Source organism: Procambarus clarkii, chromosome 45, assembly GCF_040958095.1.
Source record: "Procambarus clarkii isolate CNS0578487 chromosome 45, FALCON_Pclarkii_2.0, whole genome shotgun sequence".
Lineage (NCBI taxonomy): Eukaryota > Metazoa > Arthropoda > Malacostraca > Decapoda > Cambaridae > Procambarus > Procambarus clarkii.
In genome coordinates this window covers 11,608,942-11,681,030 of record NC_091194.1, presented here as the reverse complement: position 1 = coordinate 11,681,030, position 72,089 = coordinate 11,608,942, and the positions used below count along the sequence as shown (strand labels likewise).

At 38.7% G+C, this 72,089-nt stretch overlaps 1 protein-coding gene across 2 annotated transcripts; it reads left to right on the top strand.

The window, feature by feature from the left end:
* The first annotated feature begins 32,534 nt into the window (after nucleotides 1-32,534).
* Nucleotides 32,535-71,065, top strand: LOC123769767 (another transcription unit protein). Of its 2 annotated transcripts, XM_069301423.1 has the most exons (12): nucleotides 32,535-32,663; nucleotides 53,437-53,544; nucleotides 59,146-60,256; nucleotides 60,311-60,909; nucleotides 62,490-62,550; nucleotides 63,578-63,657; nucleotides 65,278-65,486; nucleotides 65,640-65,842; nucleotides 66,343-66,505; nucleotides 67,217-67,432; nucleotides 69,631-69,811; nucleotides 70,331-71,065. In XM_069301423.1, exons 1-12 carry the CDS (start codon nucleotides 32,618-32,620, stop codon nucleotides 70,816-70,818), a joined length of 3,465 nt encoding a protein of 1,154 aa, XP_069157524.1. In that variant the 5' UTR covers nucleotides 32,535-32,617; the 3' UTR covers nucleotides 70,819-71,065. The 2 variants fall into 2 exon arrangements, with proteins under 2 accessions (XP_069157524.1, XP_045616967.2); XM_045761011.2 differs by having other exon boundaries at nucleotides 32,536-32,663; nucleotides 59,146-60,909.
* Nucleotides 71,066-72,089: the final 1,024 nt, after the last annotated feature.

The following is a 72,089-nucleotide window of genomic DNA, read 5'->3' as shown; positions in this document are numbered from 1 at the left end:
AGGCCGTTTGCATTATAGTACTTGTTTAATCTAATGGTTTAAACTTACCAAAATATTCGTTTCAATGATTCCAATGGACAGATTATTTCTAGCAATATTTATTTATTATATGATATTTTCAACTGGCTATTCAACCCAGTGTCCACAGCCCATCCTCCTATATAGTAAGTACTTAGAGTAACGACGAGGTCCATACTACATCTATGAAGTAGTAGTAGGCATCCATCGATTGATGATTGATGAAGATTAAGCCACCCAAGAGGTGGCTCGGGCATGAATAACCCGTAAGTGGTAGCCCTTTTGACCCATTACCAGTATCAAGAGCTGATACTGGAGATCTGTGGAGGCGCGACTGCACCCTACGTGACGGGAGATGTCTCCTGGACCAAGTGGTGACCAGATGGTGGAGGCATCCATCAGTCTCAGGAGACTATGGAGTTGCGCTCCGGTGTCGGCCTGGTCTGGAGTGGCCTCACCAGGGCACAAAGCCAGGGTAGGTTGATTCGGGGGAGAAGCTGTTACCCATGCAGCAGGTCCCCCCTCTCCACGGCGCTGAAAGTCTCCAACGGAAAGACATACGCCAATACGATTGGTTCCAGCGCCGTCGCAGGAACTGTGACTGTACTGGACAATTAAAAGGTAGAAATTGTTACTGTTGAATTTTAACAAGCCGGAAAAGGTTTTGTATTTGTAATGTAATGACACGCTAAACTAAGCTAACCTTCGGAGGCCTAATGCAGTACATACATGTGCTATACTAGGCCCAGGAATATTTAGGTTTGTTTATTAGTTTTTTTCGGACTATAAAGTGAAGGGTACCAAATTCTACTATCAAAGGAAACGTGCCCAACTGCTTCTGTCTCACCCAGACGTCTAACCAAGGATCTTCGATTGTGAGCTGAAGGGCACTACATAACCCTTCTGAAATGCAATTTCCCATTTATACACTTGAATCATATGACTCCTTCTCCGCCTCTTAAAAGACTGTAACCTCGGTATTTTCACACTACCATGTTGATGTTGAGGGATAAACCTTCAATAATATATGGTTCTCTAACAACATCCGGCAGTATTGCACTGCACCTGCACCCCCATGATCACAGTAGGTTAGGTTAGGTAATTATCAGAGGAAAATGCTTTGGGTCAGTATGACTATAATCGCATTTGGGAGGGAGATATGAGGACAAGGAGCTGGGCTATAAGGACGGGAGGAAGCAACGGTGCTTGCCCCAGCAACTTGGACCACTAGGGATCGAACGTTGACCTGCAAGATACAGGGTCGTCGCTGTACCGACCAGTCCATGCAGATAAGTGGGGTTTGGCCAGAACATGATAAACATATACAGCAACATTTTTTCCAGTTACTAACGCTTTTAGACATAAAATGCAAACCCTTGCCAGTGTAATTCCATGTGTTTCTTCATTACTGTTTTGGTCTTGGGGACATGTTAATCTTTATTCCAAGATCCCTTTAGCAATCGGGTTCACAACTGTCCATGTTGTTGAAGTGATATATCTGGAGCCCCGCCTGGAGCCAGCCTCGACTTGTGATAACTTGGTCCAACAGGCTGTTGCTTGGAGCGATATAGTGTGAAATTCTTTCCCGACACTTAAAATTGACTTTACTACATTTACACAGAGCTGTAAGTTCGCCATGTGACTTCCCATCGTCGGCGACTGGAAGGCTGTTAGGCTTACCAAGGTACCCCTTATACCAAGTATTGCTTGGAGGGTACGAGGTACCCCTTGTACCCTCCAAGCAACAGTCTACTGATGACCTTGCCCAGGATGAAAACCACAACAGTTGCCTAACTCCGGGGTACCTTTTTGCTGCTATGCATCAGGTGCAAGGAAACGTGCCCAACCGTCTCTGTCCGACCAGGAATCAACCTTCCTAGCAAATCTGTAACAAAACTTCGTTAGGCGAGTCTAATGTTAACATTTTGGTTCTGATTAGTGCGAGTAATCGCCAGGGGCCAGGGTTCATCAGGCATTCACATTACCACTTACGAAACCTGTACGTCTTTAAACATGGCGGCTTTGTTTATATTATTAAACAGTTTACGAGCCTCGAAACTTCACAACCCAAGGATGTTATTGTTAGAAGCAGCCACGTAGCGCTTCTCAGTTCACAAACAGTTTAATAAAAGGAAACAAAGCCGACCCCAGTGAGAAAAGATGTACAGGTTTATCAAGTAGTTAGAGAAAACACGTGATGAATCACTAGCCTGGTCATGCATTTAGAACCATTAATGCACCATCTGAGAAGACCAAATGTGGACTATAAGCTGTCTGAGCGTCTTACACTCTACAAGAAGTGTTGTGGTACATGTACACTGCGGACACTGATGGCAGGTCACCTACCGAGCCTTCTCAATCCACCTACCTTATCATCTCTACCTTGAACCAATATAATCTATCCTCCTTCGTTTTATTCTTAAATACAAGCTTACAATTGTAATTGAAACAGCCACAGGCGCCTTGCTTCCCAGACTATTTTACCCCCTCTTGTCTCTTGACACTTATCAACCCCCTCCACCCCCCCCCCTCGCCTCTTAATGCACCCCCTCCCTCCCCCCCCCTACACCCACACTCGTCTAGTGCAACAAATAATATATGGGAAGCAATTATAATTTGAGGTTTTACAAGCCCTTGAATGGCCTTCTGTGGTTGAGTGATCAATAACACAGTGGACTACATGTAAGCTGACATATCTAACCTTGTCCATGAGGACAGAAGAAAATGTATATATATAAATATATATATATATATATATATATATATATATATATATATATATATATATATATATATATATATATATATATATATATATATTTGTTGGCTACCATTGTAAATGAATGAAATGAATGAACGCGTCAGTGGTAGGAAAAAATAATTATTTGCCTTAGACTCTCTTCCTCCCTCTCTCCACGTCCGAGACACCCCCCCCCCCTCCCCTGGTCGCCACGCTTCAGACCAACCCCATCGTTACCACGTCTTACACCCCCCCCCCCCTCCCTAACGTTTCAGACACCCCTCCCCCATCTTCACGTCTCAAGACATGAAGAGGGAGTGTCTCCCCACCCTCAACGTCCCAGACATCCCTACCCCCCCCCCCCCATCAATTAAAGATAGCAAGGATAAATTACATTTCAAGCCAACAGCTCTGCAGCTTCGTGGTCATGACTGGAAGCATGTTTTTCCAGCGTGGTTTCATGATCTTTCTGAGGTCAAAGGTTTCGAAAAGGTTCTCAACCCTCGGCGTTGAAGCAAGACGTATTTCCAGCAGCCATTTCTCCATCACGTACACACAACTTCTCTCTTATACTGTTGTTATTTTGATGCAACGTTGTGACGACGTGCTAAAAAGATAATGTTATCTTGCTTCCCGAAAGGTCGAACCACTGACCGTCCCCCACGATGCAATCCCACAAGTGCCTATTCCCGGGTACCTATTTACTCCTAGGTGAAAAGCGGCATTAGGTGTAGGAAACGTGCCCAACTACTTCTGTCCCACTCTGGAATCTAATTTGGAATGTAAGTTTGTGGCTATATTTAGTCACAGTTACTGCCATGTGGGAACGGTTTATATATATATATATATATATATATATATTATATATATATATATATATATATATATATATATATATATATATATATATATATATATATATATGTCGTACCTAGTAGCCAGAACTCACTTTTTGGCCTACTATTCAAGGCCCGATTTGCCTAATAAGCCAAGTTTTCCTGAATTAATATATTTTCTCTAATTTTTTTCTTATGAAATGATAAAGCTACCCATTTCATTATGTATGAGGTTAATTTTTTTTTACTGGAGTTAAAATTAACGTAGATATATGACCGAACCTAACCAACCCTACCTAACCTAACCTAATCTATCTTTATAGGTTACGTTTGGTTAGGTAGCCGAAAAAGTTAGGTTAGGTTAGGTTAGGTAGGTTAGGTAGTCGAAAAACAATTAATTCATGAAAACTTGGCTTATTAGGCAAATCGGGCCTTGAATAGTAGGCTGAGAAGTGAGTTCTGGCTACTAGGTACGACATATATATATATATATATATATGTCGTACCTAATAGCCAGAACGCACTTCTCAGCCTACTATGCAAGGCCCAATTTGCCTAATAAGCCAAGTTTTCATGAATTAATTGTTTTTCGACTACCTAACTTACCTAACCTAACCAAACCTACCTTTTTCAGCTACCTAACCTAACCTAACCTATAAAGATAGGTTAGGTTAGGTTAGGTTAGGTAGGGTTGGTTAGGTTCGGTCATATATCTACGTTAATTTTAACTCCTATAAAAAAATTGACCTCATACATAATGAAATGGGTAGCTTTATCATTTCATAAGAAAAAAATAGAGAAAATATATTAATTCAGGAAAACTTGGCTTATTAGGCAAATCGGGCCTTGCATAGTAGGCCGAGAAGTGCGTTCTGGCTACTAGGTACGACATATATATATATATATATATATATATATATATATATATATATATATATATATATATATATATATATATATATATATCTGTACTTTCTTGACGGAAGGACGAAAAACTTTTTTCCGTCAACATATTTAACGCCAACATACTCCTACATCAGCACCCGTCACTTTCCCTCCACCTTACATCAGACCCTTCATGGACCACCCTACACCACACCTTCATATAGTCACTTAGGGAAGCACTATTATTGAAATTCTCCGATATTAGAGGCATTGTTAGGAAACATAACCGTGACAAGGCAACTGAGGAAAGGAGGACAGAAGCACCAACCAGTGAATCTGTACGCTGGTACAATGCGGTTGCTGCTGGCCATTCCAATCATTATAGACGAAGAGGAGGTGGCCGCGGGGGAGAATCAGTAATAGCAAGAATTTGTCTTGGATACAAATATCCATGGCGATTCGGGATAGAAACAATAGTTGAGCAGCGGAGTTGCAGAATTTATGGTGAGAGCGACGGACACCGCCTTGACCACTACCTGAGAGAGAGTGAACATTCTAAGAGACATTAGGAATGTTGTGTAGACTTGATAATGGTTCAGAACGGACCGAAACGTCGTGGTCTCTTCGTGTTCTAGTGTGTGGTTTGGTCAACGTGTGTAGCATAGTAAACCCCACATTGTTTGAGTTAGGAAAATACTGTCATATAACAATTCTGTTCTCAAAAGATTTCCCAATTTGCACACGCGCGATAACGTAAATTTTTAAGGGTTGACAAATGTTAATCTTCTCGTTTGATGAGCTGTTCACTTGAGACAGTTAGGCAAGTCCCAGCTATGTCTGGATACAAGTAACAGGATAAACAACCCAGCGGGTTTTCTTCCTATTGGGAGGTATTGTGCACGATGCTATGGCAGTGTGTCCACTTGCAGGATGAGTGACGCTGCCCAATACTGTCACTATGGCGGTGTGTCCACTCACAGGATGAGTGGCGCTGCCCAATACTGTCACTATGGCGGTGTGTCCACTCACAGGATGAGTGACGCTGTCCAATACTGTCACAATGGCTGTGTGTCCACTCACAGGATGAATGACGCTGCCCAATACTGTCACCATGGCGGTGTGTCCACTCACAGGATGAGTGACGCTGCCCAATACTATCACTATGGCGGTGTGTCCACTCACAGGATGAGTGGCGCTGCCCAATACTGTCACTATGGCGGTGTGTCCACTCACAGGATGAGTGGCGCTGCCCAATAAACTCGCCCCGAGGGACAAAACTTAAAACTTAATCACCAACTCATTCCTCTATTTTAAACATATGCCAACACCAATCACCAACAAGATGGTACAATAGAGTAGAGAGTATATTAACGGGTATATTGAAAGTTCCATTAAAGATGACTGGGCACCGATCCTTAGCTGTTCCCACCAATTCATCTAACAGTATTTGGAGACCTGGCTGTAAACCAATCGTCGGGTCGTGTTCCAGGGAAGACTGGGTCTCACCTGAGCTATGGGAAGGCAACGCTGCACACCTGCTAACAGGAGTCACAAATCATCTGCTCAGGTAACCACCTGTTAACACAACAAAAAATTCAACCAAACTGCAAATAAACAAACATGCTAGTAAGCATGCAACTCTACAGTCACAATTGGGAATCCCGGGTTCGAAGCCCGGGGAGGGAGGGGTGGGAAGAGACATGAGTGCGAACGTTTCCTATCACCTAATGCTCCTATTCACCTAGCATTATAAAATAGGTACAGTGCCAGGGATTTAGTGTACTGTTGTGGGGTTACGCAGCTTTGGGGAGGGTCTGTGGGTCGACCTGGGCATATCTTATATATATATATATATATATATATATATATATATATATATATATATATATATATATATATATATATATTATATATATATATATATATATATATATATATATATATATATATATATATATATATTATATATATATATATATATATATATATATATATATATATATATATATATATATATAATGTCGTACCTAGTAGCCAGAACGCACTTCTCAGCCTACTATACAAGGCCCTTTTTGCCTAATAAGCCAAGTTTTCATGAATTAATGTTTTTTCGACTACCTAACCTACCTAACCTAACCTAACCTAACTTTTTCGGCTACCTAACCTAACCTAACCTATAAAGATTGGTTAGGTTAGGTTAGGTAGGGTTGGTTAGGTTCGGTCATATATCTACGTTAATTTTAACTCCAATTAAAAAAAATTGACCTCATACATAATGAAATGGGTAGCGTTATTACTTCATAAGAAAAAAATTTAAAAAAATATATTAATTCAGGAAAACTTGGCTTATTAGGCAAATCGGGCCTTGCATAGTAGGCTAAGAAGTGCGTTCTGGCTACTAGGTACGACATTATATATATATATATATATATATATATATATATATATATATATATATATATATATATATATATATATATATATAAGCCTATTCCTATATCTATTCTCAGACATTTGGTTGACACCTACCCGTCTTGTTCACATGATGTATGTAAATATTTATATGTGTGTGTGTGTGTGTGTGCATACGTGTATGTGCATATGTGTGTTTACTTACCTACTTGTGCTTGCGGGGGTTGAGTTCTGGCTCTTTGGTCCCACCTCTCAACCGTCAAGTTACTGGTGTACAGATTCCTGAGCCTACTGGGCTCTATCATATCTACATTTGAAGCTGTGTATGGAGTCAGCCTCCACCACATCACTGCCTAATGCATTCCATTTACTAACTACTCTGACACTGAAAAAGTTCTTTATAATGTCTCTGTGGCTCATTTGGTATAAATGAGGAGAGGACAGCAACGAGTAACAAACTCGTTGGCTATCGTTAATTCGGCTGATCTCATACACAGCCGAATGAACGATAACCACTTATGGTATGAAAAAGAGGCGGGGATGATGAGAGACAGAGAGAGAGAGAGACAGAGAGAGTGGGAGGGAAAAGAGAGAGAGAGAGAGAGAGAGAGAGAGAGAGAGAGAGAGAGAGAGAGAGAGAGAGAGAGAGAGAGAGAGAGAGAGAGAGAGAGAGAGAGAGAGAGAGAGAGAGAGAGAAGAGAGAGAGAGAAGAGAGAGAGGGAAGAGAGAGAGGGAAGAGAGACAGGGAAGAGAGAGAGGGAAGAGAGAGAGGGAAGAGAGAGGGGGAAGAGAGAGGGGGAGAGAGAGGGGGAGAGAGAGAGGGGGAGAGAGAGAGGGGGAGAGAGAGAGGGGGAGAGAGAGAGGGGGAGAGAGAGAGGGGGAGAGAGAGAGGGGGAGAGAGAGAGGGGGAGAGAGAGAGGGGGAGAGAGAAAGGGGGAGAGAGAAAGGGGGAGAGAGAGAAACAATGAATGTCATGATAACGATAACCTGAGTGTTAAGACCATGATTTCCTACACAGCCTCCCGCAACCACCACCACCAACCCCCACACCACCACCAATCTCCACAACCACCACAACCACCACCAATCTCCACAACCACCACAACCACCACCAACCCCCACAAAAACCACCAACCCTTACACCACCACCAACCCCCACACTACCACCAACGCCCACACTACTACCAACCCCAACACCACAACCAACCCCCACACCACCACCAACCTCCACCAACGCCCACACTACTACCAACCCCCACACCACAACCAACCCCCACCAACGCCCACACTACTACCAACCCCCACACCACCACCAACCCCACACCACAACCAACCCCCACACCACCACCAACCCCCACACTACCACCAACCCCACACCACAACCAACCCCCACACCACCACCAACCCCCACACTACCACCAACGCCCACACTACTACCAACCCCCACACCACAACCAACCCCCACACCACCACCAACCCCCACACTACCACCAACCCCACACCACAATCAACCCCCACACCACCACCAACCCCCACACTACCACCAACGCCCACACTACTACCAACGCTCACACCACTACCAACCCCACAACCATCTCATATGCCAACACCAACCTCCAAACCACAACCAACCCCCACACCACAACCAGCCCCAACACCACAACCAACCCCCTCACCACAACCAACCCCCACACCACAACCAGCCCCCACACCACAACCAACCGCCACACCACAACCAGCCCCCACACCACAACCAGCCCCCACACCACAACCAACCCCAACACCACAACCAACCCCCACACCACAACCAGCCCCCACACCACAACCAACCCCAACACCCCCACATAAAATTGTCAAGAGAAACCCATCAACAAGAATACACACTACAAATAACAACAGCCTTCGTAGGAATAGGACAAATACTGTACAATGACTTTCCAAAAGATAACAGAAAAACAAACCATCATAGCAATGGAAGCCAGACCTAAGACTAATAGTCTGGGATTTTAATCACATGAAAATAAACGGGGTAACTAAGGACGCAACGAGGATGACGAAATATTGAGAGCAAAGCCGGTGGACACAGCGAACATGGACTTTCTGAGGCAACCTATCACAGGGCCGACAAGTGGAAGGAGATCCACTTGTCTGGTGTTGTTGGAGGACCCTCCAACAACACTAGACCCGGTGATTACCTAATAATAATATGCCTCCTACTGAAATCTTCATCAAAACAAAAATTATTATGAAACTAGGCTTTATCGAGGTATGAGCAAATCGTACACAAGACAATTCAACAAAGCTCGTTTACCGTTTGTTAAAACCGTATATATTATGTTAGAATGCCTTGGCTTTGGTTAGGCTATAATTTGGTAATTATCAGGAGAAAATGCTAAGCCATTTCCATTATATAGCACTTCAAGGGGCCAAGCAACCCACCTAACCTATAGTCCGATGCACAGATATTTAAATATTTGAGCCATCGCTTTTCACAGTAGGTTGCATTTGTAACGTTGGTTACCATAACGTAAAAAAATGCGACCTATTCGTAGATGTTGTTGTTAAAGATTCGCTACCTGGAACAAAGTTCCAAGTAGCACGGGCTATGGTGAGCCCGTATTCGTAGAGAGGACGGGTTAAGATATTAGTCACTGGAAGCAAATTGGTGAAGTCAATACCTCCTGGTCAATAAAAATCACAACTGACGACTGGAGGGCGATGCGCAGGGTGCGATAAGCCCCAAAAATGATTAATGGAGCCGGTCTGTCACGGGTATATCAACACCTCTGATAGTGTAAGGCACTTTAAAGGCAACTTGCCCCATTCTGCTTCACCTTGTTAATATTGGAATATACTAGTGCTGTGTTCTCGGAATTCATACTTATAATAGTTAAAATAAACATGAAAATTATGCAACGGCAATAATAATACCTGGTAATAATAATAATAATAATAATTCTTGCTGCATTTGTTTATCTAGCAGTAAATGATTATCAGGGAGATAGAAGATTGCTGTAGGTTGTATCCTGGGGAAAGTAAATTAAGAAAGCCTCCCACCTTGTTCCCAGGTCACGTACCTTAAATTAGTCTGTACCTTCCTCGCAAGGTTACGACAGCTTAGGCAACCTGTCTATACCCTCTTCACTAATATAAGAACAAAATATTTTTGTATTAAATAATATACATTATAAATATCATATTTACATCAATTTACAGGGGAAATGCTACATTTATATATATAGTTTATATAATTCTAAGTAAACCAATTTTTCATATTACAGAGCATGAGCCGTAAACCCAAAATGTTAATTATACTTGATCCTGCCTCGCGAAAACTTCAATAGTTTGTCTACTGAGTATCCCTCCTGCCTGCCTATCCACATACAAAAAATAAAAAAGTAACATAAGTATTGTATTCTTAGTGTTCTTGTACTTTTATGTCAATATAAAACATTAAAAACCTCATTAAATCTACTCTAATGCTTGGTCCACATAAAGCTTTAAGAGTGTCTGTAATCCAGTTTACAAGAACAACTGTCTGCTTACAGAAATAAAATATATGCATATTATTCTCAATTTCAGTACACTGGCCACACTATTGTTGTCCTTAATTCCCCACATCAACCACCTATCATTAGTAGGGAGGGTATCACTAATACAGCGATACAATAGCTCACGGTGTTTTGGAGCAATAAATTTAATTAACATGAAGGTTTGCCCATATTACTCGCCAGTTAACAAGTGGATATGCCTCCTCTACTCTAGCAACTATATTTGGGAGCAGAACAACAAATTGGCCACATCTCTTTCCCAGGTCATGCCAGCTATAATCTGCCTATACTCTGTTCGTCACGTCACACAGACAACGATATTCCAAGGATTTTCCATTATCATATGTGTTAAATATATATGATAAATATTTAACGGCAAGTTGTAATCACGATATAAAAATAGAAAGTAATATCGAATTGTCTTTTTTTGTTTCGCCACGGTCCACGCCTGCACAGCCTACTAACACTAGGATATATTTGGAAAACGAGATATCATTTTTATTTTAGCAAGTAAACGCGTCTCTATTAACATATATACTTCCCTAGGCAGTACATACCTACATGTGCGTGCGGGGGTTCATCTTCAGCTCCTGGGTTCATGGGTAGTACAAAGGAAATTAATCAATAACTAATCACCGCGCCCAAACTAGGATGTTTAGCTATTAAGTCGCATCTTATTACACGAGTTAATAAATTCAACTTTAGCTAAATTTGTTCCAAAAGCGTTACTTCGTAGTCGCTTTTGATATCATGACTTATCGGCTCTGACAACACTCCAATTTGACAATCAGAAACTCTCTATACGAGTCTGTCATAGAACACACCAACGCTTGTACAGAATGAGGATGACAATTTTATTGATGTTCACCAAAAACAAAAATCTACCAATAAAGCCTAATATTATATTGGCCCTTCCACTTTTTTTCTGCTTCCACACACTCCAAATTTCAAATTATTATATATACATTAAACTCATGTCTTTTTCTTTACATTACCTGCGTTACCTCTATGGATTTTCAGCCAGTAACGTATATTTTAATTTATGTTTCCGATGTGTATTTCTTTACAATGATCAACAAAAACTAGTTTCCATTTATTAGTTCAATGTAATATGATGTTAAAGACGGCAACAAAATCTGCGAAATATGAGTGGTGCTGCAGAGAGTAAGTCACAGAATAAGTCACAATAACGTGGTTAAAAAAGAAAAAATATATATATATCCATAAAAAGAATGTGTATTCCTATGTATTTCTCTCAGATACCACCTGTTGCTGATGTTAGCTCGATGTCATTCCTCAGACTGTAAGTTAGGTATTCCCTGGTTCAAAAATATTAATTAGTAAGAATTCATAAAGTTACATGTGTTTAAAACAAACAGGAACACTAATCCCATCGCTTACAAAAGTCCCATTACTCAGGTACTAAGGAATAGCTATATAACGGAATATAACCCGTCTTAAAAATTTCTTTAACCATTCTTTAGATGTCATGGGAAGCCAAACTGTGTTCACGATGGCCGCCCCTCTCTCCTTCCCGAGGAGAACCACAGCACCTCTTATTTATTATGAAGAAATGTACTTTATTGTTTCTTTTGAATAAAGTATGGGTTGAGCAAATCTTTACTACATAAGAAAGTGAGCTCCATATTTTAGATCCATTTATTGGCAAGGAATATAAGATGCTGTTTTCAAGTGAGATGTTCTTGGATTAATGGCCATCTCAGCACCCACACCTTGTTCTTCCCTCCCAGCACCAACAGCCTTTCCATGCCCTTCTCAGTACCCACTCTCCGTTTTCATCTATGCCATCCCAGCATCCATACTCTTTCACTTTCCTTTCCTCATTCAGATTCTACTCTTTTCCCTTCCATCATATACCGTTCGCAGCATCCACCCTTTCTCCTCTCTACCTTCCCATTATCCATTCCTCACACCCTCCTCAGCATCCGCTCTCTCTTCCAAACATTCGCTCTTCTCTCCACTTCTCTTCCCACTTTTCCCCAATCTTCATAACCGCAACTCGCTTCTCTTCCTCTCTCTCCTCACTCTTCTGTCACCTCCACTTGCTCATCCGTCTCTTCCCTAACTGGGTCCCCAACATGGAGGCTGGGCGCTACATAAGGCGGCTGGAGATGAGTAATATGATGCAGCAGACCCCAAACCACCCCAGTAAGGAAGAGATGCAAGGATGGACGAGGCGGGGGAGGGTGAGGGAGATTTGGTTGGAGAGCTTGCGAAAGGTGAAGGAGGCTGGCAGGGTGAGTGAGGATTGGAAGAGGGAGGTAGAGGATGCAGAAGGGTGGAAATGGGAAATTTATGATGCTGTGAAGCGGAATTTTATGAAAGGCAAGGATGGGGAAAAGGAGGATTAGAAGCAGGGGAAAGGTTAGGCTGGATTGAGACTAGAGAGGAAAAGTCTGGGAAGAAAACTGGAGAGGCGGGTTGAGACAGTGAAGATTTGAGGTTAGGAGGGGGTGGGGGAAATGCAGGGGAAGGGGGAGGCCGGGACGGGGCAGGGCAAGGAGGTGGGGAGGGTGAATTCATTCATTCTCTCCACACTGACTCATGCCTTAAAATAACCACTTTTTTATAGTTTGTCTTTTTTTTCCCCCCATCGGTTTTTTTTCGCCCACGTCCTGCTTTCCTGCTGTTGCTGCTGCTGCTGATGTTGCCGCTGCTGCTCCATTATTGCTGCCGCTGCTGCTGCTGCTACTACTCCCACTCCTTAACCATCACTGTCCTGAACAAGTTGGTACTCCCACTCGACCTCTTACTCGGATGTTCTCTAATTGCCCTTGTCTGTGCTCCAACAATACTTCGGTCCGGCTGGACTTAATGTGATCCACCAGGTCTTAGGTCCAGTCTTTCGTCCAAACAGTTTAAGCTAGAGTTCAGTCCAGATCGGTCTATTTGTCAAACTTATTATTTTCGTTTAGCTAGTCGTTACTACTGCTTGTAGCCAAATCTTTGGTCCAACAGTTTTGGGTCAATTTTGTTCCAGCCAGTATCTGGTCCAACTAGTGGTTGGTCCAGCCATTATTGTTTGGTCTCGCAAGTATTTGGTACAGCCAGGGTTTAGTATAGCTAGTACTTGACCCAGTCATTGTTTGGTCTAGCTAGTGACTGGTCCAGCTAGCAGTTTGTCCAGCCATTGTTTGGTCTAGCTAGAGATTGGTCTAGTCAGTGGTTGAGGTCTAGTGAGTGGTCCAGCTATTGTTAAGTCAGGCCATTATTTGGCCAGACTAGTGGTTGGTCTAACTAGTGGTTGGTACAGGTTGTGGCTGGTCCCGTCATTCTTTGGTTTAGCCAGTGGTTTGTCCAACCATTCGTTAGTCCAACAAGGCTTTTGTCCAGAAATTCGTTCGTCCAACAAGGCTTTTGTCCACCCAGTCTGTGGTTCAGCAAGGCTGCGAGACATTCAGTCCTTGATTAAACAAGGCTTTGGTCTTTGTCAGTGAATGTCGCTATCTTTTCCAGATAAGAATTATTCTTTTTTTTTTTACACAGGTATGAACAAAAACAAACGACTTCTGACTCATGTTAGCAGGCCGAGAGCTTTTTCTTCCCACAGCTCATGGTAAGCCTTACCCTACTAGTTTTACACAGGAGGGTACAGGAGCAGACGACTGCTGACTCCTGTTAGCAGGCTGAGAGAGTTCCCTTCCCATAGCTCATGGTAAATCTTATCCACTCATTTTTCCCGGGAACTCAACCCGCCAATCTGGTAACAGTGAGGTACCCCATTACTGATGGGTGAACAGGAGCGACTAGTTAAAGATTGGCGCCTAGTCGAGCCACCTTGGCCAAGACCTTAACAAAGATCAAATCGCTTGCGAGGTGCTGGGTGAGTATGTATATATATATGTATATATATGTATATATATATATATAATATATATCCGCTCAAGACTCCGCTCCAATATAGAAGCATCAAGAAATATGGACCAATAGGCTTTCTACAATCACTTCCATTTCAATACCCATATATATAATATTATATATATAATATTATATATATATATATATATATATATATATATATATATATATATATATATATATATATATATATATATATATATATATATATAACCTGTGCCACCAGTGATGTACTACTACAAAACTGCCAAGAAATATCCTACATCAAAAATGCACACCCCTGAGAACTAAAGAAACTTTGCTACAAGTTCACGTTTAATCAACAAATAACAAGAACCAACTAGAGTTGCTAAATTCTGTCGATCAATTCTTCGTGAACTATGAAGAACGTATCAGGAACATCACAATTTTAAATGCAACATAATCCTTCTCAGATCAACAACCCCCATCAATATCTATAAAATAGCATGTTTGTCTGTCCACAGTAGGTCAGACACTGGGGGCTAGTCTCATCTAACTTTTCAAGATGACACATGGTGGGTATGAGAATATCATTGCCCATTCGGGGTCAGTCCTAGTGCCACCCTTAAAGAAATATTAGTTCCTATACTGACCTTTGCGATTTTCATTGAGCATGAAATCTGGGATTTTCTTACGTAGAGTTACGGCAGTTTTATTTGTAGTGGTAAATTTTATTTTAAGAGAGAGAGAGAAAGGGGGGAAGGAGAGGAGAAAAAAGGGTGAGAGGGAGATTGGAATAAAGGGAGAGGAAAGAGAAGGGACGGGAAGATGGGAAGAGTGAAGGGGGGGGGGGGAGACGGGAAGAGTGAAGGGACGGGGAGACGGGAAGATGGGAAGAGTGAAGGGGGGGGGAGACGGGAAGAGTGAAGGGACGGGGAGACGGGAAGAGAGAGGGACGGGGAGAGACCCAAGCAAAACTAAGCATCACCTAAACAAGTACATTGCGAGGGGGCGTATTTAATAAATTCAATTTTAAATCACGCCATCATCAACCAGGACAAAATAAATATCAATTAGCCAACGTTCCGCGGGACACTCCCTCCAGTCCTCAAACTTCAACACAATGCATAGATATATTTAATGTAAAAGCATACAAAATCTACACCAAATATGTATTTATGAGAAAGCTAAAAATAAGATTTTAAACAGTGAACACAGAAGACTTTAATGAATAAGAAATACAATTACGAACATAACCCAATGCTATGCAAACAAAATCGGAATACATAAAATACCCTTGCATAAAAACAAGTTTAAAACTAATCGCAATTGTAGTGTAATACAGTGCTTCATAAGTGAGTGCTGTGATAGTTCTAAATATCATTATAAATGTTTACTAGATATGTTCTTGTCTGCACGCATTATAGCCTATCTTTTACTTTCTGCATAGTGCGTTTGTTTAGTTGTGTGGTAAACTTGCTTGCATCTAGCAACTCCTAGCTACCATATAATCTTGGTTAGTGTTTTCGTGTAAGCATGTATTTCGTTATTTTTAATTATTGTAATTCCCGTTTTGAAGTGTTACATTTGTTTTTTTATATTATTTCATATACGTAGTGAAACGAGTCGAGTAAAGCGTTACTAGCAGTCAAGTCTTACTTCATCACAATTATAAATCTACTCATCACACTCCTAAATCTACTCATCACACTCATAAATCTACTCTTCACACTCCTAAATCTACTCATCACACTCATAAATCTACTCTTCACACTCATAAATCTACTCTTCACACTCATAAATCTACTCTTCACACTCATAAATGTCTTACTATATGGACAAATTATAGACAAAATTACTATATATGCTATGGTTTCTAGCATAGCGAAAAGAACAGACGAATTCAAGCAATGTTTTCATATCCTCAACATGTAATATGATAAATATCTTGAAACCTGCTTCTATAATATAGCTTTCATTTTTTAAAGATGTTAAACACTGTCGTCTTGAGCAGTAATAAAAACCAAGTCGATTCTCAAGCAGTTTAAGATAACGATAATTTTGTTTACATCAATACTGAAGACCAACGGGATTAACAAAATAATGATATAACTACTGTACACATTTATCATTGCCAAACTTTTAAATATATTTCGCATATTATTTTAATAATAATAATTAATTCATGTTGTGGATTGGCTTTTACCGAGGTGCACCCCCCCCCCCTTCCTCAAAATCTAGTTACTGATTCCTCCCCCAGGGGTGCAACCACACAACAAAATGACTAACACCTGGGCACCTATTCACTACTAGGTGAACAGACGCATTAGGTGATATGAAATGAGTCAACCATTCCTGTCCCGCCCGGGATTCGAACCCGGAATTCCCGATTGCGAGATGAGGACGAACCCAACTTTGTTGCAGAGACCTTAATTTTATGACTACTATGATTCTAATGCTATTACTTAAATGCAGCATGATACTGTATCGCGTACAAAAAATAATTATATTCTTAAAAAAAACTTAACTACAAACCAGAAACGCCGATAAAAATTTTGACAATAAAATTAAGTCGTTTCTTAAATCTCAGAAGCAAAGACAAAGATATGTTTGGGAATGAGGCACGAAAGTTTGAAGAGAACAAAAATAAAAACCGAACTTTTTCACAAATACTCTAATTCATTAGCTATATTAAATTTAAATTATAAACGTTCATGTTTTAACGATGTTCTTTATAAGAATTAAATGTTATAATTATAGTTCAATGAAGACATGTTATTTTGGTACGCTTATTTAAAGGTATATTTCCCATAATATAAGCTGATGCATCTACTACCACTCCTTGTCCTCCTCCTCTCTCCATCTTACTCCAACAAATAAAAAAAATGAGTATAAAACTCTTATAGTAAAAAACAATTTACAGAATTACCCAAACTTGCTAAAGTATTACCAGTGCCAATGCCAGATGCCAGATGAATGCCAGATGAAGAGCGAAATTTGCATAAAGGCCAACATTAAACTGATGAGAGGAATTTATATCTTCTTTCATTAAATGTATTGAGATTTGTACAGAAGTTACATATAATAGGAAATTCAAAATATCATTTTAAACTTATTAAAGACCATATTAAATAGTAACATTAATTCCACAGGCAAGATTCTTGTAAAATCTTTTTTTTATTTTGAAAATTCAAATATACAAAATTCAATTTGTTCTTTAGAATATATGATCCTTCAACCTTAAAAAAAATTTTCTCCCTTTTGTGTGTTCTGACCTTGATTTTGTTCCTATAATAAAGCCACACAAATATTGTTTATGTATTAATGTTCATTTTAATTGTCAAAATACTTGGCCTTATATACCAAAGTTGTGCGCTATTTAAACTTTTAACTACATTGATTCAAGTACAGTATTGCATTAATTTCCATGCTAACTTTACAAACAAAAATATTAATTTTATCTTGTTGAGTAACTACGATTATTTTTGTTATAAAAAAATTAGGGCTTATTTCTTTGTATACAAATTATGTATTTGAAAAAAGTTAAAAAGAACTTAATTGATTATTAAAGTCCACGTATATGACTATGATAAGTTTCTTGAACTTGAAATATTCTCTGGGTTTCTCCCTTGAAATATTCCACATTTGGTGACAAGTTATTTTGGTAGGCCTACGGGGAAAAGACCTTATAAAGTTAATACAACACACAACACCCGACCAAATCTCTTTATACAAAAAAGCGAGTTGATAAAGATCTTGGAACAATAATAATATCAGCCAAACTCACGTTTAGAGAGCACACTAAATTAATCATTTCAGCTGCCAGCAAAATGTTATCCAAAATACGAATTATATTATATTATATATATATATATATATATATATATATATATATATATATATATATATATATATATATATATATATATATATATAGGAGGAATCAGTTAAACAAGAATCGACTCAAAGCATTGAAATTGTACTCTGGAACAGATACGAGAGACGCATCATGACATAGACACGAAAAGTACTGGAAGGTCAGGTCACAACCAAGCCTAATGTCACGACATATTAAAGCGAGAGATGTTAGTAAAATGTAGAATAAACCCATAACATAATTGTGGTGCCATAATTATAACGAGGCCTTGAGAACAGCGTCAAAATCAGTGATCCACGACTCAAACATCATCCTAATGGCAAATATAAACACTACTGAAACATAAAATTACAGAATTCAAGAGTAAGCTTGACCACCACCAGTAGAAAAGTACACGATCAACCAGGTTGTGATGGCGATACATAGACCTGCAAACACACCTTAGCCTCACTACACAAGTACCAGGGAGGGGGGGAGGGGAGAACTGGTGAACAGACCCGCTTTACACCCATATTAAGAGGAGGAACAGCAGGATTCTACCAAACTGAAGGCAATATAGCTTCACTAAGGAATATTTCCCAAGTACTGGACTTACCATCTCTCTCACCATTGTCTTTTTTATAAATATTCCCCCCCCCCCCACCAGTTGGGGTGGACGGTAGAGCGACGGTCTGCTTCAAGCAGGTCGGCGTTCAATCCCCGACCGTCCAAGTGGTTGGGCACCATTCCATCCCCCCGTCCCATCCCAAATCCTTATGCGGATTGATTGATTGATGAAGATTAAGCCACCCAAAAGGTGGCACGGGCATAAATAGCCCGTAAGTGGTGGCCATTTTAAGCCATTACCAGTATCAAGAGCTGATACTGGAGATCTGTGGAGGTGCGAATGCACCCTGCATGACGGGAGATGTCTCCCTTGTGAATGTGTTAAGATGAAGATGAAGCCGCCCAAAAGGTGGCACGGGCATGAATAGCTCGTAAGTGGTGGCCCTTTTGAGCCATCACCAGTATCAATAGATGATACTGGAGACCTGTGGAGGTGCGACTGCACCCAGCGTGACGGGAGATGTCTCCCGGACCAAATGGTGACCAGATGGTGAAAAAAAAGCCTTATGCTGACCCCTTCCAAGTGCTATATAGTCGTAATGGCTTGGCGCTTTCCCCTGATAATTCCCTTCCCTTCCCTTCCCCTCCCCCCCCAACCCTAGTATATTCTTACCATTCTCACTTGTGTCTGCTGACGTATTTCTTACCTTAAGACGGAGATAAACATCCTGGACATTGTAATTTAAACTGAAAACAAAATACTATACCGTGTTCGCTTTTATCAGCAACATCTCTTTTAAAAATAAAGGTGGTAAATAATGCATAGCAAGAACTGGCTTGGCCAGAATAATGTTGTAATACGTCAGCCTGACAGCGAATGTTGGATATAATGACTGTGAGGCGAGTAGTTATGTCGACTTACCTGACCTAACTAGCCTCAAAAAGATTGTTATTTGCTTAGCTAAACGAACTAGAGGGTTCAGTTCCTGAACCGATTATGTGTCTCTGTAATCCTTTACACCACCGCCCACGGGATATGTATGGGGTGCATAATAAAGAAAGAAATTGAAATTGACTTACCTGACCAGTTGCTGGCGGGCGGGAAGGTCCACAATGGCTGCCAACACCTCCATAATACTGTCACCTAACTGACCGTACCACTGTCACCATCACGCAGGAGTAGTTTAGCGAGTAATGACGCCATAGACCGACGTACCGACGCCACAGACGCCACGGACCGACGCACAGACGCCACGGACCGACGCACAGACACTTTCCACAAGACCATCAGCACTGACCTGTGGCTGGCAGCCTGTCCTCAGGTGGGGGCGGCCTGTCATCGTCAAAATGTCTACCACACACAGGATACATTTCAAGTAAATCAACCACCTTTAATCATGGCTTAAAAAATTGTATAAATTACATCTGTACAAAAAACAGATTACAGTATTGTTGACTAAGATATTCCAAATATTTGTGTACGAACACTTTGTGAACCCAAGCCGGAGGCTGTTTACGTTGCTCACTTTCAATGTTCGAAATTTTAAATTAATTTGTAATTACAGAACCAAAACAAATAGCCTAGCTTAAACCTAGGCCTGACTTTACGCAAAACTATAAAATGTAATGTTAATTTCTATTGAGACAATTATGTTTTCAAATATTCAATAATTTAAAACTGCGCAATTGTGATTGGCGCAGGTTAGCCAAGTTAGCAAGTTAGCAGGTTAGCAGGTTAGCTTGAGGATTGGTTGTTTAAATCCCTAATTATATTCAAGCGTTTATCGAAAGATTATTCATTCACCTCTTACATCTGTTTAGATAAAGTTTGACAATGCGTTCTTTCATTGCAAATAATTGTCAACTGAACCAAAACATCTAACTTAGGCTAACAATTCCTAAGTTAAGTGTTTTGCCAATGAACACCTAATCAATGCCAATGAATCATAATATAATAATATTAATTTATATTTCAAAATAATTTTTGTATTGCTCTGAACGAAAACGTTTCAATGTAATTAGGGATTTATACAACCAATCCTCAAGTTATGCTAGGTCCATGACGGGGACTAACAGGTGCTAGCCTAGCCCATGCTAGGCTAACAGGTGCTAACCGCAATCGCGCAATATTAATTTCTTGAATATTTTTTAATCGAAAACATAATTGTCTCATTACAAATGAATATTACATGTTGTAGTTATGCGTATAGTCAGTCCTACTGGTTTTGGTTCTGTGAACTGTAATTACAAATTAATGTGAATTTTTGAATAAAAGCATCCCAAAAATCCCTCTAATGTCTGTGCTTTCCTTTGAGGCTATGGCTGGCATCCCCCCCCCCTTCTTCCAGCAGAAGGGGTACCCTCCCTAATTTATATATATATATATATATATATATATATATATATATATATATATATATATATATATATATATATATATATATATATATATATATATATATATTTATATATATATATATTTATATATATATATATATTTATATATATATATATATATTTATATTTATATATATATATATATATATATATATATATATATATATATATTTATATATATATATATTTATATATATATATATTTATATATATAAATATATATATATATATATATATATATATATATATATATATATATATATATATATTTATATATATATATTTATATATATATATATATATATATATATATATATATATATATATATATATATATATATATGAAAGCGTTATTTGGGTCGGCTGCTGCTTTAACAAACCTAGCCTCAGGACAGGTTGCAGCCAAGCATATTCGAGGTAGTTGACAACAATTGTAAATATGATCACGAAGGCTTTCGACATAATTCCGCATGAGAGGCTAATAAGGCATATATATATATATATATATATATATATATATATATATATATATATATATATATATATATATATATATATTAGTATATTTTGGTAGCAGTCTTTCCTGTAGACATATATTATTAAATATGACCGAAAAAGTAAGATTAATAATTCTAACACGAATTTTCTCAATCTTTCGTACATTACGCTTCACTGTTGGAGGTAAATCAAAAATCACTTCTCCAAAATTCATTTTTATTTCTAGTCTGACGCGACACGGGCGCGTTTCGTAAAACTTATTACATTTTCAAAGACTTCACAAATACACAACTGATTAGAACTTGCGTTTCTCTGATTTTATATCTACATTTGAGTGAGGTGGGAAGGGTGATATATATATATATATATATATATATATATATATATATATATATATATATATATATATATATATATATATATATATATATGCGAACAAGCCTGAATGGTCCCCAGGACAATATGCAACTGAAAACTCACACCCCAGAAGTGACTCGAACCCATACTCCCAGGAGCCACGCAACTGGTATGTACAAGACGCCTTAATCCACTTGACCATCACGACCGGACATAATGAGGTGATAGCCGAGGCTATTTGAACCACCCCACCGCCGGCACTCGGATAGTAATCTTGGGCATAGCATTTTACCAAATCACCTCATTCTTTGGAGCACACGTGAGGAACACAAATGAACACATTTGTGAGGAGAATGAACACGTGAGGAACACATTTGTGTTCCTCACGTGTGCCCCAAAGAATGAGGTGATTTGGTAAAATGCTATGCCCAAGATTACTATCCGAGTGCCGGCGGTGGGGTGGTTCAAATAGCCTCGGCTATCACCTCATTATGTCCGGTCGTGATGGTCAAGTGGATTAAGGCGTCTTGTACATACCAGCTGCGTGGCTCCTGGGAGTATGGGTTCGAGTCACTTCTGGGGTGTGAGTTATATATATATATATATATATATATATATATATATATATATATATATATATATATATATATATATATATATATATATATATATATATATATATATATATATATATATATATATATATATATATATATATATATATATATATATATATATATATATATATATATATATATATATATATATATATTTTAGCTGGACTGGCTAGGTTTCTACGCTCTGGTCTGGCAGAAGCTTTGCAAATTCGATGCTTGTCATATTGTGTCCAAAGTCGATTCAAAGTTAATGACATGCACATAGGCTCATTACGCTCATCGTTGTATAGCTTAACAAGATTAATAAGCAAAATCAATTTTGAGTTTCAGTTCCTGAGCCCATTGAACAAGATACAAAAATTATGTCATCTACATACTTATTGATATTACTGGCGACTCCGTTACCCAGATCGTTAATGCAAATTATTAAAATCCGTGGGCCCAGTAGAGTCTTGCCGCGCACGGCTTATGACATCAGTCCACTCCACTATGCTAACGCTGTGTTAGGAGTGGGTTGATGATATTCTTGAGAGATATAAGAATTTTGCACCAAGACTGTAATTTTTTGTTGAATTATCTGCATGTCTCTTGCAAATTGTCTATACAGTATACCTTGGTCATAAAAGTATTTGTGTGTACGTTTGATACCATACTACTTGTGTAGAGGAGGAAATGTAGATGTTTATCTCTCAGAATGTTTGGTAATATGTTTATTGTTTGTGATGTGTGTATATGTATGTATTAACACGATGTACTGAACGGGGTGAGAATAGCTTGAGCTACCTCATCCCTTTGTGTGTATTTTACATCAATAAACTTATTTCAATTTCAATTTCAACGCTGTCTTTCAACCATACGTCTCTGGACCAGTTTAGAATGTTTCTCAAATGTCATTTAGTCGACCTTCCTTATTAGCCTCTCATGTGGAATTGTGTCGAAAGCCTTCGTGATCATATTTACAATTGTTGTCAAATACCTCGAATATGCAGGGCTGCAACCTGTCCTCAGGCTAGGTTTGTTAAAGCAGCAGCCGACCCAAATAACGCTTTCATAAATTCTAACGTACTGTGTATTCAAAATCTGTATATTATCAAATATACGTTAATATTATTATATACTAGAATGTTCTGTTGGGTTAGGTTCTGTTGGGTATTATCTGAATTTGCAGTATACATCCTATCCTCAGGCCAGGCTCATTAAAGCGGCTCCCAATTCCCCAAGACACATTTATCAGTTTTAACATACTGTGTATTAAAAATAAGTGTTGTTCTCATATAGAAGTTAGTATTATTATATAAAGTTCTGTGTAAAGTTAGGTAAGTGGGTTAGGTTAAGTGGTTAAGTTCTTTTGGCGATTATGTGAATTCGACGTATGGTGGCAACCCATCCTCAGAGGACTAACCTGTCCTCGACTCAAGTCCATTCCATCCAGCGGTCGACCCCACAGACGCATTCATAAATTTTTACATGCTGTTCATTCAAAACGGGAATTTTCTCAGATATAAATTACTATTATAATATATTAGCGTATTGTGCATATATAGGCATAGGCTGGTTAGGTTAGGTGTTTAGGTTCTGTTGGCGATTATTTGTATTTGTAGTACGTGGGTGAAGCATTGATAGCGTTGTGATTCGAACAAAATTCGTCAGTGAAGCATATGTTCCGGATATGTTCGAATGTCAGCAGTTGTGAGTCGTGTGTAACAGCCCGTCCTCCAAACAAAGATCCAAAAGTGATTCCATGCACCCGCCAAACCCCCTGTTAATGAATGAAAAGCGGTTTACACACGACTCACAACTGCTGACGTTCGAACATATCCGGAACAAGTGTTTCACTGACGAATTTTGTTCGAATCACAACGCTATAAATGCTTCACCCACGTACTACAAATACAAATAATCGCCAACAGAACCTAAACACCTAACCTAACCTATCCTATGCCTATATATACACAATATGCAAATATATTATAATATTAATTTATACTTGAGAAAATTCCCGTTTTGAATGAACAGCATGTTAAAATTTATGAATGCGTCTGTGGGGTCGACCGCTGAATGTAATGGACTTGAGTCGAGGATGGGTTGGGAGGACGGGCTGGGTTTGAACAAAATTCGTTAGTGAAGCACTTGTTCCGGATATGTTAGAACGTCAGCAGTTGTGAGTCGTGTGTAAACCGCTTTTCATTCATAAATAGGGGGTTTGGCAGGTACGTGGAATCACTTTTGGGTCTTTGTTTGGAGATCGGGCTGCCTCAGACCTAGTCCATTTCATCTAGCGGTCGACCCCAAAGACGCAATCATAAATTTTAACATGCTGTTCATTCAAAACAGGAATTTTCTCAAATATCAAATATATTATAATGTATTAGCATATTGTGCATATTTAGGCATTGGTTAGGTTAGGTGTTTAGATTCTGTTGCCGATCATTTGTATTTGAAGTACGTGGGTGAAGCAGTTACAGCGTTGTGGTTCGAACAAAAGTCGTCAGTGAAGCACTTGTACCGGAAAGTGTTGGGACGTCATCAGTTTGAGTCGTGTGTAAACCGTTTTTCATTCATAAACAAAGGGTTTGGCGGGTGCATGGAATCACTTTTGGATCTTTGTTTGGAGGACGGGCTGTTTACACAACCCGTCCTCGACTCAAGTCCATTACATCCAGCGGTCGACCCCACAGACGCATTCATAAGTTTTAATATGCTGTTCATTCAAAACGGGAATTTTCTCAAGTATAAATTAATATTATAATATATTAGCATATTGTGCATATATAGGCATAGGTTAGATTAGGTTAGGTGTTTAGGTTCTGTTGGCGATTATTTGTATTTGTAGTACGCATTTATAGCGTTGTGATTCGAACAAAATTCGTCAGTGAAGCACTTGTTCCGGATATGTTCGAACGTCAGCAGTTGTGAGTCGTGTGTAAACCGCTTTTCATTCATAAACAGGGGGTTTGGCGGGTGCATGGAATCACTTTTGGATCTTTGTTTGGAGGACGGGCTGGTTTACAGCGTTGTGGTTCGAACAAAAGTCGTCAGCGAAGCATTTGTTCCAGAAAGTGTTGGAACGTCATCAGTTTGAGTCTTGTGTAAACCGTTTTTCATTCATAAACAAAGGGTTTGGCGGGTGCATGGAATGAACATTGGCCGTTATTTATGAGGACGGGCTGGTTGATGAGGACAGGCTGGTACATGAATGAAGGATTCAGAGGTGCGATTCGAGCAGAGGATGTGAACTAAGCATTGTTCGAGAAAAGTAGATAGTTATTAATCGTGAGTCGTGTGTAAACCGTTTTTCATTCATAGACACAGGGTTTGGCGACTGGATTAACGAGTGTTTGGCCTTTGTTGACGAGGACCGGTTATGAGTAAAAGGATTGTATATTGGCGAGACAGGAACGACTCTTTGTAAACCTGTTTTGGGTGTCTCTTATCAACCTGTAATTTTCTAGGTGATTTCTTATAAAATCTGTAATTATTGCTTCCAGAAACTTTCCCACGATCATTGTCAAACTTACTGGTTGTTAATTCGCAGCAAAAGTGGCCTCCCTTGACAACTACCCACACAATCACACACTCCCCACACATAGCCTCACCCCACCGCAGACACCCACACTTCATACACACCAACATTTCATACATACGCTAACGCCCAGCACACAAATACACACCCACCCACACGCACACCCACCCACACGCACACCCACCCACACTCACACGCACACCCACCCACAAAAAAAGCACGAGCTTTTTCGAACTTAACAATTTAATATCAAGCGTCAGGCCGCAAGCAGTATCTCTCCTGCATGCTCTTCCATGGGGTAACAAGGTCTCTTCAGACGGCCCCACGACCTATCCTAACTATGAATAAGGGTCTTGATGCCGTGTGACGTGCAGGATGAGATTTTACCACCTGCAACGAAAATATAATTGATACTGTGTACCTGACTCCCCGGGCCTGGCCCGCAATGAATGGATGAACGTATAAGGCTCGACCACTCCTGCCTTTCACCATTGAGCTGAACTCGGTCTGCATTTATTTCTTCATATTATTACTTTAGTAAAGTTGAATTAACATTTCTATGGGTTTTTTGACTCCTTGGTTCACCTTCCGATTGACACTATAGTCGTAGCCTCGGCCTAATCAACAGTGCATGGCTGATAATTGAGAAGACAAAGAAAATGGGCAACCATGGCAATGAATGAGGGGCTTGGCTCACCCGTAGACATAAGGTCTTAAAGCCGCGACATACATCACGGTATTTTGTTGTGGGTGTGACTGCTCGTGTACGCTAACGTTTGTCTGGGGACTAGCAAGTTTGGTAGATGCTTTGACGCCAAATTAGGATTAGAATTGGCTGTCTTAGAGCCGATGGCGTGGACGATAACTCAGATTGTAATCGCAAGAGGCGAGGAGAGACATGGCGGCTGTGACTCCTTCGATGTTGTTGGCTAGAACATCATCATTTTATCTGGAATGGCTTTAGTCTGGCGCAGTTTTAAGATAATCAGAAATTCTTGCAGCGTGATCTCAGGGGTTAAAGAGCATTTAGGGTTTGTCTGAGTAAATGTGGAGACTTAATTCCTGGTTAAGCACGGAAAGAATGAACGAAAAACACAAGAAAACAAGGAAAATATGTACAATAATTTTGGATAAACAGTACTCATAAGCGCAAAGTCATTTAATTTGATTTTATTTAATCTGTATATATAATACTGTTTTCAATTGATATCTAAATATAATTATACTAGAAACTATGAGAATTTGCTGGACTTTTGACAACTTTATTACTTCAAATTTCATTTCGGCTCTTTCTCACTCTTGTAAACCTGTCACTCGACGAATTGTTGTTTCCCATTTAACTATTTCTAGTATTCATAATATGGAATTAATGATTTAAAAATACTATAATTTATTTAATTTAAATTTTTATCAGTAACAGAACAGATCTAATATATAATTATCGTCGCCGGGGACAGGAAGCCTGTACTTTTAAGGTATACCTAGGTCAAAAGTGGCACAACTTTGGCATTCGTGCCCACATTGGCACGCGAGCCAATTTTTTGGGCACACGGTAACAGAGCTGCCCCTTAATTCTTTAAACCTTATCCATAATAATAAATACATATATAAAGATTATCATTACTGCCAAATGAAACAGCGATAAATCTTGAAATTCATGAGAAAAGACATTAAGAGCCTTCAATTTAAATTTTTTAGCATCATTAATTCAACTGTTGATAAATTTTCTTGTTAAATTCAAGTCATTTGAGGAAATTGCAAAATTCATAGTGTGCAGATGGTGTAACATTAGACAAACTGAATTTGGAAATGTTGCAGTAAATGGATTTGGATAATTTTGAGAAACTTGGTTGATTTAAAAAGCAGCTGAATTTGGAGGCAAAAATTTGGCGACGTAAGAGCTGAACTAGAAATATTGAAAAATATCAGTGACTGGAATAATGTAGAAAATTGCAGAAAATTAGTTTTTAAAAATGGAATTTCATTTCTGAAACCTTGACTACCTCGGATTTATTAATCGCAGCGTTAGTAACAAGACACCTGGTGTGGTTCTCTAGCTATATCTTGCTCTAGTTAGGCCCCCATTTAGATTATGCAGTTCAGTTTTGGTCGCCATATTATAGAATGGATATAAATTCACTTGAACGTGTCCAGCGTAGGATGACTAAGGTAATTCCCCAAATTAGAAATCTTTCATATGAAGAAAGATTAACAAAGCTTAAGTTGCATTCACTGGAAAGGCGAAGAGTTAGGGGTGACATGATAGAGGTTTACAAGTGGGTGAATGGACATAACAAAGAGGATTTTAATAGAGTAATAAAAGTATCAACACAAGACAGAACACGAAACAATGGGTATAAATTGGATAAGTTTAGATTTAGGAAAGACTTGGGTAAATATTGGTTCAGTAACAGGGTTGTTGATTTGTGAACCAATTGCCGCGTAACATTGTGGAGGTGGGGTCCCTGGATTGTTTCAAGCATGGGTTGGACATGTATATGAGTGGGATTGGATGGTTATAAATAGGAGCTGCCTCGTATGGGCCAATAGGCCTTTTGCAGTTGCCTTTGTTCTTATGTTCTTATGTTCTTACCTGAAAAAATCTGGCATGGCAGTATTAACAGAATTTTCCTCGAGTGATGAAACTAGTGCTGAGTGCATAGCTCTCAATACAAACTTGATATATATCGTCGTTAGCGCGGCAGAAAGTCTTAGGGTAAAATAACCTGATTTTTCTTTCTTATAGTTTTGCTTTATAATATGAATCAAAGCTTATAATTTCTCGTTGTTGTTGCCTATAAGATAAAGATAATATAAGATGTTTATTCAGGTAAAGGTACAAAGGTACTGCTCGACAAACAGCGCACACTACGCTTGATTAATCTTTGTATGTACCCTGTTTAACCTTCTCCTTCATGTCTACCAATATATACCCCATGATATTGGAGGTACTATAATAAGCTGGATTAGGGCATGGCTATACCAAAGGAAACAGAGAGTTAGTATAAATGGGGTTAAGTCAGAGTGGGAAAAATGTTGTAAGTGGGGTGCCTCAAGGCTCTCTCCTGGGACCTCTGTTGTTTATAATATATATAAATGATTTAGATTCAGGTTTGAGTAACAACATTTGCAAATTTGCAGATGATACAAAAATCGGTAGGGAAATTAACACGGAAGAAGACTCACTATCACTTCAAGTTGATCTAAATAGGGTTTTGAAATGGTCAAAAGATTGGCAGATGCAGTTTAATGCTGATAAATGTAAAGTTCTGAGGCTAGGTAATGATGATAGAGTTACAAGATACGAGCTAGATGGTGTTGAGATTGCGAAGTCAGATTGCGAAAGGGATCTGGGAGTTATGATTAGTAAGAATTTAAAACCAAAAGATCAATGCATGAATGTTCGCAATAAGGCAAATAGGACACTGGGATTTATTAATCGAAGTGTTAGTAACAATTAAGACACCTGGTGTGGTTCTTCAGCTATATCTTGCTCTGGTTAGGCCCGATTTGGATTATGCAGTTCAGTTTTGGTCACTGTACTATAGAATGGATATAAATTCACTTGAACGTGTCCAGCGTAGGATGACAAAGTTAATTCCCCAAATTAGAAATCTTTCATACGAGGAAAGATTAATAAAGCTTAAATTGCATTCACTGGAAAGGCGAAGAGTTAGGGGTGACATGATAGAGGTTTACAAGTGGATGAATGGGCATAACAAAGGGGATATTAATAGGGTATTAAAAGTATCCCACAATTAGCCTAACGTCTATTGTGGGAAAGTTACTCGAATCTATAATAGCAAATAAAATTCGTCTTCATCTTGAAAAACATAAATTAATAATTGAGTCGCAACATGGTTTTATAAATGGCCGTTCATGTTTAACAAATTTGTTATCTTTTTATTCTAGCATTGTTGAGGCAGTTGATAGTGGTAAGGATTGCGATGTTGTATACCTTGACTTTAGCAAAGCTTTTGATACAGTGCCACATGAAAGACTGATTAAAAAAATAGAGTCTCATGGTATTGGGGGTGCTATATTAAGCTGGATTAGGGCATGGCTATACCAAAGGAAACAGAGAGTTAGTATAAATGGAATCAAGTCAGAGTGGGAAAATGTTGTAAGTGGAGTGCCTCAAGGCTCTGTCCTGGGACCTCTGTTGTTTATAATATATATAAATGATTTAGATTCAGGTTTGAGTAGCAACATTTGCAAATTTGCCGATGATACGAAAATCGGTAGGGAAATTAATTCGGAGGAGGACTCACTATCACTTCAAGTTGATCTAGATAGGGTTTTGAAATGGTCAAAGGATTGGCAGATGCAGTTTAATGCTGATAAATGTAAAGTTCTGAGGTTAGGTAATGATGATAGAGTTACAAGATACGAGCTAGATGGTGTTGTGATTGCGAAGTCGGATTGCGAAAGGGATCTGGGAGTTATGATTAGTAAGAATTTAAAACAAAAGGATCAATGCATAAATGTTCGTAATAAGGCAAATCGGACACTTGGATTTATTAATCGCAGCGTTAGTAACAAGACACCTGGTGTGGTTCTCAAGCTATATCTTGCTCTAGTTAGGCCCCATTTAGATTATGCAGTTCAGTTTTGGTCGCCATATTAGAGAATGGATATAAATTCACTTGAACGTGTCCAGCGTAGGATGACTAAGTTAATTCCCCAAATTAGAAATCTTTCATATGAAGAAAGATTAACAAAGCTTAAGTTGCATTCACTGGAAAGGCGAAGAGTTAGGGGTGACATGATAGAGGTTTACAAGTGGATGAATGGACATAACCGGGGGGATATTAATAGGGTATTAAAAGTATCAACACAGGACAGAACACGAAACAATGGATATAAATTGGATAAGTTTAGATTTAGGAAAGACTTGGGTAAATACTGGTTCAGTAACAGGGTTGTTGATTTGTGGAACCAATTGCCGCGTAACATTGTGGAGGTGGGGTCCCTCGATTGTTTCAAGCACGGGTTGGACAAGTATATGAGTGGGATTGGGTGGTTATAGAATAGGAGCTGCCTCGTATGGGCCAATAGGCCTTCTGCAGTTACCTTTGTTCTTATGTTCTTATGTTCTTATCAACACAAGACAGAACATGAAACAATGGGTATAAATTGGATAAGTTTAGATTTAGGAAAGACTTGGGTAAATACTGGTTCGGTAACAGGGTTGTTGATTTGTAGAACCAATTACTGCATAACGTGGTGGAGGTGGGGTCCCTCGATTGTTTCAAGTGCGGGTTGGACATGTATATGAGTGGGATTGGGTGGTTATAGATAGGAGCTGCCTCGTATGGGCCAATAGGACTTCTGCAGTTTCCTTTGTTCTTATGTTCTTATGTCTATTTGTACTCGCTGAATTTGTGCGCCCCTTGAGAGACTTGAAGTAGAGGGGGGGTGGGTAGAAATAGCCTAAGCTACTCTATCCCTTTGAGATGTATTTCTTTCTTTATTTTATTTTATTTTATTTTATTTTATTTTATTTATATATATACAAAAAGGTACATTGGGTTTGTGAGAATACATTGGATAGGACAGTAATTACATTCTTGTAAAGCCACTAGTACGCGCAGCGTTTCGGGCAGGTCCTTAATCTAGCAGATAATTTTAAGTAGGTAAGTTCAATCAGAATTGATAAATGAAAGATACATTACAAGAGAAAAATGAGATGAGAGAGATAAGTAAGTATATTAAAGCACATTGTTATATTAAAGCTCTGATTGATTACATTGACAGCTTGATTAGTAATTTAAACAAGATTAATAGACACCATACAGCAGATTGACAGCACATATAAGACAGCAATGATCACAATGGTAAAGATGTTCAGAATGGGTACATAAAGATTGGGAGACTGGGTAGCAAAAGATACAGATAAACAAGATTTATAAACACCATAAACATTTCTTGTCTCAATAAACATACTTGAACTTGAACAGTGCTATATATTCGCAATGGCTTGGCGTTTTCCCCTGATAATTCCCTCTGTGATGATATGAAAAATTGGTTTACTGAGAATCATATAAACTATATATAAATGTAGCATTTTCCCTGTAAGTTGATGTAAATATGATCTTGATATTATCTTAAAAACGTGAAGCTAAAAACAAACTTAAATATTCCTAGGCCTAGTATAGCACACATATATACTATATTTACCTCAGATACCGTGTATTAGGTCTAGGAAGGTTTGGTTAGTTTAGTTTGTCTTTGCAACATAAGTAGAAAATAGTTTTCCGGTTTGTCCAACTCAATAGGGCCGATTTCTACGTTCTAATTTCGTTGTAGGTCGGTATATATACCATGGTCCTCACTGTTACTAAAAGTACTACTAAAACAGAAAGATGGGCTGATAAATAAATAAATAATCCGACGCTCTGATTTTGTGTTGTGAACGGGGCCGAGGCTGCTGAACGGAGCCGAGGCTGCTGAACGGAGCCGCGGCTGCTGAACGGAGCCGCGGCTGCTGAACGGGGCCGAGGAAGCTATAGCAACAAACATGGCGGTCACCCACGAACTTGCTGGCGCCTCCGAGGAACCTGAGGGTATGGTTAATTGTGGTTTTTGGTCATCATGTTACACTGCATTAAGTGTGGAGGTGGTTGTGAGTGTGTATGTGACGGGAGGAGCGCGGGAGGGCAGCGGGCCTACCCGCTCGCCCATGGAGCCCGAGGCCGCCAGCCGGGAGCTGACCAAACCCCTGCTGAAGAAACTTTTAAATTCAGCCACAATGTGCGCTTAGTATAATTGCCGCCGTCCGGGACAGGATGCCTGAACTTTGGCATGTATCGAGCTCCTTTCCCCCTAGGTTAAACTACTGACCTTACCCAGAATACAACCCACAACAATTTTAACTCCTGGAGTATTTACTGTTAGGTGAATAGAGGCAGCAGGTGAAAGGAAACGTGCTAAAGGAGTTCTTGGCACTTCCGGGGACTGAACCTGGATTCTTTGATTGTGAGACGAGAATGTAGATTGTAGCCCCACCCCTATTCTTAGAATGTGAGTCCGGTACCGAGAATACAGTCTTAAATTAAGCTTGATCTCTGTGTTGTACACGCAGGCGATTATGATACAAACTTCGGTAGGGAAATTAACACAGAAGACGACTCGCTATAAGAACATAAGAACAAAGGTAACTGCAGAAGGCCTATTGGCCCATACGAGGCAGCTCCTATTCTATAACCACCCAATCCCACTCATATACTTGTCCAACCCGTGCTTGAAACAATCGAGGGACCCCACCTCCACAATGTTACGCGGCAATTGGTTCCACAAATCAACAACCCTGTTACTGAACCAGTATTTACCCAAGTCTTTCCTAAATCTAAACTTATCCAATTTATACCCATTGTTTCGTGTTCTGTCCTGTGTTGATACTTTTAATACCCTACCAATATCCCCCCGGTTATGTCCATTCATCCACTTGTAAACCTCTATCATGTCACCCCTAACTCTTCGCCTTTCCAGTGAATGCAACTTAAGCTTTGTTAATCTTTCTTCATATGAAAGATTTCTAATTTGGGGAATTAACTTAGTCATCCTACGCTGGACACGTTCAAGTGAATTTATATCCATTCTATAATATGGCGACCAAAACTGAACTGCATAATCTAAATGGGGCCTAACTAGAGCAAGATATAGCTTGAGAACCACACCAGGTGTCTTGTTACTAACGCTGCGATTAATAAATCCAAGTGTCCGATTTGCCTTATTACGAACATTTATGCATTGATCCTTTTGTTTTAAATTCTTACTAATCATAACTCCCAGATCCCTTTCGCAATCCGACTTCGCAATCACAACACCATCTAGCTCGTATCTTGTAACTCTATCATCATTACCTAACCTCAGAACTTTACATTTATCAGCATTAAACTGCATCTGCCAATCCTTTGACCATTTCAAAACCCTATCTAGATCAACTTGAAGTGATAGTGAGTCCTCCTCCGAATTAATTTCCCTACCGATTTTCGTATCATCGGCAAATTTGCAAATGTTGCTACTCAAACCTGAATCTAAATCATTTATATATATTTTAACAAATTTGTTTAACAAATTTGTTATCTTTTTATTCTAGCATTGTTGAGGCAGTTGATAGTGGTAAGGATTGCGATGTTGTATACCTTGACTTTAGCAAAGCTTTTGATACAGTGCCACATGAAAGACTGATTAAAAAGATAGAGTCTCATGGTATTGGGGGTGCTATATTAAGCTGGATTAGGGCATGGCTATACCAAAGGAAACAGAGAGTTAGTATAAATGGAATCAAGTCAGAGTGGAAATATGTTGTAAGTGGAGTGCCTCAAGGCTCTGTCCTGGGACCTCTGTTGTTTATAATATATATAAATGATTTAGATTCAGGTTTGAGTAGCAACATTTGCAAATTTGCCGATGATACGAAAATCGGTAGGGAAATTAATTCGGAGGAGGACTCACTATCACTTCAAGTTGATCTAGATAGGGTTTTGAAATGGTCAAAGGATTGGCAGATGCAGTTTAATGCTGATAAATGTAAAGTTCTGAGGTTAGGTAAGGATGATAGAGTTACAAGATACGAGCTAGATGGTGTTGTGATTGCGAAGTCGGATTGCGAAAGGGATCTGGGAGTTATGATTAGTAAGAATTTAAAACAAAAGGATCAATGCATAAATGTTCGTAATAAGGCAAATCGGACACTTGGATTTATTAATCGCAGCGTTAGTAACAAGACACCTGGTGTGGTTCTTCATAAGAACATAAGAACCAAGGTAACTGCAGAAGGCCTATTGGCCCATACGAGGCAGCTCCTATTCTATAACCACCCAATCCCACTCATATACTTGTCCAACCCGTGCTTGAAACAATCGAGGGACCCCACCTCCACAATGTTACGCGGCAATTGGTTCCACAAATCAACAACCCTGTTACTGAACCAGTATTTACCCAAGTCTTTCCTAAATCTAAACTTATCCAATTTATACCCATTGTTTCGTGTTCTGTCCTGTGTTGATACTTTTAATACCCTATTAATATCCCCCCGGTTATGTCCATTCATCCACTTGTAAACCTCTATCATGTCACCCCTAACTCTTCGCCTTTCCAGTGAATGCAACTTAAGCTTTGTTAATCTTTCTTCATATGAAAGATTTCTAATTTGGGGAATTAACTTAGTCATCCTACGCTGGACACGTTCAAGTGAATTTATATCCATTCTATAATATGGCGACCAAAACTGAACTGCATAATCTAAATGGGGCCTAACTAGAGCAAGATATAGCTTGAGAACCACACCAGGTGTCTTGTTACTAACGCTGCGATTAATAAATCCAAGTGTCCGATTTGCCTTATTACGAACATTTATGCATTGATCCTTTTGTTTTAAATTCTTACTAATCATAACTCCCAGATCCCTTACGCAATCCGACTTCGCAATCACAACACCATCTAGCTCGTATCTTGTAACTCTATCATCATTACCTAACCTCAGAACTTTACATTTATCAGCATTAAACTGCATCTGCCAATCCTTTGACCATTTCAAAACCCTATCTAGATCAACTTGAAGTGATAGTGAGTCCTCCTCCGAATTAATTTCCCTACCGATTTTCGTATCATCGGCAAATTTGCAAATGTTGCTACTCAAACCTGAATCTAAATCATTTATATATATTATAAACAACAGAGGTCCCAGGACAGAGCCTTGAGGCACTCCACTTACAACATTTTCCCACTCTGACTTGATTCCATTTATTCTAACTCTCTGTTTCCTTTGGTATAGCCATGCCCTAATCCAGCTTAATATAGCACCCCCAATACCATGAGACTCTATCTTTTTAATCAGTCTTTCATGTGGCACTGTATCAAAAGCTTTGCTAAAGTCAAGGTATACAACATCGCAATCCTTACCACTATCAACTGCCTCAACAATGCTAGAATAAAAAGATAACAAATTTGTTAAACATGAACGGCCATTTATAAAACCATGTTGCGACTCAATTATTAATTTATGTTTTTCAAGATGAAGACGAATTTTATTTGCTATTATAGATTCGAGTAACTTTCCCACAATAGACGTTAGGCTAATTGGTCGATAGTTAGACGCAAGTGATCTATCTCCTTTCTTAAAAACTGGTATCACATTAGCAACTTTCCAAAACTCTGGCACTCTGCCTGACTCTATTGATTTATTAAATATGGTTGACAGTGGGTCACAAAGCTCCTCTTTGCATTCTTTAAGCACCCTGGCAAACACTTCATCCGGCCCTGGGGATTTGTTTGGTTTGAGTTTTATTATTTGTTTAAGAACATCCTCCCTGGTAACTGCTAAACTCGTCAACCTGTCCTCGTCCCCACCCACATAGACTTGTTCGGCTGAAGGCATATTGTTAAGTTCCTCTTTAGTAAATACAGATACAAAATATTTATTAAAAATACTACTCATCTCTTCATCACTATCTGTTATTTGACCTGTCTCAGTTTTTAATGGACCTATCCTTTCCCTAGTCTTAGTACGATATAACTGAAAAAACCCTTTAGGATTTGTCTTTGCTTGCCCTGCTATGCGAACTTCATAGTTCCTTTTTGCTTTCCTTATCTCTTTTTTAACATTTCTAACCAGTTGTACGAATTCCTGTTCTAAAGTGACCTCCCCATTTTTAATCCTTTTGTACCAAGCTCTCTTTTTACCTATAAGGTTCTTCAAATTCTTTGTTATCCACTTTGGGTCATTAGTATACGATCTATTCAATTTGTATGGTATACTACGTTCCTGTGCTTTGTTTAGAATATTCTTAAATAAGTTATATATTGAATCCACATCGAAATCCCCATTTAAGTCACCTATCGCTGGGTTCATGTCTCGCTCCAAGACCGGCCCACACCCCATACCCAAGCTTTTCCAATCAATTTGACCCAAAAAATTTCTTAGGCTATTAAAATCAGCTTTTCGAAAATCTGGCACTTTAACAGAATTTTCTCCTACTGGTCTATTCCATTCTATGCTAAATCTGATTTCTTTGTGATCACTGCTCCCTAGCTCACTCCCTATTTCGATGTCATTAATTTGCGTTTCCCTGTTAGTTAACACTAAATCTAAAATATTATTTTCCCGTGTTGGTTCCTTAATGTGTTGCGTAAGAAAGCAATCGTCAATTAATTCTAGAAAATCTTCTGCTTCACTATTCCCTGTTTTGTTCAACCAGTTTATTCCGCTAAAATTAAAGTCACCCATGACATAAATACTGTTAGATCTAGATGCTCTAGATATTTCATCCCATAGATGCTTTGCTTCCATTCTGTCTAAATTTGGTGGCCTATATATTACTCCTATTATAATATTATTAGCTTTTTCGTTTAATTCAATCCAAATAGTTTCTGTGTGTGGCTCTGTTTTGATTCCCTCTTTGAGACTACAAAGAGCTATATCTTGCTCTAGTTAGGCCCCATTTAGATTATGCAGTTCAGTTTTGGTCGCCATATTATAGAATGGATATAAATTCACTTGAACGTGTCCAGCGTAGGATGACTAAGTTAATTCCCCAAATTAGAAATCTTTCATATCAGAAAAAATAGATATTATTGCACTTACCGAAACGTGGATGAATGTAGAAAATAGAGAACTATTAGCTGAATATCAAATATATGGATTTCAACTATTTCACACAGATAGATAAATTAGAAGAGGAGGTGGAGTAGCCATATATGTTAGGGACAATTTGAAATGTAGTCTCAAAGAGGGAATCAAAACAGAGCCACACACAGAAACTATTTGGATTGAATTAAACGAAAAAGCTAATAATATTATAATAGGAGTAATATATAGGCCACCAAATTTAGACAGAATGGAAGCAAAGCATCTTTGGGATGAAATATCTAGAGCATCTAGATCTAACAGTATTTATGTCATGGGTGACTTTAATTTTAGCGGAATAAACTGGTTGAACAAAACAGGGAATAGTGAAGCGGAAGATTTTCTAGAATTAATTGACGATTGCTTTCTTACGCAACACATTAAGGAACCAACACGGGAAAATAATATTTTAGATTTAGTGTTAACTAACAGGGAAACGCAAATTAATGACATCGAAATAGGGAGTGAGCTAGGGAGCAGTGATCACAAAGAAATCAGATTTAGCATAGAATGGAATAGACCAGTAGGAGAAAATTCTGTTAAAGTGCCAGATTTTCGAAAAGCTGATTTTAATAGCCTAAGAAATTTTTTGGGTCAAATTGATTGGAAAGTCTTGGGTATGGGGTGTGGGCCGGTCTTGGAGCGAGACATGAACCCAGCGATAGGTGACTTAAATGAGGATTTCGATGTGGATTCAATATATAACTTATTTAAGAATATTCTAAACAAAGCACAGGAACGTAGTATACCATACAAATTGAATAGATCGTATACTAATGACCCAAAGTGGATAACAAAGAATTTGAAGAACCTTATAGGTAAAAAGAGAGCTTGGTACAAAAGGATTAAAAATGGGGAGGTCACTTTAGAACAGGAATTCGTACAACTGGTTAGAAATGTTAAAAAAGAGATAAGGAAAGCAAAAAGAAACTATGAAGTTCGCATAGCAGGGCAAGCAAAGACAAATCCTAAAGGGTTTTTTCAGTTATATCGTACTAAGACTAGGGAAAGGATAGGTCCATTAAAAACTGAGACAGGTCAAATAACAGATAGTGATGAAGAGATGAGTAGTATTTTTAATAAATATTTTGTATCTGTATTTACTAAAGAGGAACTTAACAATATGCCTTCAGCCGAACAAGTCTATGTGGGTGGGGACGATGACAGGTTGACGAGTTTAGCAGTTACCAGGGAGGATGTTCTTAAACAAATAGTAAAACTCAAACCAAACAAATCCCCAGGGCCGGATGAAGTGTTTGCTAGGGTGCTTAAAGAATGCAAAGAGGAGCTTTGTGACCCACTGTCAACCATATTTAATAAATCAATAGAGTCAGGCAGAGTGCCAGAGTTTTGGAAAGTTGCTAATGTGATACCAGTTTTTAAGAAAGGAGATAGATCACTTGCGTCTAACTATCGACCAATTAGCCTAACGTCTATTGTGGGAAAGTTACTCGAATCTATAATAGCAAATAAAATTCGTCTTCATCTTGAAAAACATAAATTAATAATTGAGTCGCAACATGGTTTTATAAATGGCCGTTCATGTTTAACAAATTTGTTATCTTTTTATTCTAGCATTGTTGAGGCAGTTGATAGTGGTAAGGATTGCGATGTTGTATACCTTGACTTTAGCAAAGCTTTTGATACAGTGCCACATGAAAGACTGATTAAAAAAATAGAGTCTCATGGTATTGGGGGTGCTATATTAAGCTGGATTAGGGCATGGCTATACCAAAGGAAACAGAGTTAGTATAAATGGAATCAAGTCAGAGTGGGAAAATGTTGTAAGTGGAGTGCCTCAAGGCTCTGTCCTGGGACCTCTGTTGTTTATAATATATATAAATGATTTAGATTCAGGTTTGAGTAGCAACATTTGCAAATTTGCCGATGATACGAAAATCGGTAGGGAAATTCATTCGGAGGAGGACTCACTATCACTTCAAGTTGATCTAGATAGGGTTTTGAAATGGTCAAAGGATTGGCAGATGCAGTTTAATGCTGATAAATGTAAAGTTCTGAGGTTAGGTAATGATGATAGAGTTACAAGATACGAGCTAGATGGTGTTGTGATTGCGAAGTCGGATTGCGAAAGGGATCTGGGAGTTATGATTAGTAAGAATTTAAAACAAAAGGATCAATGCATAAATGTTCGTAATAAGGCAAATCGGACACTTGGATTTATTAATCGCAGCGTTAGTAACAAGACACCTGGTGTGGTTCTCAAGCTATATCTTGCTCTAGTTAGGCCCCATTTAGATTATGCAGTTCAGTTTTGGTCGCCATATTATAGAATGGATATAAATTCACTTGAACGTGTCCAGCGTAGGATGACTAAGTTAATTCCCCAAATTAGAAATCTTTCATATGAAGAAAGATTAACAAAGCTTAAGTTGCATTCACTGGAAAGGCGAAGAGTTAGGGGTGACATGATAGAGGTTTACAAGTGGATGAATGGACATAACCGGGGGGATATTAATAGGGTATTAAAAGTATCAACACAGGACAGAACACGAAACAATGGGTATAAATTGGATAAGTTTAGATTTAGGAAAGACTTGGGTAAATACTGGTTCAGTAACAGGGTTGTTGATTTGTGGAACCAATTGCCGCGTAACATTGTGGAGGTGGGGTCCCTCGATTGTTTCAAGCATGGGTTGGACAAGTATATGAGTGGGATTGGGTGGTTATAGAATAGGAGCTGCCTCGTATGGGCCAATAGGCCTTCTGCAGTTACCTTTGTTCTTATGTTCTTATGTTCTTATATGAAGAAAGATTAACAAAGCTTAAGTTGCATTCACTGGAAAGGCGAAGAGTTAGGGGTGACATGATAGAGGTTTACAAGTGGATGAATGGACATAACCGGGGGGATATTAATAGGGTATTAAAAGTATCAACACAGGACAGAACACGAAACAATGGGTATAAATTGGATAAGTTTAGATTTAGGAAAGACTTGGGTAAATACTGGTTCAGTAACAGGGTTGTTGATTTGTGGAACCAATTGCCGCGTAACATTGTGGAGGTGGGGTCCCTCGATTGTTTCAAGCACGGGTTGGACAAGTATATGAGTGGGATTGGGTGGTTATAGAATAGGAGCTGCCTCGTATGGGCCAACAGGCCTTCTGCAGTTGCCTTTGTTCTTATGTTCTTATGTTCTTATTATAAACAACAGAGGTCCCAGGACAGAGCCTTGAGGCACTCCACTTACAACATTTTCCCACTCTGACTTGATTCCATTTATACTAACTCTCTGTTTCCTTTGGTATAGCCATGCCCTAATCCAGCTTAATATAGCACCCCCAATACCATGAGACTCTATCTTTTTAATCAGTCTTTCATGTGGCACTGTATCAAAAGCTTTGCTAAAGTCAAGGTATACAACATAAGAACATAAGAACAAAGGTAACTGCAGAAGGCCTATTGGCCCATACGAGGCAGCTCCTATTCTATAACCACCCAATCCCTCTCATATACTTGTCCAACCCGTGCTTGAAACAATCGAGGGACCCCACCTCCACAATGTTACGCGGCAATTGGTTCCACAAATCAACAACCCTGTTACTGAACCAGTATTTACCCAAGTCTTTCCTAAATCTAAACTTATCCAATTTATATCCATTGTTTCGTGTTCTGTCCTGTGTTGATACTTTTAATACCCTATTAATATCCCCCCGGTTATGTCCATTCATCCACTTGTAAACCTCTATCATGTCACCCCTAACTCTTCGCCTTTCCAGTGAATGCAACTTAAGCTTTGTTAATCTTTCTTCATATGAAAGATTTCTAATTTGGGGAATTAACTTAGTCATCCTACGCTGGACACGTTCAAGTGAATTTATATCCATTCTATAATATGGCGACCAAAACTGAACTGCATAATCTAAATGGGGCCTAACTAGAGCAAGATATAGCTTGAGAACCACACCAGGTGTCTTGTTACTAACGCTGCGATTAATAAATCCAAGTGTCCGATTTGCCTTATTACGAACATTTATGCATTGATCCTTTTGTTTTAAATTCTTACTAATCATAACTCCCAGATCCCTTTCGCAATCCGACTTCGCAATCACAACACCATCTAGCTCGTATCTTGTAACTCTATCATCATTACCTAACCTCAGAACTTTACATTTATCAGCATTAAACTGCATCTGCCAATCCTTTGACCATTTCAAAACCCTATCTAGATCAACTTGAAGTGATAGTGAGTCCTCCTCCGAATTAATTTCCCTACCGATTTTCGTATCATCGGCAAATTTGCAAATGTTGCTACTCAAACCTGAATCTAAATCATTTATATATATTATAAACAACAGAGGTCCCAGGACAGAGCCTTGAGGCACTCCACTTACAACATTTTCCCACTCTGACTTGATTCCATTTATACTAACTCTCTGTTTCCTTTGGTATAGCCATGCCCTAATCCAGTTTAATATAGCACCCCCAATACCATGAGACTCTATTTTTTTAATCAGTCTTTCATGTGGCACTGTATCAAAAGCTTTGCTAAAGTCAAGGTATACAACATCGCAATCCTTACCACTATCAACTGCCTCAACAATGCTAGAATAAAAAGATAACAAATTTGTTAAACATGAACGGCCATTTATAAAACCATGTTGCGACTCAATTATTAATTTATGTTTTTCAAGATGAAGACGAATTTTATTTGCTATTATAGATTCGAGTAACTTTCCCACAATAGACGTTAGGCTAATTGGTCGATAGTTAGACGCAAGTGATCTATCTCCTTTCTTAAAAACTGGTATCACATTAGCAACTTTCCAAAACTCTGGCACTCTGCCTGACTCTATTGATTTATTAAATATGGTTGACAGTGGGTCACAAAGCTCCTCTTTGCATTCTTTAAGCACCCTGGCAAACACTTCATCCGGCCCTGGGGATTTGTTTGGTTTGAGTTTTACTATTTGTTTAAGAACATCCTCCCTGGTAACTGCTAAACTCGTCAACCTGTCCTCGTCCCCACCCACATAGACTTGTTCGGCTGAAGGCATATTGTTAAGTTCCTCTTTAGTAAATACAGATACAAAATATTTATTAAAAATACTACTCATCTCTTCATCACTATCTGTTATTTGACCTGTCTCAGTTTTTAATGGACCTATCCTTTCCCTAGTCTTAGTACGATATAACTGAAAAAACCCTTTAGGATTTGTCTTTGCTTGCCCTGCTATGCGAACTTCATAGTTTCTTTTTGCTTTCCTTATCTCTTTTTTAACATTTCTAACCAGTTGTACGAATTCCTGTTCTAAAGTGACCTCCCCATTTTTAATCCTTTTGTACCAAGCTCTCTTTTTACCTATAAGGTTCTTCAAATTCTTTGTTATCCACTTTGGGTCATTAGTATTCGATCTATTCAATTTGTATGGTATACTACGTTCCTGTGCTTTGTTTAGAATATTCTTAAATAAGTTATATATTGAATCCACATCGAAATCCCCATTTAAGTCACCTATCGCTGGGTTCATGTCTCGCTCCAAGACCGGCCCACACCCCATACCCAAGACTTTCCAATCAATTTGACCCAAAAAATTTTTTAGGCTATTAAAATCAGCTTTTCGAAAATCTGGCACTTTAACAGAATTTTCTCCTACTGGTCTATTCCATTCTATGCTAAATCTGATTTCTTTGTGATCACTGCTCCCTAGCTCACTCCCTATTTCGATGTCATTAATTTGCGTTTCCCTGTTAGTTAACACTAAATCTAAAATATTATTTTCCCGTGTTGGTTCCTTAATGTGTTGCGTAAGAAAGCAATCGTCAATTAATTCTAGAAAATCTTCTGCTTCACTATTCCCTGTTTTGTTCAACCAGTTTATTCCGCTAAAATTAAAGTCACCCATGACATAAATACTGTTAGATCTAGATGCTCTAGATATTTCATCCCATAGATGCTTTGCTTCCATTCTGTCTAAATTTGGTGGCCTATATATTACTCCTATTATAATATTATTAGCTTTTTCGTTTAATTCAATCCAAATAGTTTCTGTGTGTGGCTCTGTTTTGATTCCCTCTTTGAGACTACATTTCAAATTGTCCCTAACATATATGGCTACTCCACCTCCTCGTCTAATATATCTATCTGTGTGAAATAGTTTAAATCCATATATTTGATATTCAGCTAATAGTTCTCTATTTTCTACATTCATCCACGTTTCGGTAAGTGCAATAATATCTATTTTTTCTGTGCAGACAAGAGCATTTAATTCGTTAATTTTATTTCTTAGACTTCTACTGTTAGTGTAATATACCCTAAGTGAATTGTTATTTTGCGGACCTTCTCTTTCCCTGATCGTTTTGCCAATTCCTTTCTCCCACAAACACATACTTTTATTACCTCCTTCCTCCAAATCAATTCCCATACCTCTATCTACTAACAGTTTAAACCCAAACAAACACCTCTAACCACTTCTTCTAACGAGTTCGCAACAGCAACAACCCCAGCTCTCGATAGATGCACCCCATCACGAGCATACATTTCATTTCTTCCATAGAAGTGTTCCCAGTTGTCTATGAAAGATATTGCATTTGATTTGCAATATCTTTCCAGCCGGCAATTGACACCAAGTGCCCTCGATATCCATTCATTTCCCACTCCCTTTCTTGGAAGAATGCCACATATGATCGGGATTCCTCCCTTGCTCCTAACTAACTCTATGGCTGTTTTATACCTCTGAATCAGTTCCTCACTCCTAACTCGACCAACATCATTTCCTCCCACGCTAATGCAAATAATGGGATTGTTCCCATTACCAGCCATAATATCATTCATGTTGTTTATAATATCACCAATGCCAGCTCCGGGATAGCAAACCCTTAACCTGTTCCCCCTATCTCTAGCACAAAACGTTCTATCCAAATACCTTATCTGGGAATCTCCCACAACTAATGTTTGCTTAGGTACTTCCTTTACTTTCTGAGGGGCCTGCGCTTCCTTTCTCTTCGTTGCTTTCCCTTTTGCGCGATCCACAGTCTCTCCACAGCACTCGTCCTCCAAAACGTCAAATGAATTAGAAGTTGCTATGGCGTTTGAAGGCGGCTTTATCAAAGTCTTCTTAAGGCCCCTGTCTTTCACAACTCTCCAAGACGAGGTCCCTTTACTGCTGGTCTCCTCCTTCGTTACTTCTCGTTGTTTTTTGAGCTGACGCACCTCCTCCCGCAGAGAGTCCAACTCTGTCCTCAGGGCTCCCACTAGAGTCACCAGGTCCTTAACTACAACTTCCATATTGCTATGATAATGACATCGCAATCCTTACCACTATCAACTGCCTCAACAATGCTAGAATAAAAAGATAACAAATTTGTTAAACATGAACGGCCATTTATAAAACCATGTTGCGACTCAATTATTAATTTATGTTTTTCAAGATGAAGACGAATTTTATTTGCTATTATAGATTCGAGTAACTTTCCCACAATAGACGTTAGGCTAATTGGTCGATAGTTAGACGCAAGTGATCTATCTCCTTTCTTAAAAACTGGTATCACATTAGCAACTTTCCAAAACTCTGGCACTCTGCCTGACTATTGATTTATTAAATATGGTTGACAGTGGGTCACAAAGCTCCTCTTTGCATTCTTTAAGCACCCTGGCAAACACTTCATCCGGCCCTGGGGATTTGTTTGGTTTGAGTTTTACTATTTGTTTAAGAACATCCTCCCTGGTAACTGCTAAACTCGTCAACCTGTCCTCGTCCCCACCCACATAGACTTGTTCGGCTGAAGGCATATTGTTAAGTTCCTCTTTAGTAAATACAGATACAAAATATTTATTAAAAATACTACTCATCTCTTCATCACTATCTGTTATTTGACCTGTCTCAGTTTTTAATGGACCTATCCTTTCCCTAGTCTTAGTACGATATAACTGAAAAAACCCTTTAGGATTTGTCTTTGCTTGCCCTGCTATGCGAACTTCATAGTTTCTTTTTGCTTTCCTTATCTCTTTTTTAACATTTCTAACCAGTTGTACGAATTCCTGTTCTAAAGTGACCTCCCCATTTTTAATTCTTTTGTACCAAGCTCTCTTTTTACCTATAAGGTTCTTCAAATTCTTTGTTATCCACTTTGGGTCATTAGTATTCGATCTATTCAATTTGTATGGTATACTACGTTCCTGTGCTTTGTTTAGAATATTCTTAAATAAGTTATATATTGAATCCACATCGAAATCCCCATTTAAGTCACCTATCGCTGGGTTCATGTCTCGCTCCAAGACCGGCCCACACCCCATACCCAAGACTTTCCAATCAATTTGACCCAAAAAATTTCTTAGGCTATTAAAATCAGCTTTTCGAAAATCTGGCACTTTAACAGAATTTTCTCCTACTGGTCTATTCCATTCTATGCTAAATCTGATTTCTTTGTGATCACTGCTCCCTAGCTCACTCCCTATTTCGATGTCATTAATTTGCGTTTCCCTGTTAGTTAACACTAAATCTAAAATATTATTTTCCCGTGTTGGTTCCTTAATGTGTTGCGTAAGAAAGCAATTGTCAATTAATTCTAGAAAATCTTCTGCTTCACTATTCCGCTTCACTCTGCTTTTATCTTCACTATTGAAAAACATAAATTAATAATTGAGTCGCAACATGGTTTTATAAATGGCCGTTCATGTTTAACAAATTTGTTATCTTTTTATTCTAGCATTGTTGAGGCAGTTGATAGTGGTAAGGATTGCGATGTTGTATACCTTGACTTTAGCAAAGCTTTTGATACAGTGCCACATGAAAGACTGATTAAAAAGATAGAGTCTCATGGTATTGGGGGTGCTATATTAAGCTGGATTAGGGCATGGCTATACCAAAGGAAACAGAGAGTTAGTATAAATGGAATCAAGTCAGAGTGGGAAAATGTTGTAAGTGGAGTGCCTCAAGGCTCTGTCCTGGGACCTCTGTTGTTTATAATATATATAAATGATTTAGATTCAGGTTTGAGTAGCAACATTTGCAAATTTGCCGATGATACGAAAATCGGTAGGGAAATTAATTCGGAGGAGGACTCACTATCACTTCAAGTTGATCTAGATAGGGTTTTGAAATGGTCAAAGGATTGGCAGATGCAGTTTGGTGCTGATAGATGTAAAGTTCTGAGGTTAGGTAATGATGATAGAGTTACAAGATACGAGCTAGATGGTGTTGTGATTGCGAAGTCGGATTGCGAAAGGGATCTGGGAGTTATGATTAGTAAGAATTTAAAACAAAAGGATCAATGCATAAATGTTCGTAATAAGGCAAATCGGACACTTGGATTTATTAATCGCAGCGTTAGTAACAAGACACCTGGTGTGGTTCTCAAGCTATATCTTGCTCTAGTTAGGCCCCATTTAGATTATGCAGTTCAGTTTTGGTCGCCATATTATAGAATGGATATAAATTCACTTGAACGTGTCCAGCGTAGGATGACTAAGTTAATTCCCCAAATTAGAAATCTTTCATATGAAGAAAGATTAACAAAGCTTAAGTTGCATTCACTGGAAAGGCGAAGAGTTAGGGGTGACATGATAGAGGTTTACAAGTGGATGAATGGACATAACCGGGGGGATATTAATAGGGTATTAAAAGTATCAACACAGGACAGAACACGAAACAATGGATATAAATTGGATAAGTTTAGATTTAGGAAAGACTTGGGTAAATACTGGTTCAGTAACAGGGTTGTTGATTTGTGGAACCAATTGCCGCGTAACATTGTGGAGGTGGGGTCCCTCGATTGTTTCAAGCACGGGTTGGACAAGTATATGAGTGGGATTGGGTGGTTATAGAATAGGAGCTGCCTCGTATGGGCCAATAGGCCTTCTGCAGTTACCTTTGTTCTTATGTTCTTATGTTCTTATTCCCTGTTTTGTTCAACCAGTTTATTCCGCTAAAATTAAAGTCACCCATGACATAAATACTGTTAGATCTAGATGCTCTAGATATTTCATCCCATAGATGCTTTGCTTCCATTCTGTCTAAATTTGGTGGCCTATATATTACTCCTATTATAATATTATTAGCTTTTTCGTTTAATTCAATCCAAATAGTTTCTGTGTGTGGCTCTGTTTTGATTCCCTCTTTGAGACTACATTTCAAATTGTCCCTAACATATATGGCTACTCCACCTCCTCGTCTAATATATCTATCTGTGTGAAATAGTTTAAATCCATATATTTGATATTCAGCTAATAGTTCTCTATTTTCTACATTCATCCACGTTTCGGTAAGTGCAATAATATCTATTTTTTCTGTGCAGACAAGAGCATTTAATTCGTTAATTTTATTTCTTAGACTTCTACTGTTAGTGTAATATACCCTAAGTGAATTGTTATTTTGCGGACCTTCTCTTTCCCTGATCGTTTTGCCAATTCCTTTCTCCCACAAACACATACTTTTATTACCTCCTTCCTCCAAATCAATTCCCATACCTCTATCTACTAACAGTTTAAACCCAAACAAACACCTCTAACCACTTCTTCTAACGAGTTCGCAACAGCAACAACCCCAGCTCTCGATAGATGCACCCCATCACGAGCATACATTTCATTTCTTCCATAGAAGTGTTCCCAGTTGTCTATGAAAGATATTGCATTTGATTTGCAATATCTTTCCAGCCGGCAATTGACACCAAGTGCCCTCGATATCCATTCATTTCCCACTCCCTTTCTTGGAAGAATGCCACATATGATCGGGATTCCTCCCTTGCTCCTAACTAACTCTATGGCTGTTTTATACCTCTGAATCAGTTCCTCACTCCTAACTCGACCAACATCATTTCCTCCCACGCTAATGCAAATAATGGGATTGTTCCCATTACCAGCCATAATATCATTCATGTTGTTTATAATATCACCAATGCCAGCTCCGGGATAGCAAACCCTTAACCTGTTCCCCCTATCTCTAGCACAAAACGTTCTATCCAAATACCTTATCTGGGAATCTCCCACAACTAATGTTTGCTTAGGTACTACCTTTACTTTCTGAGGGGCCTGCGCTTCCTTTCTCTTCGTTGCTTTCCCTTTTGCGCGATCCACAGTCTCTCCACAGCACTCGTCCTCCAAAACGTCAAATGAATTAGAAGTTGCTATGGCGTTTGAAGGCGGCTTTATCAAAGTCTTCTTAAGGCCCCTGTCTTTCACAACTCTCCAAGACGAGGTCCCTTTACTGCTGGTCTCCTCCTTCGTTACTTCTCGTTGTTCTTTCAGCTGACGCACCTCCTCCCGCAGAAAGTCCAACTCTGTCCTCAGGGCTCCCACTAGAGTCACCAGGTCCTTAACTACAACTTCCATATTGCAATGATAATATAACACTTCTATCACTTCAAGATGATCTAAATAGGGTTTTGAAATGGTCAATAGATTGGCAGATTCTTATGTTCTTATGTAGTTTAATGCTGATAAATGTAAAGTTCTGAGGCAAGGTAATAATGATAGTTACAAGATACGAGCTAGATAAGAACATAAGAACATAAGAACAAAGGTAACTGCAGAAGGCCTATTGGCCCATACGAGGCAGCTCCTATTCTATAACCACCCAATCCCACTCATATACTTGTCCAACCCGTGCTTGAAACAATCGAGGGACCCCACCTCCACAATGTTACGCGGCAATTGGTTCCACAAATCAACAACCCTGTTACTGAACCAGTATTTACCCAAGTCTTTCCTAAATCTAAACTTATCCAATTTATATCCATTGTTTCGTGTTCTGTCCTGTGTTGATACTTTTAATACCCTATTAATATCCCCCCGGTTATGTCCATTCATCCACTTGTAAACCTCTATCATGTCACCCCTAACTCTTCGCCTTTCCAGTGAATGCAACTTAAGCTTTGTTAATCTTTCTTCATATGAAAGATTTCTAATTTGGGGAATTAACTTAGTCATCCTACGCTGGACACGTTCAAGTGAATTTATATCCATTCTATAATATGGCGACCAAAACTGAACTGCATAATCTAAATGGGGCCTAACTAGAGCAAGATATAGCTTGAGAACCACACCAGGTGTCTTGTTACTAACGCTGCGATTAATAAATCCAAGTGTCCGATTTGCCTTATTACGAACATTTATGCATTGATCCTTTTGTTTTAAATTCTTACTAATCATAACTCCCAGATCCCTTTCGCAATCCGACTTCGCAATCACAACACCATCTAGCTCGTATCTTGTAACTCTATCATCATTACCTAACCTCAGAACTTTACATTTATCAGCATTAAACTGCATCTGCCAATCCTTTGACCATTTCAAAACCCTATCTAGATCAACTTGAAGTGATAGTGAGTCCTCCTCTGAATTAATTTCCCTACCGATTTTCGTATCATCGGCAAATTTGCAAATGTTGCTACTCAAACCTGAATCTAAATCATTTATATATATTATAAACAACAGAGGTCCCAGGACAGAGCCTTGAGGCACTCCACTTACAACATTTTCCCACTCTGACTTGATTCCATTTATACTAACTCTCTGTTTCCTTTGGTATAGCCATGCCCTAATCCAGCTTAATATAGCACCCCCAATACCATGAGACTCTATTTTTTTAATCAGTCTTTCATGTGGCACTGTATCAAAAGCTTTGCTAAAGTCAAGGTATACAACATCGCAATCCTTACCACTATCAACTGCCTCAACAATGCTAGAATAAAAAGATAACAAATTTGTTAAACATGAACGGCCATTTATAAAACCATGTTGCGACTCAATTATTAATTTATGTTTTTCAAGATGAAGACGAATTTTATTTGCTATTATAGATTCGAGTAACTTTCCCACAATAGACGTTAGGCTAATTGGTCGATAGTTAGACGCAAGTGATCTATCTCCTTTCTTAAAAACTGGTATCACATTAGCAACTTTCCAAAACTCTGGCACTCTGCCTGACTCTATTGATTTGTTAAATATGGTTGACAGTGGGTCACAAAGCTCCTCTTTGCATTCTTTAAGCACCCTAGCAAACACTTCATCCGGCCCTGGGGATTTGTTTGGTTTGAGTTTTACTATTTGTTTAAGAACATCCTCCCTGGTAACTGCTAAACTCGTCAACCTGTCCTCGTCCCCACCCACATAGACTTGTTCGGCTGAAGGCATATTGTTAAGTTCCTCTTTAGTAAATACAGATACAAAATATTTATTAAAAATACTACTCATCTCTTCATCACTATCTGTTATTTGACCTGTCTCAGTTTTTAATGGACCTATCCTTTCCCTAGTCTCAGTACGATATAACTGAAAAAACCCTTTAGGATTTGTCTTTGCTTGCCCTGCTATGCGAACTTCATAGTTTCTTTTTGCTTTCCTTATCTCTTTTTTAACATTTCTAACCAGTTGTACGAATTCCTGTTCTAAAGTGACCTCCCCATTTTTAATCCTTTTGTACCAAGCTCTCTTTTTACCTATAAGGTTCTTCAAATTCTTTGTTATCCACTTTGGGTCATTAGTATACGATCTATTCAATTTGTATGGTATACTACGTTCCTGTGCTTTGTTTAGAATATTCTTAAATAAGTTATATATTGAATCCACATCGAAATCCCCATTTAAGTCACCTATCGCTGGGTTCATGTCTCGCTCCAAGACCGGCCCACACCCCATACCCAAGCCTTTCCAATCAATTTGACCCAAAAAATTTCTTAGGCTATTAAAATCAGCTTTTCGAAAATCTGGCACTTTAACAGAATTTTCTCCTACTGGTCTATTCCATTCTATGCTAAATCTGATTTCTTTGTGATCACTGCTCCCTAGCTCACTCCCTATTTCGATGTCATTAATTTGCGTTTCCCTGTTAGTTAACACTAAATCTAAAATATTATTTTCCCGTGTTGGTTCCTTAATGTGTTGCGTAAGAAAGCAATCGTCAATTAATTCAAGAAAATCTTCTGCTTCACTATTCCCTGTTTTGTTCAACCAGTTTATTCCGCTAAAATTAAAGTCACCCATGACATAAATACTGTTAGATCTAGATGCTCTAGATATTTCATCCCATAGATGCTTTGCTTCCATTCTGTCTAAATTTGGTGGCCTATATATTACTCCTATTATAATATTATTAGCTTTTTCGCCCAATTCAATCCAAATAGTTTCTGTGTGTGGCTCTGTTTTGATTCCCCAATGTTGAGATGGTGTTGAGATTGTGAAGTCGGATTGCGAAAGGGATCTGGGAGTTATGATTAGTAAGAATTTAAAACCAAAGGATCAATGCATGAATGTTCATAATAAGGCAAATAGGACACTGGGACTTATTGATCAAAGCATTAAGGACATAAGAACAAAGGTAACTGCAGAAGGCCTATTGGCCCATACGAGGCAGCTCCTATCTATAACCACCCAATCCCATTCATATACTTGTCCAACCCGTGCTTGAAACAATCGAGGGACCCCACCTCCACCACGTTACGCGGTAATTGGTTCCACAAATCAACAACCCTGTTACCGAACCAGTATTTATCCAAGTCTTTCCTAAATCTAAACTTATCCAATTTATACCCATTGTTTCGTGTTCTGTCTTGTGTTGATACTTTTAATACCCTATTAATATCTCCTTTGTTAATTAGTAACAAGACACCTGGTTTTGTTCTTCAGCTATGTCTTGCTCTTCAGCTCTATATCTTGCCCCATTTAGATTATGCAGTTCAGTTTTGGTCGCCGTACTATAGAATGGATATAAATTTACTTGAACGTGTCCAGCGTAGGATGACAAAGTTAATTCCCCAAATTAGAAATCTTTCATATGAAGAAAGATTAACAAAGCTTAAGGGGATATTAATAGGGTATTAAAAGTATCAACACAAGACAGAACACGAAAAACAATGGGTATAAATTGGATAAGTTTAGATTTAGGAAAGACTTGGGTAAATACTGGCTCGGTAACAGGGTTGTTGATTTGTGTTACCAATTACTGTGTAACGTGGTGGAGGTGGGGTCCCTCGATTGTTTCAAGCGCGGGTTGGACATGTATATGAGTGGGATTGGTTGGTTATAAATAGGAGCTGCCTTGTATGGGCCAATAGGCCTTCTGCAATTACCTTTGTTCTTATGTTCTTATGCTATGGTAGTGTGTCCACTCACAGGACGAGTGGTGCCACCCAATACTGTCACTGGCGGTGTATCCTCTCACAGGATGAGTGGTGCTGCCCAGTACTGTCACTATATTGGGCCATATATTATGCTTTTAAATTGGAATATGTTCTGTGTATATATGTATGTGTGCTGTATATAATACCACTACTGTATTACAATATACTGTACTCATATGCAGGCGATGAATCCTGGCTTTGTTGCTGTGGACTCTTCCCTTTCACAGTATATACTCAAATGCTTTAATCTTTCTAACAAATGTGACCTAACATAAGCTTACCCTTCCATTTATCTTTCTTTATCTTTCATTTTATTTATTTCTTTTTTTTTCTGTTCACTGTTTTCTCTTGCGTCCCCTTGCTATCCTCTTCTTATTCCTATTACTATCTCCTTCTCATTCGGTGGTTATAATAGGAGCTGCCTCGTATGGGCCAATACGCTCTCTGCAGTTCTTATTCCTTCTATCCCCTCTACTACACCTTACCTTGCTCCTCACCTCTCTCTCTTGCCTATTTATTGCCAGCATCTACTTCCTCATCACAATTGACTTGAGAATCGTCCCTTCACCTTGTAGTGTGTGGTCTGGTCTACAATATACAGTACTGTAACATCTGTAACATGTCATCTTCAGATGATGCCTTGGAGTCATCAGACAACTCTGACTCAGACAGCAGTTCTAGCTCGAGCAGTAGCAGTAGTAGCCGGACAAGTAGCAGGGCTGGAAGCCGGTCACCAACAGGTAAGCCAAATACATAATGCTTAATACCCATTATGATTTACGTTAATTTTCATGTTTAGAAGTTTTACATTTATAATTTCCTAGACTATACCAGTATATAAGTACCTAAGAATCATGGAAACTACAGAATGCCTATTGGGCATAGCAGCTCTTATTTATATCCACCCAAACTCATACTTTTATAATACTACACCATACTTTTAATATACAGTACAGTACTATCTAACCTTATTTAATGTCAGAGGTTAAGTTCCCAAAGACCATGAATTTAACTGAAATAACATGGAGTGAAACCACGAACTGTCATAGGCCTAGTGTTATAAGTAAGGGTTTCATTCCTACGGTACTGTGAAAGATAATACTGTGTTTTTTCCCCTAATCAGTATGGTATTGTTAAAGAAAGTAATGAAATGAAACAAAGGCATGATTTAACTGTAAACTTTTATTATAAATTGTTACCAGGTACATATATTGGCATAAATGATTTTCTTTAATGAGTGGTGTGACCACTGTGAGATTATTCATCAGATTCAAGGATGGGCATATCTGGATCAAATGGTTATCTCCATCGTTTTTTCTGTTCATGACCATCATCATTCCATCATTCTTCTCGAGTTCATCTCCTTGCCCTTTTCATCATCTTGATCCAAATCATTACTGTCTTCTTTCTTCTGCTGATCCTCCTTCCTAAGAAAAGCATCTATTATCTGCAGAACTTTTTTTTTCTTCCGCTTATAACTTTTAACTGTAATGGTCAATACTAGATTGTAAATTCTTGCATGAAGTATAAGATCATTACAAGTTAGGCAGCTGTGAATTTGTCAAGTGCTTGAAAACTTTCTGATAAAAATCATGTTGGTTCCGGTTGCTTGTCCTTTTCATTTATTTTCTCTTCCACTCATCTTCAAGTTTAAGTACGTTTATTCAGACGATAAGATGCAACTCAAAAGGATAAAGTAGATTAGGCTGTTTCTACCCTCCTCCACTCATATTTCATCCAGCAGTATTAGTTCTTCATTGGTTAAAGGCTGTGTGAGCGTGTCAAGCACTTCATGTATGTCATCCTCGTCAACTTCTTTAAAACCAACTGTGAGAGCTGGCCCAACAGTTTCGTGCCGGATCTCTGGCAAATCTTGCCGCAAAACCTTCAAAAATATTTTTAGTCAAGCCAGGGCTTTTTCTGCAACTATTTGTCAATTTTATTTACACTCCCTTTCCCCCCCCCCCCACCCGACGAGTCCCTAATAATTTCAGGGGGCATCCATAATGTTAAATTTTTATCCTCCCAAACACTGGGGTTCTCTTCACTATTTAAAAATTTAATTAGCGTCTTGAAGGCATGCTGTAAAATGCTTTGAAATTTACTGTGATTTTCTGGTCTGTTGGGTGTGTCAATGAAGTCATTTTGGGTGGCAAAAAATAATCGTAACATTATCTGATACATCATCGAGGTAGACAGGATGGACAGGGGCATATTGAATAATAGTGCTCCTGGGCAGTTTTTCTAGCAGTATATGTTTTTAATTGTAGGACAAAGTAAATACAGTACTGTACAGTCAGGATTGGGTTAAGGGATGGGCTTTTAAATTTTTAGGGGCTGGAGCTCAGGGGCCTCCTCCAATACAATGTAGGATAGCTGTAATTTACACTGGAGCTTCAATAACTTCAGTAACTATTAAACTATCCCTACTGGATTTGTTTTTGTCGCAGCAGGATTGGTGTGAAGTGTTTGAAAATAAAGCAGAAGACAAATTAGAAAGTGTGTAATACTGTAATGAACAAAAAGAGGGCATTAGAAAAGCAAACAAATTTGTTGCTTTCTAGGAAGATGCAAGTTTAGGGTGGAAATGTTTTCCCATCAGACAAGTCATGTTTAGCTCTTTCATTGTACTGCCAACCTGTCATTTTTCTTGCAGTTGTGATGGCTACTTTATTGTGTTCTTTAACCCTCAAACCGCTAGGGGTCCAAATGGCTTAACACCCACAGGCGCAAAAAAAAATCCAAATAATTCTTTTGTCTTATAAAAGTGTTCATTTTTGTTCCCTGATCACGGAAAAAAAAAAACAAAAAAATCGTAGATGGCATATTTTAGCTGCAATAGGGTAGGGAAGTCTGGCAAAAAAGGGGCGTTGACAGAGCCTTCGCCAGACAAGGTCTACTCCGCTCGAGCTGTCAGGCGGCAGTTGCCACAAATATATTATTACCTAATTATTTCAATGTCTCTGATTGATTTTTTCTTAGTTTTTTGCAGTAATATTATTCAGTACAGTGAATTGTGATATATTAATATAATAAAATGTGTGAACCATCGCTGTACTCAAAATTATGGTGTGCATATTAGTGATTCAATTATTTTGTTCATAAAAATAAATAGACAAATAGTTTTGCTGTTATTATACTATATAGACTCACAGGTTATATATAAGTATCTGCATGTTTTGCTCACCATAACGAACCACTAAGTTGGTATTGTGAGTCAAAATGCAACGAGGAGTGACCGCCACACACCAGCCTGCCACTCACTCCCTCAACAACACCTCACTCGCCCTCATTCTCCTCCCACAACACTGTTTTTGCATTTATTCACTATACACAGATGTTATATACTGTATAATTATTTACATGCGAACAAACCTGAATGGTCCCCCATAAGTATTTACATGTTTTGTTCACCATAACTGTACATCTGAGCTTGTATGGTGAGTAAAGGCACAAAGACGTAGTTACTCACAGTCAGCTGGTGGCGGCTGCCCTCAAGGTCTGACACATTAAAATTTTTCCTCCAACAATACTGCTTGTGGTGTTATTGCACTATATACACACACATTATATATTCAGTTGCATATAGTCCTGGGGACCATTCAGGTTTGTTCGCACACATATATAAGTATCTACCTGTTTTATTCATCATACCTGTACAAATAAGCTGGTATGGTGGCCAAAGACCATAGTGGCCACCAGTAAACAACATGATAAGTCATGCAGACGACACACCTCCCTCACCAAAATGGCGGCTCCCAACCTATTCCTATTACACTCTATACACACGTTTATGTAAATATCTACATTTGTGTTCACCATAGCGAACCACTAAGCTGGCATGGTGACAGAAGACGCCGCCACCACCCTCCCTCCCACAGCATTACTCCTCCCTCCTTGAAGCACAGCGCTAAATATCACCACAATCCTGCTATTATCAGAATCCTGGTAGGTTTTATCACAGTCAGGGGTCTATCACAGTCTGTAATACTATCATCGCTAAATAATAGGATGAACATATATATTATGGCATTTGTAGGCGATGTTGTGGTCACAAGCTCAACAGCGGTGCTGTGAGCTCGTGCTGCGTGCGCCAGCCTTGGTGGCTTGCTCAATACTGAAGCTCTTGCACCCAAGAATGTTGGCCTGGATTTTTTTTCAAGGCGGCATCTGGCAACTATCGGTCGTGGCTGCACTATAGCTGCCCCTATCCCAGGCGGGCGTTTAAATTATAGTGCTAGACACAAAATCATATATATATGACATGCGCAGTTTCGGTTTTGTCACTGAAAGCATATATATATACCTACACACATGTAGATATCAGCGGATTAACAATTTCATTTCATTTTTAACTTCTTCATTTCCTAATGTTAAAATAATACTACGGATTTGTTTGTGTTAATGATAATTCATCCGGTTGTAGAGAAAGTTTTTCCAAGATGAAGCTTCTGAATAATGTATACAAATTTGATGATACAAGAATGACTAAACAGGCTTGTTCTCATGGCAAACAAAGATTAAATTCTTAGTAACTTGTAATATACTGATGTTTTGGAGAAATTTGTTTAAAAAGAAATTACGTAAAGCAAATGTTCATATTTTAATTATTGTTAGCTTTCTATAAATCTATTTAATTTTCTTAACTTTGTTTTCCTCTTGAAAATATTATTGGGGGCCTACAAAATCTTCCACATTGTTTTCTTCATCCTTCATTAGGAAACTTAAAAAACATGACTGCTTGCCTGCCTCCACCTTTCCTAATTATTCTGTCATGTATCCAAAAAAGAGTAACCTCGTGGGCACCACCTCATTTGAAATTGTATTAGTCAGTTTTGTCTACTAGTGCAACAATATCGGGCATCTTAACACTTTGGCATCGTGATGACGTTCACGCAGTCATTAAAACAATACACGCAGTTCGGGTAATGACGTTAACGCCATCATCAATTAATTTTTGCTTATTCTTATTAGTAAGCATAAACATTGTGAGAGAGTTTAACATTGGGTTTTGTGCTCACGGGCAACGCTCGGCCTACTTTGCGGTGCAATACGGGTGGCCCACCGGGCTAGGCAAAGTGTTAAGTTTTATTGTATCGTTTAACTACAATATTTTTTTACCTCACCCCATCTATGTTAGTATACAGTTTTCAGGAACAAGTTCTATACTCCTATGCCCATCAAACCCTTACGTCTAATGGTTTGGTTGGTGTGACATCATTAGTGTTATTTATTTTGACTCAGCAGCCAGACAATTTAAATGTTGTATTTGTTGCCAGAATAACAGAAATCCATTTTAATTTTTGTTAACAATAAACTCTTTGGTTCTATCTGATATGAGAAGCGGTGATGTAGAATCTATTTAATGCAGTCTTAACATAAAAATTTTTTTGAGTGCATATATTTAAAATTCTAAGTTGTTTTCTTAAAATTTTGTATTAGTGTTATGTTAACACTTTGGCATACCCCGCGCGCCACCCCTCAACTGTGCGAGGGGTGGCGCACAGGACCCAGGGTGTCAGGGGAGCGCGCGTAAATTCTGAAAAGTGTATACTCTCTTCAACTTTGTCACCTTAATTCTCGTCCTACGAGATTAAATTTTGAATCATTGTGTTCGCAATAGAATTCTCTACAGCACTAAATGCATATGCGATAAAATGTTTTCACTCTGGTCACCTCAATTTTCGTCCTAGGTCTTTCATTTTGGTCACCTCAATTTTCGTCCTAGGTCTTTCATTTTGGTCTCAATGGGTTTGCAATAGAATTCTCTAGAGGAACATTAGCATATAAAATAAAAAACCTGGTCACGCTCCAACCGCCGACGAGTTGAAGACGGGCCACACGTTAGCCGCAAGTGAGCGCTCAGACGCCTTCCAGCTACACTCCCAATTCCCGCCCTTTTCAAGCCTTTCTTTCGCAATTTTCTTCCTGGAAGGGCCTTGTTCATGATCACTATCCATCGTGGAGTAAGCGTAGATAGTTTCTAAAGCCGCAGTAAGAAATATAGCCACGGAAAATAGCCGAAATGTTCACACGTTTGAGATGCGAGGGGAGGCGACATTGGTCACAACAGTGGAGTGAAAACAATGGGCCCGCGGCGTGTGCCTGAGGGCTACGAGGCCCAACAAAGAAAATGAGAAGACATCGGCGCGCATTTTAAAACCAGTCCCCAAAAAATCGGATAAAAACCTGATTTTTGGCGATTATTTAAAGTGGATGACGCAATGCTGCGTCATCCCCGGTATTACCGACAGTAAACGGATGACGCAATGCTGCGTCATGCCCGGGCAAAAGTGTTAAAATATTCAAACTAAACTTTAAAGCATAAATAATGCTTTCAGGTATTCGCTCGCCATCACCAGCGGGCAGCAACAGGAGTGGATCTAGAAGCAGAAGTCATACTCCAGCAAGAAGCAATGCGAGTAGATCTGTTAGTGGCAGCCCTAGAAGTAGAGGTAGTGCTTCACCCCAGAGCAAAATGAATTATTCACCAGCAGCAGCAGGCAGTCCTCGTAGCAGGGCCAGTGAATCACCACACAGTCCAGCTGGCAGTCACCCCAGTAGATCCCAAGCTGGCAGTCATCACAGTAGATCCCCAGCCGAAAGCCAGCAGAGTAGATCTCCAGCTGGCAGTTATCGAAGCAGATCTCCAGTTGGCAGTCAGCACAGTAGATCCCTAGCTCGCAGTCACCACAGTAGATCGCCAGTTGGCAATCGACACAGTAGATCCCCTTTTGGTAGTCGACACAGTAGATCCCCTTATGGCAGTCGACACAGTAGATCCCCAACCGGCAGTCGACACAGTAGATCTCCAGCTGGTAGTCAGCACAGTAGGTCCCTAGCTCGCAGTCATCACAGTAGATCTCCAGTTGGCAGTCGACACAGTAGATCACCAGCTGGCGGTCAGCGCAGTAGATCCTTAGCTCACAGTCGTCATAGTAGATCACCAATTGGCAGTAGACACAGTAGGTCCCCAGTTGGTGGTAAGCACAGTAGATCCCCAGCTGGCAGTCAGCGCAGTAGATCCTTAGCTCACAGTCGTCACAGTAGATCACCAGTTGGCAGTCGACTCAGTAGATCCCCAGCTAGCAGTCACCGCAGTAGATCTCAAGTCAGCAGTCGTCGTAGTAGGTCCCCAGTCAGTAATCATCGTAGCAGATCTCCAGCTGGCAGTCACCGAAGTAGATCCCCAGTTAGCAGTCATCGTAGTAGGTCCCCAGTCGGCAGTCGACACAGTAGATCCCCAGCTGGCAGTCAGCGCAGTAGATCCCTGGCTCATAGTCGTCACAGTAGATCACCAGTTAGCAGACACAGTAGATCACCAGCTAGCAGTCACCGCAGTAGATCTCAAGTCAGCAGTCGTCGTAGCAGGTCCCCAGTTAGCAGTCATCGTAGTAGGTCCCCAGTTGGCAGTCATCGTAGCAGGTCCCCAGTCAGCAGTCGTCGTAGCAGGTCCCCAGTCAGCAGTCGTCGTAGCAGGTCCCCAGTCAGCAGTCGTCGTAGCAGGTCCCCATCTGGTAGTCACCGCAGTAGGAGTGGAACTCCAAGAAGTCACAGGAGTTTGTCAGGCTCTCATCCTAGAAGTAGATCTCTTAGTCCTCAAAGAAGCAGGTCTGGATCACCAGCCAGTAGAACACCTGCTGGATCATTTGATGGTAGCCTTACTCCAGCTGTATCTCGTGGAGGTAGTAGATCACCTAGATCTAAAGTGGATAGTGCAACACCATTGGGTTCTAGGGTGGGAAGTAGGTCACCTGTAGATTCCAGAGGTAGAAGTAGGACCCCATCACCAGTGGGCTCCAGGAGAGAGAGTAGATCTCCTGTAGGATCAAGAACGGGCAGTGCATCACCTCCGAGATCGAAAGTTAAAAGTAGATCACCAGCACACTCAAGAACAGGCAGCAGGTCACCAAGGTCACCTACTCACTCTAGAGGATCCAAATCACCCATTTCTAGATCAGGCAGCAGAAGCCCAGCATTGTCTCGAAGCCATAGTAGGTCTCCCAGAGATAACCGAAGAAAAAGGTCGCCGACTGGAAGTAGGAAGTCTGGGTCCCGCTCACGATCAAAATCACCACTTGGCAGTGATAAAGAAGCAAAAAGAGGTACAGTAACAGAGGCTGTATTGTTAGATATTTAAAATGTGTGTGTGTATATACAGTACAGTAATATTAAAGGAGCAGAAATATATGGAGATCTGTCTGTTCACATGTTCTATGTAAAATAGGATTGAATAGTAAATGAATGATTGTACCTTAAGAATTCAACACTTGTATGTTGGATACTCGTAGCAACTATCAGTCAAACGTACGAAAGTGGACTGTTGAACAGAAAAAGTTCTTGTTTTGTATATATGTAATTCTCCAAATGACATACAAAAAAAAATGGAAAACTAACTATACAATCTAACCTAACCTGTTTAGGCCAAAATAAGCATTCCTAGAACTAATATAAGCTATCTTAAATCTAATTTAGTACATATGTGCAGTACTAAGCCTAGGAATGTTTACGTTTGGTTGTTGCCTGACTTCTCATGCCTTCTAGAAAATAGATTAATCTTTGAAAATATAGAATTGTAGCACGGAGGCTTGTGGAAAGACAAGGAAGAATGTAAAAAATATGGATTGGAGAATGCTAATGTGACTGGTAAATAGGAAATTATAAGCAGGAGGAAAGACTACAGTACTGTTAAAGTTTGATGGATGAAAGTAATGAAAGAATAACAAAAGGGGGAATATAATTGGTTCTGCTGGGGTTGTGAAGAGAGTAAGATAGTATACCAGCAGATATATATATATATGTGGAAGAGTAAGGGCATCAACATAGAATCTGATGCATGGGGAAAGCTGCAGGTATTGAAAGTGTGTGTGCAGAAATAAGCAGTGTGTATGGAACTGTAGTGACTGAATTGGTCGGGAAATAACTAAAAATTGATCAGTTGAAGAAAGTTAATTCTGAAGTGGAAGAGGTTGTGTGGCTCAGATCTGTGCATCGTGTGTTTGTAAAATTGGTTAGCATGGGAAAATGTGTAGAAGTGGTTGATTAGTTTAAGTGCCAGAGATGTGTAACTGATGTAAGAAGGGTCGGTGGGAGTGAACTGGGAAGATAGGTGGCTGGAGCAGTGAAAGTCCTGGTCAACAAAAGCAGTGCTAAAAGAGGTGCATGGAGTGGTAGTGCCTACCCTCAGCCTATATTTAGAATTGTAGTAGTAGAAATGGGCAGCCTTGCATACCATATGTTAAATACAGTACTAATTCAGTAGATACAAAAGGTGTGAGGAGAAAATGCATAGTAAGGAGTGAACATGTGGAAAATGTTAGTACAAAAAGCCTAAAAATGTAAAAGTTGTCGAGAGTAAGGAGAGTGTTTGGCCATTTTAACAAATAGATGATAACAAAGAGTGAAGCTGAGGGTTGGAGAAAGCTGAGTATGAGCATTTGCTGTGGATGATTTAGTTTTTCTCTAATATATACTGTATATAAGAAATGGTGAATGGTCGAATGTCACTTGTATTTTTATCTTTAACCTTCTTATACTATATTTGTGCTCTTATATTTTCTATGCTGACCCTCTTAATCCTATGACTGTGGGAAATGAGGTAATGATGATACAAGTGTACAGCTTGATGCATATAAATTTACTGTTTTATTAGAGTTTTATAGTTTTATATCTGGCCCATTTCCAGGTGGCAGTGATGCTGAGGGTAAGAAGGGATCAGATGATGACAGTGACATGGATGTTGGCAGGTATGAAATATCTCATATTTCTTGATGTGATGATACCAGTGTATGACTATTAGTGACATAACAGAAAATAATTGTTTAATATTGTTTCATAAGGATTTTTCCCTAAAATTGAAGAACATGTTAGGGTAAAGTTGCTGGTCCTTACCCACTGAAGCCAGCTGTCATTGATCAAAGTTGTATAAAAAAATGTTTTTATTTTTGGAAACACAGTACAATATATATAAAATGAATGCTTAGTAAACATATCAAATGACACCACAATCTAATCTGTAGATGCAATACTTGGCATCCCGAGATGTTGGCTAAATTGTCACAGTGCATTGGGAGAGTGACTGCTTCAGCGCTGTTTGTTGAGTAGTTATGTCATCCATTTTTAGAGGACTTGTACCAGTATAATCATGAGTAATATGGCATCCATGAGCATCCACAAGTGTTTATCTGCTTGCTTCTCAGTTCTTCCATATCAGTGTCTTTGAGGAGCAAGATCTAGCTATTTAGGCCCTGCTTCCATCTGTTTGCACCTGGTGCATTTACATTTCTGCATGATTTATTGGTCATATTTGCTCATGAAGTTATAAATGAAGATTGGCATAGAAAGACTTCATCTTTCTGTGATAATGCTCACTACATAAAAGCATTTTCTTTGGTTCATTTCCAGCTTTTCACCCATGGCCTTTTCTCCATCTTCTTTGTCTTTGACCATCTTTGTTCATTTTGTTAATTCTCCTTAATATTTTGGGTATATAGTGATCATATACATTTAGGTTCCTCTTCCCTCTAGAATTGGTAGAATAGCAGATTAAATTCCCATAAGCTACTGGGTTTGTAACAACATAGTTCACCACGTAATGGACAAGATATAGTGGAGATATTATATATTATTTTGCCATTAGAAGATGGCTCTGATGGTCAAATTAGCTACTGACAAAAATCTAATTTTTTGTTTAAATATAAGTTGTACTGTAATTGGTAACATAAAAGAAAAAATTGTCTTTAATATTAGGTGTCTAATATGCATAATTTTCAGGAAACGTAAACGTGCACTAATGAGTGATGATTCAGATGATGATGCCGCCAAGAAAGTCAGATCTGATGATGAATTGAATGGTAAGAGCATGTACAGTATGTCCTCCTCACAGTGGTGTAAGATTACACCTTAAAAGACCATTTCTAAATCTTCTTTTATCTACAGATACATTAACTAAGTACCTGTATCAATGCTTAGTCACATTTACTCGAATATTCATATAGCATTAACAGTGTATGCAAATACTGTTATCATTTCAGTAGGAGGGGCTGGAAATTGAAGATGCTAGAACAGGACATGGCATTTAACCCTTAAACTGCTCAGCAAAAGGGGCATTTTTACATAATTCAAAAAAATATTTGAATTATGTAAAAATTACTTCAAAATGTTAAACAAATCTCCAACTAATTGGCTTCAGGATTGTGGAGCGTTCATCAAAATATTTTCAGACATTGATTTTAGATGAATTTTTTAAAAAGAACGTTATGTTGATAAGAACAGCTCCTATTAACTGGAACTGATGGATAATGCAGTAATAAAGAGGTAGGATAGCTCCGGGGAGCCTCCGGGACTCAGAAAATGCCGTTTCATTACATTCAATGCTGGTTTTTTGAAATATAGCACTTATAAATGTTTGCTGGATTTATTACTTTTATAACTACTGTTTATTATTTAGCTGGAATCATTTAAAGTCTGGAGTAGGAAAGCAGATGATGTGTTTCATGGGAAAGATTGGATAATGAATGATGGGATAATGTCTTGTGAATAATATCGTAATAGATTGATGGAACTTATTTACTTTGGCTTACTTCTCACGTTTGTGATGTCAAAGAAGCTCATTTTCATTGCATCATTCAAATCCTTTTTTTATTTTCTCACTTAGCTTTTACAGTTTTCACCAACACACACACAAAACATAAAATAGTTTACTCTTTATTTTATTTAAGAATTCATTTTAGTGGCACTGCAAAATTTATATACACATATGAGGACCAACCCACACTCCAGGGGCCACAAAGCAGTTACGCAAGCACTTACGAACTTTTACATCTTTTCTCAATCTTTGGCGGATTTGTTTACAATTATTAAACAGTTAATGAACTCCGAAGCACTAGGAGGCTGTTTATGACAATAACAACAGTTGATTGGGGAGTTTTCATCCTTGTAAACTGTTTAATAAATGTAACCAAAGTCATCAAAGATTGAGGAAAGATGTTCACGTTCGTAAGTACTTACGTAAATGCTTTGTGAATCTGGCCCCAGAAGATGAGGAGTTGATGACGTTTCGGTCTGTCCTGAACCATTATCAAGTCTATTGTGACAGGAGCAAGAGGGGCACGGGCATTCGTAAAGCAAGAGGAAGGCGAGGAGCAGGCGAGAGGTAATTAGTAGAAGAAGGAAAGAGCAAGGCGAAAAGGTAAGAACAAGAAGCCATCTGTACTCCTTTTGGTTTCTTGTTCTTATCTTTTCACTTTTTCTTTGTCTATGAATTACCTCTCACCTGCTCCTCACCTCACTCTTGCCTTACTTATACCTTTACCTCCCTCACTCCCATCACAATTGACTTATGTTCCTGGATGGACCAAAACGTAGTCATCTCATCTTCTGGTGTGTGGTTTGGTCATCTTATCTTCAGCCACGTTATTATAACTAATCGTCTGCTTATATTTTTATATTATATTAAATTTTTTCTATATTAGATGTTAATGCAGAAGACCTCTTTGGTGATGCTGATGATATCAGCGATGATGAAGATAAAGATAAACATACCAAGGGTGATAAAGACAGACGGAGATCGAGGTCGCGGTCTCGTTCACGGTCAAGATCACGATCACGATCCAGGTCTCGCTCAAGATCGAGGTCAAAGTCTCGATCGCGATCAGGTTCACCGAGGCTTATTGTGCCTGATGTAAGAAAATATCCTTAGTTGTTACTACATTTAATTGTATTATATGATATTATGTTGAAGATAAATGTCAAGTTGAGAGTAGACTTTATTGAAGATAATGTTTAAACTGTTTAAGATGCATAGGTTTTATTACATTATGTTAATATTGTTTAGGATGAAGAGAAGGAAGATGAGGGCCCTCCTCCAGAAACAAGAATTGAGGCTGAGATCCCCAAAATTAACACGGATTTAGGCAGGGATATACATTTTGTGAAATTACCCAACTTCCTCTCTGTTGAAACGAGACCATTTGACCCTGAACTCTACGAAGATGAAATTGATGAGGAAGAGACACTAGATGAAGAAGGTCGAGCAAGGTGAGATCCAAATGTTATTTATTTTTTAGCATGCTAGATTTTTGTACCTCTTCATACTAAGTTACAGTGCATAGAAATTGCATCTCGGATCATTACACCTAATTCCATGCTTTTAGAGAAGGGAACGCGTGAACAGTGATGCATAAAAATATCAAGTGTCGAGTTGACTATAAAGTTGGCACTTTTCCTGCAAGGGCTTCATAAAATCTAATAATGACTAATACATATATGTGCTTTAGAAAGCAAAGACTATTGTTGATAAAGTTATTTACTGTAGTCCTATTATAGGTGTCTAGTACATTTATATATATTTATCTAAAATAATCTATACATGATGTATTTGCAGGAATTTAAATTTTAGGACTTTAATATATTTTTCATATGAAGGGTCTAAACATCCACTTGAACAAATAGACGGACACATTTGCTCGTTTCATCTTCTGAAAACCATATTAGAATATAATAATTACTGATACATAATTTGTACAATTTATATACAGGCTGAAGCTAAAAGTTGAAAACACAATGCGATGGCGGACTGTATTTGATAAGGAAGGAAATGCTGTAAAGGAGAGTAATACCAAGTTGGTTCGATGGTCTGATGGATCAATGTCGCTCCATCTTGGTAGTGAAATCTTCGATGTCTATAAACAGCCTTTGCAGGTTAGTTATTATAAAGTTTTTTATATTATATATACAATAAGCTGCTCTATGATAAACAGTAATATTCACTATTTTTGTCATGTGTATATTAGATACACACACAGTATCGGTTACTTAGACTTTTCTGGGGGGACCCCGTCGGCTCCCCAGAGCTATCCAGGTTGAATGAATATGTATAACTTTCTGGCATCAGTCAATGTGCATGGAGTTCATGGTCCTACAGTGGACCACAAGCCAGAACTTGGCCCCCCTCAGAGAGGTGCGAGGAGCAGTGGCCAATAGAAACCCCCATGTGGTTGGGAGGATTCTGTGTCTGCCATCAGCAAGGTCTGACACCCAGAAAGGTAGGTATCCCAAAATAAACCCCTATTCTGGTTAAACTATTACTACCGGAAGCTGAACGAGTGGACAGAACTCCCCAAATGAAAACTAGCAAATTAACATGATGTCGCCGTGCCACCGGCTGCGCAACCCCCTTGTGGGGAGTGAACGATATGGAAGAAAATGCGGAAGCCACACAACTTGACTGTATCTTAAACATGCTTCTCTTGACAGGCACATAATCAACTTTTTTTTTTCTATTATTGTTTTATTTACCATATATATGTACAGTATATTATTATCTTTAGCTAGGAACTTTATGGATTTGTAAGTTTCCAACAAAACTGTTGGATTAATGTTATAAAGCTTAACTGATTTTTTTTTTCTTAGGGAGACCACAACCATCTCTTCATTCGTCAAGGAACGGGTCTGCAAGGTCAGGCAGTTTTTCGTACAAAACTGACCTTCCGTCCTCATTCAACTGATTCATTCACTCATCGCAAGATGACTTTATCTCTTGCTGACCGCTCACAGAAAACTAGTGGTGTCAAAGTTTTGTCCAACCTCTTCCGTGATCCAGAGAGTACTCGAGTTGAGAGTTTAAGGGTGAGTATCTTTCCAACACAAGAGTTTGTTGATTGTGCTCTAAGAATTTATTGGGCCTACTTTAGCTGTTGTTTTATATGACATGCAATTGCTGCTGTTTATCTTTCATTCCATGTCATGCACATCACATATTCCCTCACACATTCACTGCATGCATATTGTCCTTTCCAGCTCTTAAGTTATAAATATGTGTGAGCGATGTTACGTTAAATTGAGAGTATAAAAGTTGAAATGTTAGGAGAGGTGAACAGTAGAATAAAAGGAAGAAGAGTAAAGACAGAACTGAAAGAGTTCAAAATTATGAAACACTTTTGTTTTCAATTTGAAAAAGCAGTGAAAGATAAAACAAGATTTGAAAGTGATAGAAACACCTATGTGGCCTTTTGAAAAAGCTAACTTCAGAACAGTTTCTGTTGGATTTAGCTCTAATGTATGACACATTGCATGAACTTGGTTTACTGTCAGTGTGACTACAGGCATGCACTACTTCAATTGAGTGTGCAGACAAACTGATTCAACAGAGCATAAGGTCATTGCATGGACTAAAAGAGAAACCTGGCACTAGAACTTTAGAAGCTCAAAAGGCAATTGAAAAGGGAAAGTTTGGAGGAATTACTATAACAAGCAACAAGGAAATTGTCTCCATTAATTATCAACAGTTTTTTACTAGTCAAAATGTGAACAATTTGCAGCACCGTATGTTCATGACAGCATCCATGAAAGGCTCTCATACTTCTGAACTTCTAAGTATGCATAAATCATGTATGTATAAACCACTTCCGAACCTTTATATGTGTCCTTGAAAAAGACTACTGACCTGATGATACCACTTAATTATGGAGAAGCTGAAATATTATCTCTGTAAGAGGTTTAAGCTTTCTTCTTATTCCGCACTAAATGCCTTCAGAGACTATATGGAGGATCATGGGCGCTGCATGCCCCCAAGATTTACACCCATTACTGAGCTGTTTACAAGTTATTCCTATTAGTACTGCTGAGTGTGAGAGAGGATTCAGTCACATGAACCTGATAATAATAATAACAACAACACTCGAATTCTCATAAATCATGTATCAGAACTTAAGTTTGTTAAACTACATGGACCTCCTCTAGTTCAGTGGAATCCTGAGCCATATGCCATATCATGGCTGTGGTACCACAGATTGGCAGATGAGACCAGGACAAAAGTTGCTTCACACCCCCCGAAAACATCGCTCACCTGACCCTTTGTGAAAACTATTGTGAAATTTCTCACTGGTTGTATTGTTTGAACCCTAAGTGTTTTAACTTCCTCAATTGATAAATACATGATTGATTTCTTTTTTTATTTGTTTAATAATTATATTTGATAATTAGTGAGTACAAACACGAAATACTTAATTATGTGATATATATAGAAACAGGATAGGAAGTAGGTTTTGTCAGGTCCACCAGAGCTCCTGCACCTATAAAATTGGCTATGCACCCCTGGGAAGCACTAATTATGAGGGGGGAGAAGTAAGGTAATTATGAGGAAGAACTGGGCCAGTATGACTATAGTGCAGTGAGAAGGGAAGGAAGGAAGTTATTACCAGGGGGGAAAGTGCCAAGCCATTATAACTATATACAGTAGCATTTGGAAGGGGTCAGGATAAGGATTTGAGATGGGACAGGGGGAAAAGGAATGGTGCCCAACCGCTTGGCGCTTGGGCACCTGCATGAAGCGAGACCGTTGCTCTACCATTCAGACCACGTGGTTGGACCATTGAGAAGGGAGAGTGGAACATTATTTGAGAGAAAGGGTTGAATCGGTTAGAGAGTGTGAAATAGTGAAAGGTTTGTGTAGTTATAGAGGCTCCTGAATAAATTTTTGCTGTGACAACCTCCCAATGGGGAGTACTTTGGAGGGAGGCATTAGGACAGTAGATATGCACAATAACATAGCTTAAAAGAATAACCCAACCTAAACTTGGAAATGAAGGTTGTGTTAAAACTTTGTGAAGGACAATTAATGCATTAAGATTAAACTAGCATACACTAAAGATTAACAAATTAAAATAAGAATTTAGCTGTAGTGTTAGAATGGTTATGCATGTAATTTGTTTGGTAACAGTGGTATATGACATTCAGCACATGGTATTTAGATAATTTTTTTTAAGCATATGCCAGAGTTTAAATTTCCACTTGATTGTAAATGATGATAATTTATGGAATTTCAGAGGGATGAGGATAGATTAAGAGCTTCAATGAGACGTGAAAGCAAGCAGCGTCGAGTGAGAGAAAAGGCCCCAAATCGTGGACTGTCTGCAAACTATTTGGAGCCTGACAACTATGAAGATGAGGATGAAGCTGGTATTTCTTTGGCTGCCATTAAAAACAAATTTAAGAATAAGCAAAATGGTAAATATTTAGCTCTTCATTGTATTGTAACACAATGGGAGAACTGGTCAGATTATAGAACAAATTTAGTGCATTCTTGTGAAAACATAATTCCTAAAATGAAAATTAGCATGGCTTCACCAAATTTGTACACTCATTTACAAATTTGTTGTCTCATTTACAGTTGATAGCCTCAAGAATTTTACATTCGTAAAATACTTAGCTATGTACTTACTTACCTTGAGTTCATTGCCTCGGTGGTATACTGTATACATTCTTGTGAGAATCTAGATCATTGGTTTCCACTAGTGGGTTGCGACCCCTTGGAGGGTCTTGTGAGTTTTAGAAAAAAAATGGTTGTTCTCAAAAATATTGGGAACCACAGATCTAGATCTTGGCATGTTTCATAGAAATAGTTCAATGAAGACTTTAGAAAATATTTTATAAATAGTTTATAATAAAGTCCAGAATGCTTAGGATGTAATGATGCATAAATATAGTCCCCAAAAAAGTTTGTAACAATGATTTGTTAAATTTCAGATCGTGCTCCAATCTACTCCTCTGATGAAGAAGAATCGGACATTGAAACAGACAAGGCAAAGCGACTGGAAAGAGCTAAACATACCATTAAGGACTCTGACGACTCGCATAGTGACAGTGATAGTGACAAAGATGAGAGTGGCAGTGATCGTGCCAGCAGTAGGCAGACTTCACGGAAGAGTGGAAGTCGAAGTAGGAGTGGTAGTAGGAGCAAGAGTAGGAGCAAAAGTAGGAGCAAGAGTAGGAGCAAAAGTAGGAGCAAGAGTAGAAGCAAAAGTAGGAGCAAAAGTAGGAGCAAGAGTAGGAGTCAGAGCCGTAGCAAGAGCAGGAGCCAAAGCAGGAGCAAGAGTAGGAGTCAAAGCAGGAGCCGGAGCAGGAGCAAGAGTAAGAGTAGAAGCCCAAGTAGGAGCCGGAGCAGGAGTAGCAGTAAGAGTAGGAGTGGTAGTGATAGTGGAGGCAAATCAGGCTCAGGCTCTGATAGTGATTAAACAATGCACTATTTGCCTTACTTGAGAACGTCTAAAAGTTTTAGGGATTCCTAAGTATTGGCATTGTAATTATCTGCTTATTTGTTAATACATTTTCTTTTCCTTTAAATTAAGTATTTTTCTTTGTTCCAATAAGGAGTAAATTAGTAATGATCATGTTATATACTTTAAAAACACCCAGGACTTAATCTTTTACATTATCTTGGTAAGATTGAAGTACATTTTATGTTGAACATAATGGGATATTTCAATTATTTTTACAATATAATTTGAAAGATTTTAACATATATCAATATCTCCTCAAAAAAAAAAAAAAATTGCAGATCAGTTGTTTAGTGACTGCTTCACATTTAATATATAATTTGAAAGATTTTAACATATATCAATATCACCTCAAAAAAAAAAAAATTGGAGATCAGTTGTTTAGTGACTGCTCAGACACATTTCTGAGATTTACAGATGTGGCATTGTATGGGAATGAAGCCGGCTGTAGAGAATCTAACATGCTATTTTGTTTAGAAATTGGTGAAGTGTTTGCTTAGCATAGATATTGTAAATTGATTACATAATTATTTTTACAGATTTTAATCCTTATCCAGTGATTAACATTCTGTATTAGTTTTGTACAAGTTTATCAAGATTTAATTAAATTTTGTAGAAAGTCGTCAAACTTTTAATGTTGTTTATGAGAATGTGTGTGTTCAGAAAATATTTGACTGAAAAGATTTTAAACATTTATTTCTGACGATGATGTGTGCAGAAGTATTCTGAAACACATTAACTTGTTTCATTAAATGTACATTGCAAATAATAATCTTCATTATTATTTGTTCTCATTATCATTGTTCTCGCAAATTTAATAAGTCAATATTGACTTATTAAATATGTGCATAGGTGACATACTTAACATAATAGTTTCCCTTGAAAAGCTTCATAGAAAACACCGACCTTACCTAACCTACTTAGTATGTTAAGATAAGCATCTTATTGCTTCGTAATTACAATTATTACCTAACCTATGCCTATAATAGGTTAAGTAACAATTGTAATTACGAAGCTATAAGATGCTTATTTTAACATACTAAGTAGGTTAGGTAAGGTTGGTGTTTTCTATGAAGCTTTTCAAGGGAAACTATTATGTTTAGTATGTCACCTATGCACGCAACTAATAAGTCAATATTGACTTATTAAATTTGCGAGAACGGGTTGTTAATAGACACCATACAGCAAATTGAAAGTACATATAAGAAGACAGCAATGATCACAATGGT

Coding starts and splice junctions, on each gene's coding strand:
- LOC123769767 (XM_045761011.2), top strand. CDS start 32,618: ATGGCGGTCACCCACGAACTTGCTGGCGCCTCCGAGGAACCTGAGG. Junction 63,658..65,277: donor ATCTGATGATGAATTGAATG/GTAAGAGCATGT, acceptor TTTCTATATTAG/ATGTTAATGCAGAAGACCTC. Junction 69,812..70,330: donor ATTTAAGAATAAGCAAAATG/GTAAATATTTAG, acceptor GTTAAATTTCAG/ATCGTGCTCCAATCTACTCC.